This window comes from Leptodactylus fuscus, chromosome 4, assembly GCF_031893055.1.
Source record: "Leptodactylus fuscus isolate aLepFus1 chromosome 4, aLepFus1.hap2, whole genome shotgun sequence".
Lineage (NCBI taxonomy): Eukaryota > Metazoa > Chordata > Amphibia > Anura > Leptodactylidae > Leptodactylus > Leptodactylus fuscus.
The window spans coordinates 5,096,027-5,160,633 of record NC_134268.1 but is presented as its reverse complement, the minus strand read 5'-3'; the positions used below and the strand labels follow the sequence as shown (position 1 = coordinate 5,160,633).

Here is a 64,607-nt window from a genome sequence, read left to right as displayed (position 1 = left end):
TATAGAGGATGGTGGGAGTAGTAGTAGTAGTAGTAGGTTATATAGAGGATGGTGGGGAGTAGTAGGAGGTTATATAGAGGATGGTGGGGGTAGTAGTAGGTTATATAGAGGATGGTGGGGGTAGTAGTAGGTTATATAGAAGATGGTGGGGAGTAGTAGTAGTAGTAATAGGTTATATAGAGGATGGTGGGGAGTAGTAGGAGGTTATATAGAGGATGGTGGGGGTAGTAGTAGGTTATATAGAGGATGGTGGGGGTAGTAGTAGGTTATATAGAGGATGGTGGGGAGTAGTAGTAGGAGGTTATATAGAGGATGGTGGGGAGTAGTAGTAGTAGGAGGTTATATAGAGGATGGTGGGGAGTAGTAGTAGGAGGTTATATAGAGGATGGTGGGGGTAGTATTAGGAGGCTATATAGAGGATGGTGGGGAGTAGTAGTAGTAGGAGGTTATATAGAGGATGGTGGGGAGTAGTAGTAGTAGGAGGTTATATAGAGGATGGTGGGAGTAGTAGTAGGAGGAGGTTATATAGAGGATGGTGGGGAGTAGTAGTAGTAGGAGGTTATATAGAGGATGGTGGGGAGTAGTAGTAGTAAGAGGTTATATAGAGGATGGTGGGGAGTAGTAGGAGGTTATATAGAGGATGGTGGGGGTAGTAGTAGGTTATGTAGAGGATGGTGGGGAGTAGTAGGAGGAGGTTATATAGAGGATGGTGGGGAGTAGTAGTAGTAGGAGGAGGTTATATAGAGGATGGTGGGGAGTAGTAGTAGGAGGAGGTTATATAGAGGATGGTGGGGAGTAGTAGTAGGAGGTTATATAGAGGATGGTGGGGAGTAGTAGTAGGAGGAGGTTATATAGAGGATGGTGGGGAGTAGTAGTAGTAGGAGGTTATATAGAGGATGGTGGGGAGTAGTAGTAGGAGGTTATATAGAGGATGGTGGGGAGTAGTAGTAGGAGGAGGTTATATAGAGGATGGTGGGGAGTAGTAGTAGTAGGAGGTTATATAGAGGATGGTGGAGAGTAGTAGTAGTTGGAGGTTATATAGAGGATGGTGGGGAGTAGTAGTAGGAGAAGGTTATGTAGAGGATGGTGGGGAGTAGTAGTAGGAGGTTATATAGAGGATGGTGGGGAGTAGTAGGAGGTTGTATAGAGGATGGTGGGTAGTAGGAGGTTATATAGAGGATGGTTGGGGTAGTAGTAGTAGGAGGTTATATAGAGGATGGTGGGGAGTAGTAGTAGTAGGAGGTTATATAGAGGATGGTGGGGAGTAGGAGGAGGTTATATAGAGGATGGTGGGGAGTAGTAGTAGTAGGAGGTTATATAGAGGATGGTGGGGAGTAGTAGTACGAGGTTATATAGAGGATGGTGGGGAGTAGTAGTAGGAGGTTATATAGAGGATGGTGGAGAGTAGTAGTAGTTGGAGGTTATATAGAGGATGGTGGGAGTAGTAGTAGGAGAAGGTTATGTAGAGGATGGTGGGGAGTAGTAGTAGGAGGTTATATAGAGGATGGTGGGGAGTAGTAGTAGTAGGAGGTTATATAGAGGATGGTGGGGAGTAGTAGTACGAGGTTATATAGAGGATGGTGGGAAGTAGTAGTAGGAGGTTATATAGAGGATGGTGGGGGTAGTAGTAGTTGGAGGTTATATAGAGGATGGTGGGAGTAGTAGTAGTAGGAGGTTATATAGAGGATGGTGGGGAGTAGTAGTAGTAGGAGGTTATATAGAGGATGGTGGGAGTAGTAGTAGGAGGAGGTTATATAGAGGATGGTGGGGAGTAGTAGGAGGTTATATAGAGGATGGTGGGGGTAGTAGTAGGTTATATAGAGGATGGTGGGGAGTAGTAGTAGGAGGTTATATAGAGGATGGTGGGGAGTAGTAGTAGGAGGTTATATAGAGGATGGTGGGGAGTAGTAGTAGGAGGTTATATAGAGGATGGTGGGGAGTATTAGTAGGAGGTTATATAGAGGATGGTGGGGAGTAGTAGGAGGAGGTTATATAGAGGATGGTGGGGAGTAGTAGTAGTAGGAGGTTATATAGAGGATGGTGAGGAGTCGTAGTAGGAGGAGGTTATATAGAGGATGGTGGGGAGTAGTAGTAGGAGGTTATATAGAGGATGGTGGGGAGTAGTAGTAGTAGGAGGTTATATAGAGGATGGTGGGGAGTCGTAGTAGGAGGAGGTTATATAGAGGATGGTGGGGAGTAGTAGTAGGAGGTTATATAGAGGATGGTGGGGAGTAGTAGTAGGAGGAGGTTATATAGAGGATGGTGGGGAGTAGTAGTAGTAGGAGGTTATATAGAGGATGGTGGGGAGTAGTAGTAGTAGGAGGTTATATAGAGGATGGTGGGGGTAGTAGTAGGAGGTTATATAGAGGATGGTGGGGAGTAGTAGTAGGAGGTTATATAGAGGATGGTGGGGAGTAGTAGTAGTAGGAGGTTATATAGAGGATGGTGGGGAGTAGTAGTAGTAGGAGGTTATATAGAGGATGGTGGGGAGTAGTAGTAGGAGGTTATATAGAGGATGGTGGGGAGTAGTAGTAGTAGGAGGTTATATAGAGGATGGTGGGTAGTAGGAGGTTATATAGAGGATGGTTGGGGTAGTAGTAGTAGGAGTTTATATAGAGGATGGTGGGGAGTAGTAGTAGTAGGAGGTTATATAAAGGATGGTGGGGAGTAGGAGGAGGTTATATAAAGGATGGTTGGGGTAGTAGTAGTACGAGGTTATATAGAGGATGGTGGGGAGTAGTAGTAGGAGGTTATATAGAGGATGGTGGGGGTAGTAGTAGTTGGGGGTTATATAGAGGATGGTGGGAGTAGTAGTAGTAGGAGGTTATATAGAGGATGGTGGGGAGTAGTAGTAGGTTATATAGAGGATGGTGGGGAGTAGTAGTAGGAGGTTATATAGAGGATGGTGGGGAGTAGTAGTAGGAGGTTATATAGAGGATGGTGGGGAGTAGTAGTAGGAGGTTACATAGAGGATGGTGGGGAGTAGTAGTAGGAGGTTATATAGAGGATGGTGGGGAGTAGTAGTAGTAGGAGGTTATATAGAGGATGGTGGGGAGTAGTAGTAGGAGGTTATATAGAGGATGGTGGGGAGTAGTAGTAGGAGGTTATATAGAGGATGGTGGGGAGTAGTAGTAGTAGGAGGTTATATAGAGGATGATGGGGAGTAGTAGTAGGAGGTTATATAGAGGATGGTGGGGGTAGTAGTAGGAGGTTATATAGAGGATGGTGGGGGTAGTAGTAGGAGGAGGTTATATAGAGGATGATGGGGAGTAGTAGTAGGAGGTTATATAGAGTATGGTGGGAGTAGTAGTAGGAGGTTATATAGAGGATGGTGGGGAGTAGTAGTAGGAGGTTATATAGAGGATGGTGGGGAGTAGTAGTAGTAGTAGGAGGTTATATAGAGGATGGTGGGGAGTAGTAGTAGGAGGTTATATAGAGGATGGTGGGAGTAGTAGGAGGAGGTTATATAGAGGATGGTGGGGAGTAGTAGTAGGAGGTTATATAGAGGATGGTGGGGAGTAGTAGTAGGAGGTTATATAGAGGATGGTGGGGAGTAGTAGTAGTAGGAGGTTATATAGAGGATGGTGGGGAGTAGTAGTAGGAGGTTATATAGAGGATGGTGGGGAGTAGTAGTAGGAGGTTATATAGAGGATGGTGGGGAGTAGTAGTAGTAGGAGGTTATATAGAGGATGGTGGGGGTAGTAGTAGGAGGTTATATAGAGGATGGTGGGGAGTAGTAGGAGGTTATATAGAGGATGGTGGGGAGTAGTAGTAGTAGGAGGTTATATAGAGGATGGTGGGGAGTAGTAGTAGTAGGAGGTTATATAGAGGATGGTGGGGAGTAGTAGTAGAAGGAGGTTATATAGAGGATGGTGGGGGTAGTAGTAGGAGGTTATATAGAGGATGGTGGGGGTAGTAGTAGGTTATATAGAGGATGGTGGGGAGTAGTAGTAGGTTATATAGAGGATGGTGGGGAGTAGTAGTAGGAGGTTATATAGAGGATGGTGGGGAGTAGTAGTAGTAGGTTATATAGAGGATGGTGGGGAGTAGTAGTAGGAGGAGGATATATAGAGGATGGTGAGGAGTAGTAGGAGGTTATATAGAGGATGGTGGGGAGTAGTAGTAGTAGGAGGTTATATAGAGGATGGTGGGGAGTAGTAGTAGTAGGAGGTTATATAGAGGATGGTGGGGAGTAGTAGTAGTAGGTTATATAGAGGATGGTGGGGAGTAGTAGTAGGAGGAGGATATATAGAGGATGGTGAGGAGTAGTAGGAGGTTATATAGAGGATGGTGGGGAGTAGTAGTAGGAGGTTATATAGAGGATGGTGGGGAGTAGTAGGAGGTTATATAGAGGATGGTGGGGAGTAGTAGTAGTAGGTTATATAGAGGATGGTGGGGAGTAGTAGTAGGAGGAGGATATATAGAGGATGGTGGGGAGTAGTAGTAGTAGGTTATATAGAGGATGGTGGGGAGTAGTAGGAGGTTATATAGAGGATGGTGGGGAGTAGTAGTAGTAGGTTATATAGAGGATGGTGGGGAGTAGTAGTAGTAGGTTATATAGAGGATGGTGGGGAGTAGTAGTAGTAGGAGGTTATATAGAGGATGGTGGGGAGTAGTAGGAGAAGGTTATATAGAGGATGGTGGGGAGTAGTAGGAGGAGGTTATATAGAGGATGGTGGGGGTAGTAGTAGTAGGTTATATAGAGGATGGTGGGGAGTAGTAGGAGGAGGTTATATAGAGGATGGTGGGGGTAGTAGTAGTAGGTTATATAGAGGATGGTGGGGAGTAGTAGTAGGTTATATAGAGGATGGTGGGGAGTAGTAGGAGGTTATATAGAGGATGGTGGGGGGAGTAGTAGGAGGTTATATAGAGGATGGTGGGGGGGAGTAGTAGGAGGTTATATAGAGGATGGTGGGGGGAGTAGTAGGAGGTTATATAGAGGATGGTGGGGTAGTAGGCGGGGGTGTGCACATGATGCTGCTGGCAGTAGGAGGAGCAGCTCCGGTGCTGGTGTCTTCTGCTCTGTCTCGGCTGCTGATATAATTGGTTTTCTCGGTGACGGATGCTTCGTCCTCTGCTGTATCCTCATCCCTGGGGCTGCCGCTGACATCCAGCTCCTTCCTCCATCATGTTCGCCTTCTACTCCCTCCTGGTTTACATCATCTACACCTTCTTCAGGAAACCTCCAGCCGCAGGACGAGAGGAGAACCCTGCACGGCCGGAGCCCCCGCAGGTACAGGACCCCTGTGATAGGGCTGTGTACACACTGAGCAGCTCTCATTACTGACATGTGGAGCAGAGATGGCTGAGCAGGGGAGGATGGTGATGGTATGGAGCAGTAATCGCAGGGTTAATCCCAGCACTATGAGATGGCTGCAGGTTCTTGTGTTTGGCTCTTTCCTTGTGGTTGATCTCATCACACTGAGCTAAGCAGACATAACACATGGGCCCGGGAGACGAGGGGGCCCCACTGTCTAATATACAAGGGGTCATCTCCATATTGAGGAGTCACGGATGATACACTGTGTGGTGTAGAGATTAGATTGTCAGCTCTTGGGGTCAGAGATGATGGGAGTGATACATTGGATAGTGTTGGCCCAAAGTATTGGCCCCCCTGCAATTCTGTCAGATAATACTCGTTGTCTTCCAGATAATGATTGCAGTCACAAATTCTTTGGTATTTTCTTCATTTAATTTGTCTTCAATGGAAAACCACAAAAAGAATTGTCAAAAAGCCAAATTGGATATAATTCCACAGCAAACATAAAAAAGGGGGTGGACAAAAGTATTGGCACTGTTTGAAAAATCATGTGATGCTTCTGTAATTTGTGTCATTAACAGCACCTGTTACTTACCTGAGGCACCTAACAGGTGGTGGCAATAACTAAATCACACTTGCAGCCAGTTGAAATGGATTAAAGTTGACTCCACCTCTGTCCTGTGTCCTTGTGTGACCACATTGAGCATGGAGAAAAGAAAGAAGACCAAAGAACTGTCTGAAGACTTGAGAAGCAAAATTGTGAGGAAGCCTGAGCAATCTCAAGGCTACAAGTCCATCTCCAAAGCCCTGAATGTTCCTGTGTCTACCGTGCGCAGTGTCATCAAGAAGTGTAAAGCCCATGGCCCTGTGGCTAACCTCCCTAGATGTGGACGCAAAAGAAAAACTGACGAGAGATTTCACCGCAAGATTGTGCGGATGGCGGATAAAGAACCTCGACTAACATCCAAACAAGTCCAAGCTGCCCTGCAGTGCGAGGGTACAACAGTGTCACCCCGTACTATCCAGCGTCAGCGTCTGAATGAGAAGGGACTGTATGGTAGGAGACCCAGGAAGACCCCACTTCTTACCCACAGACAGAAGCCAGGCTGGAGTTTTCCAAAACTTACCTGAGAAAGCCAAAACCGTTCTGGAAGAATGTTCTCTGGTCAGAGGAGACAAAAGTAGGAGAAGGCCTCAACATAGAGATTACAGGGAAAAAGAGAAGAAGACGCCCCCTACAGTCAGACATGGCGGAGGTCCCTGATGGTTTGGGGTTGCTTTGCTGCCTCTGGCACTGGACTGCTTGACCGTGTGCATGGCATTATGAAGTCTGAAGACGACCAACACATTGTGCAGCATCATGTAGGGCCCAGTGTGAGAAAGCCGGGTCTCCCTCAGAGGTCAGGGCTCTTCCAGCAGGACAAGGACCCAAAACACACTTCAGGTCAGCACTAGAAAATGGTGGTGAGAGAAAGCCCTGGAGACTTGTAAAGTGGCAGCAATGAGTCCAGCCCTGAATCCCATAGAACACCTGTGGGGGAGGGGGAGACATCTCTTGGTGGCAGTTTGGAGAAGGCCCCCTTCACATCTCAGGGGGGACCGCGAGCAGTTTGCCAAAGAAGAAGGGTCTAAGATTCCAGCAGAGCCTTGTAAGAAACTCATTGCTGGTTAGCGGAAGCGGTTGTGCGCAGTTATTGTGTCTAAAGGTTGTGCTACCAAGTATTAGGCTGAGGGCGCCAATACTTCTGTCCGCACCAGTTCTGGAGTTTTGTGTAAAATGATCAATGATGTGACTTTTTTTCATTCTCTTTTGTGTTTTTTCATTGCAAACAAAATAAATGAAGATATTACCAAAGAGTTTGTGCTTGTAATCATTATCTGGGGGACAGCGAGGATTATCTGACAGGACTGCAGGGGGCGATACTTATACTGTATATACCCTGTGTCACATATACTATATAAGAGTCTGTGCTGTGTAATCATTATCTGGGGACAGCGAGGATTATCTGACAGGACTGCAGGGGGCGATACTTATACTGTATATACCCTGTGTCACATATACTATATAAGAGTCTCTGCTGTGTAATCATTATCTGGGGGACAGCGAGGATTATCTGACAGGACTGCAGGGGGCGATACTTATACTGTATATACCCTGTGTCACATATACTATATAAGAGTCTCTGCTGTGTAATCATTATCTGGGGGACAGCGAGGATTATCTGACAGGACTGCAGGGGGCGATACTTATACTGTATATACCCTGTGTCACATATACTATATAAGAGTCTGTGCTGTGTAATCATTATCTGGGGACAGCGAGGATTATCTGACAGGACTGCAGGGGGCGATACTTATACTGTATATACCCTGTGTCACTTATATACTATATAAGAGTCTGTGCTGTGTAATCATTATCTGGGGACACCGAGGATTATCTGACAGGACTGCAGGGGGGGCCAATACTTTTGGCCAACACTCTATGTGAGATATAGAGATTAGATTGTCAGCTCCTGGGGTCAGGGATGATGGGAGTGATACATTGTGTGATATAGAGATTAGATTGTCAGCTCCTGGGGTCAGGGATGATGGGAGTGATACATTGTATGTGATATAGGGATTAGATTGTCAGCTTCTGGGGTCAGGGATGATGGGAGTGATACATTGTGTGTGATATAGAGATTAGATTGTCAGCTCCTGGGGTCAGGGATGATGGGGGTGATACATTGTGTGATATAGAGATTAGATTGTCAGCTCCTGGGGTCAGGGATGATGGGAGTGATACATTGTGTGATATAGAGATTAGAGTGTCAGCTCCTGGGGTCAGGGATGATGGGAGTGATACATTGTGTGTGATATAGAGATTAGATTGTCAGCTCCTGGGGTCAGGGATGATGGGAGTGATACATTGTGTGTGATATAGAGATTAGATTGTCAGCTCCTGGGGTCAGGGATGATGGGAGTGATACAATGTGTGTGATATAGAGATTAGATTGTCTGCTCCTGGGGTCAGGGATGATGGGAGTGATACAATGTGTGTGATATAGAGATTAGATTGTCAGCTCCTGGGGTCAGGGATGATGGGAGTGATACATTGTGTGATATAGAGATTAGATTGTCAGCTCCTGGGGTCAGGGATGATGGGAGTGATACATTGTGTGTGATATAGAGATTAGATTGTCAGCTCCTGGGGTCAGGGATGATGGGAGTGATACATTGTGTGATATAGAGATTAGATTGTCAGCTCCTGGGGTCAGGGATGATGGGAGTGATACATTGTGTGATATAGAGATTAGAGTGTCAGCTCCTGGGGTCAGGGATGATGGGAGTGATACATTGTGTGTGATATAGAGATTAGATTGTCAGCTCCTGGGGTCAGGGATGATGGGAGTGATACATTGTGTGTGGTGTAGAGATTAGAGTGTCAGCTCCTGGGGTCAGGGATGATGGGAGTGGTACATTGTGTGTGATATAGAGATTAGATTGTCAGCTCCTGGGGTCAGGGATGATGGGAGTGATACATTGTATGTGATATAGGGATTAGATTGTCAGCTCCTGGGGTCAGGGATGATGGGAGTGATACATTGTGTGATATAGAGATTAGATTGTCAGCTCCTGGGGTCAGGGATGATGGGAGTGATACATTGTGTGATATAGAGATTAGATTGTCAGCTCCTGGGGTCAGGGATGATGGGAGTGATACATTGTGTGTGATATAGAGATTAGATTGTCAGCTCCTGGGGTCAGGGATGATGGGAGTGATACATTGTGTGATATAGAGATTAGATTCCAAAATATTGTGAACTTTTATTAACATCCGACAAAAACGTTTCGGTCTTATATAGACCTTCTTCAGTTTGTCTTAAAAATACAAAAGGAAATAACAAAATATAAGTGATTCCATCTCATAAATATAGTACAAATAATATACAAATAACATACAGACAATAGTACACAACAAGGTAATCAATGGTGTTAGATATGTAGCCCAAAAGGTATAAGGTTTATAAGACATATGCATATCTGGGTAACACCATAAAATGAGCAGACAATAGTAGAGCATGCATAAACAGGTGAAGTAGGTGTATTCAACAAGATGATATACTGCCAAACCGAATAGGATATGTCGCCGTGCTTCTACTGAGGAATGGTGCCCAGCTTACTAGACAAAATGTTATGTCCTATGAATACATTGGTATCACAAATCCTGTACAATCTTACCGGTGGGGTATAGTGGAAAGTGGAAGCTTCTGAAATGGTCCAGGTCAGAGGGTGCAGTAGAGGTATGAGAGTGTGGGGTTAAAAGGGATTTTTGGCGCCAAGAGCCATCAGACCGGGAGCCCCGCCCCTAAAGGGGGCGTGGCCCCAAGCCAAAGGACCCTCGGCGCCTCCCCCACAATGTCTAATCAGCTAAGGGGAAGAAGGAGGAGAAGGAGGATGGCGTTGGTGGTATAGAGGGCAGACACAGGTTTCCCTGTGTCCGCAGCGTTATTAGCCGCCCCGTGGAGTGTGGAAGTCGGGCACTTCCGGTTCGCGTGTGCCGAGGCGCCGAGGGTCCTTTGGCTTGGGTCCACGCCCCCTTTAGGGGCGGGGCTCCCGGTCTGATGGCTCTTGGCGCCAAAAATCCCTTTTAACCCCACACTCTCATACCTCTACTGCACCCTCTGACCTGGACCATTTCAGAAGCTTCCACTTTCCACTATACCCCACCGGTAAGATTGTACAGGATTTGTGATACCAATGTATTCATAGGACATAACATTTTGTCTAGTAAGCTGGGCACCATTCCTCAGTAGAAGCACGGCGACATATCCTATTCGGTTTGGCAGTATATCATCTTGTTGAATACACCTACTTCACCTGTTTATGCATGCTCTACTATTGTCTGCTCATTTTATGGTGTTACCCAGATATGCATATGTCTTATAAACCTTATACCTTTTGGGCTACATATCTAACACCATTGATTACCTTGTTGTGTACTATTGTCTGTATGTTATTTGTATATTATTTGTACTATATTTATGAGATGGAATCACTTATATTTTGTTATTTCCTTTTGTATTTTTAAGACAAACTGAAGAAGGTCTATATAAGACCGAAACGTTTTTGTCGGATGTTAATAAAAGTTCACAATATTTTGGAAGCATTAATTTGAGTGCAGGAAATTTATTTCTATTTTGCTATGGCTATGAGAAGCCTTTTCCTGGCACCAAACTCCTTGACCGAGTGACGGCACATTAAGATTTTAGAGATTAGATTGTCAGCTCCTGGGGTCAGGGATGATGGGAGTGATACATTGTGTGATATAGAGATTAGATTGTCAGCTCCTGGGGTCAGGGATGATGGGAGTGATACATTGTGTGTGGTGTAGAGATTAGAGTGTCAGCTCCTGGGGTCAGGGATGATGGGAGTGGTACATTGTGTGTGATATAGAGATTAGATTGTCAGCTCCTGTGGTCAGGGATGATGGCAGTGATACATTGTGTGTGATATAGAGATTAGATTGTCAGCTCCTGGGGTCAGGGATGATGGGGGTGATACATTGTGTGTGATATAGAGATTAGATTGTCAGCTCCTGGGGTCAGGGATGATGGGAGTGATACATTGTGTGATATAGAGATTAGATTGTCAGCTCCTGGGGTCAGGGATGATGGGAGTGATACATTGTGTGATATAGAGATTAGAGTGTCAGCTCCTGGGGTCAGGGATGATGGGAGTGATACATTGTGTGATATAGAGATTAGATTGTCAGCTCCTGGGGTCAGGGATGATGGAAGTGATACATTGTGTGTAATATAGAGATTAGATTGTCAGCTCCTGGGGTCAGGGATGATGGGAGTGATACATTGTGTGTGATATAGAGATTAGATTGTCAGCTCCTGGGGTCAGGGATGATGGGGGTGATACATTGTGTGTGATATAGAGATTAGATTGTCAGCTCCTGGGGTCAGGGATGATGGGAGTGATACAATGTGTGTGATATAGAGATTAGATTGTCAGCTCCTGGGGTCAGGGATGATGGGAGTGATACATTGTGTGATATAGAGATTAGATTGTCAGCTCCTGGGGTCAGGGATGATGGGGGTGATACACTGTGTGTGATATAGAGATTAGATTGTCAGCTCCTGGGGTCAGGGATGATGGGAGTGATACATTGTGTGTGATATAGAGATTAGATTGTCAGCTCCTGGGGTCAGGGATGATGGGAGTGATACATTGTGTGATATAGAGATTAGATTGTCAGCTCCTGGGGTCAGGGATGATGGGGTGATACACTGTGTGTGATATAGAGATTAGATTGTCAGCTCCTGGGGTCAGGGATGATGGGAGTGATACATTGTGTGATATAGAGATTAGATTGTCAGCTCCTGGGGTCAGGGATGATGGGAGTGATACATTGTGTGATATAGAGATTAGAGTGTCAGCTCCTGGGGTCAGGGATGATGGGAGTGATACATTGTGTGTGATATAGAGATTAGATTGTCAGCTCCTGGGGTCAGGGATGATGGGAGTGATACATTGTGTGTGATATAGAGATTAGATTGTCAGCTCCTGGGGTCAGGGATGATGGGAGTGATACATTGTGTGATATAGAGATTAGATTGTCAGCTCCTGGGGTCAGGGATGATGGGAGTGATACATTGTGTGTGATATAGAGATTAGATTGTCAGCTCCTGGGGTCAGGGATGATGGGAGTGATACATTGTGTGATATAGAGATTAGATTGTCAGCTCCTGGGGTCAGGGATGATGGGAGTGATACATTGTGTGATATAGAGATTAGATTGTCAGCTCCTGGGGTCAGGGATGATGGGAGTGATACATTGTATGTGATATAGAGATTAGATTGTCAGCTCCTGGGGTCAGGGATGATGGGAGTGATACATTGTGTGATATAGAGATTAGATTGTCAGCTCCTGGGGTCAGGGATGATGGGAGTGATACATTGTGTGTGATATAGAGATTAGATTGTCAGCTCCTGGGGTCAGGGATGATGGGAGTGATACATTGTGTGATATAGAGATTAGATTGTCAGCTCCTGGGGTCAGGGATGATGGGAGTGATACATTGTGTGATATAGAGATTAGATTGTCAGCTCCTGGGGTCAGGGATGATGGGAGTGATACATTGTATGTGATATAGAGATTAGATTGTCAGCTCCTGGGGTCAGGGATGATGGGAGTGATACATTGTGTGATATAGAGATTAGATTGTCAGCTCCTGGGGTCAGGGATGATGGGAGTGATACATTGTGTGTGATATAGAGATTAGATTGTCAGCTCCTGGGGTCAGGGATGATGGGAGTGATACATTGTGTGTGATATAGAGATTAGATTGTCAGCTCCTGGGGTCAGGGATGATGGGAGTGATACATTGTGTGATATAGAGATTAGATTGTCAGCTCCTGGGGTCAGGGATGATGGGAGTGATACATTGTGTGTGATATAGAGATTAGATTGTCAGCTCCTGGGGTCAGGGATGATGGGAGTGATACATTGTGTGGTATAGAGATTAGATTGTCAGCTCCTGGGGTCAGGGATGATGGGAGTGATACATTGTGTGATATAGAGATTAGATTGTCAGCTCCTGGGGTCAGGGATGATGGGAGTGATACAATGTGTGTGATATAGAGATTAGATTGTCAGCTCCTGGGGTCAGGGATGATGGGAGTGATACATTGTGTGTGATATAGAGATTAGATTGTCAGCTCCTGGGGTCAGGGATGATGGGAGTGATACATTGTGTGGTATAGAGATTAGATTGTCAGCTCCTGGGGTCAGGGATGATGGGAGTGATACATTGTGTGATATAGAGATTAGATTGTCAGCTCCTGGGGTCAGGGATGATGGGAGTGATACATTGTGTGTGATATAGAGATTAGAGTGTCAGCTCCTGGGGTCAGGGATGATGGGAGTGATACATTGTGTGTGATATAGAGATTAGATTGTCAGCTCCTGGGGTCAGGGATGATGGGAGTGATACATTGTGTGTGATATAGAGATTAGATTGTCAGCTCCTGGGGTCAGGGATGATGGGAGTGATACATTGTGTGATATAGAGATTAGAGTGTCAGCTCCTGGGGTCAGGGATGATGGGAGTGATACATTGTGTGTGATATAGAGATTAGATTGTCAGCTCCTGGGGTCAGGGATGATGGGAGTGATACATTGTGTGATATAGAGATTAGAGTGTCAGCTCCTGGGCTCAGGGATGATGGGAGTGATACATTGTGTGTGATATAGAGATTAGATTGTCAGCTCCTGGGGTCAGGGATGATGGGAGTGATACATTGTGTTACTATCTGGCGGTGCTGTGTCCTCTGTAGATTTTCTCCTCTTGTTGTCATAGAAACTGATGGAGAGGTTCTGATGATTTCGGCGGTGGGGGAGGGGGCTTATTACGTCTTTGTTATTATTGATCTCCTGCAGTGATAATTGGGTCAATCACTTCTAGGTCACATGACGTGTCCCCACAGTGGAGGAGACGCATGTTCTATATATAGCAGTATTGTGTGTGCAGTATATGGCAGTATTGTGTGTGCAGTATATGGCAGTATTGTGTGTGCAGTATATGGCAGGATTATGTGTGCAGTATATGGCAGTATTGTGTGTGCAGTATATGGCAGTATTATGTGTGCAGTATATGGCAGGATTATGTGTGCAGTATATGGCAGTATTATGTGTGCAGTATATGGCAGTATTATGTGTGCAGTATATAGCAGTATTGTGTGTGCAGTATATAGCAGTATTGTGTGTGCAGTATATGGCAGGATTATGTGTGCAGTATATGGCAGGATTATGTGTGCAGTATATGGCAGTATTGTGTGTGCAGTATATGGCAGGATTATGTGTGCAGTATATGGCAGTATTGTGTGTGCAGTATATAGCAGTATTATGTGTGTAGTATATAGCAGTATTGTGTGTGCAGTATATAGCAGTATTATGTGTGCAGTATATGGCAGTATTATGTGTGCAGTATATGGCAGGATTATGTGTGCAGTATATGGCAGTATTGTGTGTGCAGTATATGGCAGTATTATGTGTGCAGTATATGGCAGTATTGTGTGTGCAGTATATAGCAGTATTATGTGTGCAGTATATGGCAGTATTGTGTGTGCAGTATATGGCAGTATTATGTGTACAGTATATAGCAGTATTGTGTGTGCAGTATTATGTGTGCAGTATATAGCAGTATTATGTGTACAGTATATAGCAGTATTGTGTGTGCAGTATTATGTGTGCAGTATATAGCAGTATTATGTGTGCAGTATATGGCAGTATTGTGTGTGCAGTATATGGCAGTATTATGTGTGCAGTATATGGCAGGATTATGTGTGCAGTATATGGCAGTATATGGCAGTATTATGTGTGCAGTATGTGGCAGTATTATGTGTGCAGTATATAGCAGTATATGGCAGTATTATGTGTGCAGTATATGGCAGTATTATGTGTGCAGTATATGGCAGTATTATGTGTGCAGTATATGGCAGTATTATGTGTGCAGTATATAGCAGTATTGTGTGTGCAGTATATAGCAGTATTGTGTGTGCAGTATATGGCAGGATTATGTGTGCAGTATATGGCAGTATTATGTGTGCAGTATATGGCAGTATTGTGTGTGCAGTATATGGCAGGATTATGTGTGCAGTATATGGCAGTATTATGTGTGCAGTATATGGCAGTATTGTGTGTGCAGTATATGGCAGGATTATGTGTGCAGTATATGGCAGTATTGTGTGTGCAGTATATAGCAGTATTATGTGTGTAGTATATAGCAGTATTGTGTGTGCAGTATATAGCAGTATTATGTGTGCAGTATATGGCAGTTTTATGTGTGCAGTATATGGCAGGATTATGTGTGCAGTATATGGCAGTATTGTGTGTGCAGTATATGGCAGTATTATGTGTGCAGTATATGGCAGTATTGTGTGTGCAGTATATAGCAGTATTATGTGTGCAGTATATGGCAGTATTGTGTGTGCAGTATATGGCAGTATTATGTGTACAGTATATAGCAGTATTGTGTGTGCAGTATTATGTGTGCAGCATATAGCAGTATTATGTGTACAGTATATAGCAGTATTGTGTGTGCAGTATTATGTGTGCAGTATATAGCAGTATTATGTGTGCAGTATATGGCAGTATTGTGTGTGCAGTATATGGCAGTATTATGTGTGCAGTATATGGCAGTATTGTGTGTGCAGTATATGGCAGGATTATGTGTGCAGTATATGGCAGTATTGTGTGTGCAGTATATGGCAGTATTATGTGTACAGTATATAGCAGTATTGTGTGTGCAGTATTATGTGTGCAGTATATAGCAGTATTATGTGTACAGTATATAGCAGTATTGTGTGTGCAGTATTATGTGTGCAGTATATGGCAGTATTATGTGTGCAGTATATGGCAGGATTATGTGTGCAGTATATGGCAGTATTGTGTGTGCAGTATATGGCAGTATTATGTGTGCAGTATATGGCAGTATTGTGTGTGCAGTATATAGCAGTATTATGTGTGCAGTATATGGCAGTATTGTGTGTGCAGTATATGGCAGTATTATGTGTACAGTATATAGCAGTATTGTGTGTGCAGTATTATGTGTGCAGTATATAGCAGTATTATGTGTACAGTATATAGCAGTATTGTGTGTGCAGTATTATGTGTGCAGTATATAGCAGTATTATGTGTGCAGTATATGGCAGTATTGTGTGTGCAGTATATGGCAGTATTATGTGTGCAGTATATGGCAGGATTATGTGTGCAGTATATGGCAGTATATGGCAGTATTATGTGTGCAGTATGTGGCAGTATTATGTGTGCAGTATATAGCAGTATATGGCAGTATTATGTGTGCAGTATATGGCAGTATATGGCAGTATTATGTGTGCAGTATATGGCAGTATTATGTGTGCAGTATATGGCAGTATTATGTGTGCAGTATATAGCAGTATTGTGTGTGCAGTATATAGCAGTATTGTGTGTGCAGTATATGGCAGGATTATGTGTGCAGTATATGGCAGTATTATGTGTGCAGTATATGGCAGTATTGTGTGTGCAGTATATGGCAGGATTATGTGTGCAGTATATGGCAGTATTATGTGTGCAGTATATGGCAGTATTGTGTGTGCAGTATATGGCAGGATTATGTGTGCAGTATATGGCAGTATTATGTGTGCAGTATATGGCAGTATTGTGTGTGCAGTATATGGCAGGATTATGTGTGCAGTATATGGCAGTATTGTGTGTGCAGTATATAGCAGTATTATGTGTGTAGTATATAGCAGTATTGTGTGTGCAGTATATAGCAGTATTATGTGTGCAGTATATGGCAGTATTATGTGTGCAGTATATGGCAGGATTATGTGTGCAGTATATGGCAGTATTGTGTGTGCAGTATATGGCAGTATTATGTGTGCAGTATATGGCAGTATTGTGTGTGCAGTATATAGCAGTATTATGTGTGCAGTATATGGCAGTATTGTGTGTGCAGTATATGGCAGTATTATGTGTACAGTATATAGCAGTATTGTGTGTGCAGTATTATGTGTGCAGTATATAGCAGTATTATGTGTACAGTATATAGCAGTATTGTGTGTGCAGTATTATGTGTGCAGTATATAGCAGTATTATGTGTGCAGTATATGGCAGTATTGTGTGTGCAGTATATGGCAGTATTATGTGTGCAGTATATGGCAGGATTATGTGTGCAGTATATGGCAGTATATGGCAGTATTATGTGTGCAGTATGTGGCAGTATTATGTGTGCAGTATATAGCAGTATATGGCAGTATTATGTGTGCAGTATATGGCAGTATATGGCAGTATTATGTGTGCAGTATATGGCAGTATTATGTGTGCAGTATATGGCAGTATTATGTGTGCAGTATATAGCAGTATTGTGTGTGCAGTATATAGCAGTATTGTGTGTGCAGTATATGGCAGGATTATGTGTGCAGTATATGGCAGTATTATGTGTGCAGTATATGGCAGTATTGTGTGTGCAGTATATGGCAGGATTATGTGTGCAGTATATGGCAGTATTATGTGTGCAGTATATGGCAGTATTGTGTGTGCAGTATATGGCAGGATTATGTGTGCAGTATATGGCAGTATTGTGTGTGCAGTATATAGCAGTATTATGTGTGTAGTATATAGCAGTATTGTGTGTGCAGTATATAGCAGTATTATGTGTGCAGTATATGGCAGTTTTATGTGTGCAGTATATGGCAGGATTATGTGTGCAGTATATGGCAGTATTGTGTGTGCAGTATATGGCAGTATTATGTGTGCAGTATATGGCAGTATTGTGTGTGCAGTATATAGCAGTATTATGTGTGCAGTATATGGCAGTATTGTGTGTGCAGTATATGGCAGTATTATGTGTACAGTATATAGCAGTATTGTGTGTGCAGTATTATGTGTGCAGCATATAGCAGTATTATGTGTACAGTATATAGCAGTATTGTGTGTGCAGTATTATGTGTGCAGTATATAGCAGTATTATGTGTGCAGTATATGGCAGTATTGTGTGTGCAGTATATGGCAGTATTATGTGTGCAGTATATGGCAGTATTGTGTGTGCAGTATATGGCAGGATTATGTGTGCAGTATATGGCAGTATTGTGTGTGCAGTATATGGCAGTATTATGTGTACAGTATATAGCAGTATTGTGTGTGCAGTATTATGTGTGCAGTATATAGCAGTATTATGTGTACAGTATATAGCAGTATTGTGTGTGCAGTATTATGTGTGCAGTATATGGCAGTATTATGTGTGCAGTATATGGCAGGATTATGTGTGCAGTATATGGCAGTATTGTGTGTGCAGTATATGGCAGTATTATGTGTGCAGTATATGGCAGTATTGTGTGTGCAGTATATAGCAGTATTATGTGTGCAGTATATGGCAGTATTGTGTGTGCAGTATATGGCAGTATTATGTGTACAGTATATAGCAGTATTGTGTGTGCAGTATTATGTGTGCAGTATATAGCAGTATTATGTGTACAGTATATAGCAGTATTGTGTGTGCAGTATTATGTGTGCAGTATATAGCAGTATTATGTGTGCAGTATATGGCAGTATTGTGTGTGCAGTATATGGCAGTATTATGTGTGCAGTATATGGCAGTATATGGCAGTATTATGTGTGCAGTATGTGGCAGTATTATGTGTGCAGTATATAGCAGTATATGGCAGTATTATGTGTGCAGTATATGGCAGTATATGGCAGTATTATGTGTGCAGTATATGGCAGTATTATGTGTGCAGTATATAGCAGTATTGTGTGTGCAGTATATAGCAGTATTATGTGTGCAGTATATAGCAGTATTATGTGTGCAGTATATGACAGTATTATGTGTGCAGTATATGGCAGTATTGTGTGTGCAGTATATGGCAGTATTATGTGTGCAGTATATGGCAGGATTATGTGTGCAGTATATGGCAGTATATGGCAGTATTATGTGTGCAGTATATGGCAGTATTATGTGTGCAGTATATAGCAGTATATGGCAGTATTATGTGTGCAGTATATGGCAGTATATGGCAGTATTATGTGTGCAGTATATGGCAGTATTATGTGTGCAGTATATAGCAGTATTGTGTGTGCAGTATATAGCAGTATTATGTGTGCAGTATATAGCAGTATTGTGTGTGCAGTATATAGCAGTATTGTGTGTGCAGTATATAGCAGTATTATGTGTGCAGTATATAGCAGTATTATGTGTGCAGTATATAGCAGTATTATGTGTGCAGTATATAGCAGTATTATGTGTGCAGTATATAGCAGTATTATGTGTGCAGTATATAGCAGTATTATGTGTGCAGTATATGGCAGTATTATGTGTGCAGTATATGGCAGTATTGTGTGTGCAGTATATGGCAGGATTATGTGTGCAGTATATGGCAGTATATGTCAGTATTATGTGTCCAGTATATGGCAGTATTATGTGTGCAGTATATGGCAGTATTATGTGTGCAGTATATGGCAGTATGTGTACAGTATATAGCAGTATTATGTGTGCTGTATTATGTGTGCAGTATATGGCAGTATTATGTGTACAGTATATAGCAGTATTGTGTGTGCAGTATTATATGTGCAGTATATGGCAGTATTATGTGTCCAGTATATAGCAGTATTATGTGTGCAGTATATGGCAGTTTTATGTGTGCATTATATGGCAGTATTATGTGTGCAGTATTATGTGTGCAGTATATGGCAGTATTATGTGTGCATTATATGGCAGTGTTAGGTGTGCAGTATATAGCAGTATTATGTGTGCAGTATATGGCAGTATTATGTGTGCATTATATGGCAGTGTTATGTGTGCAGTATATAGCAGTATTATGTGTGCAGTATATAGCAGTATTATGTGTGCAGTATATAGCAGTATTATGTGTGCAGTATATAGCAGTATTATGTGTGCATTATATGGCAGTGTTATGTGTGCAGTTTTTAGCAGTATTATGTGTCCTTTATATAGCAGTATATGGCAGTATCATTATTATCTAGATCACCAGCACTGACTTCGTATTCACTTCTCTACGCCATCTTGTCTCTATTGTTGGTGCAGGTTGGTAGATTTGTCGGTGACTGGTGATATAAATCATACCGCACTGTCACTCTGGTGAGATCTGCTGCCATACATGAGCACCTGACCTGTGGAAGCCTCAGGGGAGATATCGGGCTCTCACCAATCTATTGTACTCTCTCATATAGGGTGAAGAAACGGACAAAGGAGCAACTAAGTCCAAGAACCATGCATTGTGGGCGGAGCTGGATGAGCTAGAAAGTAAGTATATTCAGCTATATATCCATCCTGATTACCTGGGGGAGGGGTTATAGGTCAGGTTGGGGCATAGCAAACTGGCGACAATGAGTTCAGATCTCCTGATCATCTCAGGTGAGTCTTATTACATGGGTGGACCTGACAGGTGAGGGGGCTGACTCCTGGTCACCTTGCTCAGGTGAGTCTTATTACATGAGTGGACCTGACAGGTGAGGGGGATGACTCCTGATCACCTGGCTCAGGTGAGTCTTACCACAGGGGAGGACCTGACAGGTGAGGGGGCTGACTCCCGATCACCTGGCTCAGGTGAGTCTTATTACATGGGTGGACCTGACAGGTGAGGGGGCTGACTCCTGGTCACCTGGTTCAAGTGAGTGTTATTACCGGGGTGGACCTGACAGGTGGGGGGGCTGACTCCTGATCACCTTGCTCAGGTGAGTCTTATTACAGGAGTGGACCTGACAGGTAAGGGGGCTGACTCCTGATTACCTGGGGCTCAGGTGAGTCTTATTACATGGGTGGACCTGACAGGTGAGGGGCTGTCTCCTGATCACCTGGTTCAGATGAGTCTTATTACCGGGGTGGACCTGACAGGTAAGGGGGCTGACTCCTGATCACCTGGCTCAGGTGAGTCTTATTACATGGGTGGACCTGACAGGTGAGGGGGCTGACTTCTGATCACCTGGCTCAGGTGAGTCTTATTACCGGGGTGGACCTGACAGATGAGGGGGATGACTCCTGATCACCTGGCTCAGGTGAGTCTTATTACCGGGGTGGACCTGACAGGTAAGGGGGCTGACTCCTGATCACTTGGCTCAGGTGAGTCTTATTACCGGGTTGGACCTGACAGGTAAGGGGGCTGACTCCTGATAACTTGGCTCAGGTGAGTCTTATTACCGGGGTGGACCTGACAGGTAAGGGGGCTGACTCCTGGTCTCCTGGCTCAGGTGAGTCTTATTACATGGGTGGACCTGACAGGTGAGGGGGCTGACTCCAGCTGACCAGATGATTCTTCTCTTCTGGTTCTCCTCCTACAGGCAGTGATGACAGTAGCGGGACCTCTGGCTCAGAGGATGAGGCTGCAGGATTTGGGGACCCTCTCTTGGGGGACATCAGCTCCCCACTCTCTGAATTTTTGGCTTTTAAGCAGGCATCAGCAGCGGATCAGCCGTCAGCCATCAGCCCGGACAAGGTGACACCACTCGTAGACCCTTCATTACTCCTCCTCCTGTCATGTACCCTGTGATCTGTAGTCACCCCCCATCCTGATGTCCTTGGTCTTCCTCAGCCGACCTCCCCGCTCCTCACCGTCATGTCTCATCTCATCACCTTCCTGGAGCATTACTCCCAGATGCAGCGGCTGCAGGGCAAGGCTCAGGAGTATCGCGTCCAGCTGCAGCGGGAAGAGCGTCGCCGCAAGAAGCAGCTGAGAAGTCTCCGAGAGGTCTACAAGCAACGCATGAAAGACAAGATGAGTCTGATCGAGAGCCTGGAGAGCGTCATCTGTGAGCAGCAGAGTGTCCTGGAGAGACTGCAGAGTGGTGAGACTGCTGGAGGTAACACCCAGGGGGCACCATGACAAAATCTGTCACACAAGCTATGTGTCCGCATGACCCTGCGTCCTGCACAAGGACAGGGTGGGATTTCTGGTTCCTGTTCACACTCACATACACAAACTGTCTGACAAAATAACTAAAAATTATTACGTGAGGATAAAATAAATTCTGTGACCACAAAAATCAGTTATGGGCAGAGAGCGCCCCCTATAGCCCTTCCTGTATTATGCAGAACTTATAGGCCTGTATATAGTCATCTGAGCGGGGGCAAAGTCCGGTGGAGATGGTGCAGGGAGGTCAGTACATGGCAGTGAGTACTTACATAATTGCCCCTCCAGGAGTCCTCTGTGTTGCTCACCCCATCTCCACGTTGCCCCCTGTGGGCGTCCACAAGCTGGTGGAGTCGATCAGTGTTTTGCAGCTGGAGAGAGCCCAATTACAGGAGGAGGTGGGAGAACTGAAGCAAGACATAGAGCAGAAGGACAAGGTGCAACAGCAAGTGTCCAGCACCCTGAATCAACAGGTGAGAGGATGGGTGTGCTGCTAATGGAGGCGGGATGATGGGTGTGCTGCTGCTAGTGGCAGGATGATGGGTGTGCTAATGCTAGAGGCGGGATGATTGGTGTGCTGCTGCTAGAGGCGGGATGATGGATGTGCTGCTGTTAGTAATGGGATGATGGGTGTGCTGCTGCTAGAGGTGGGATGATGGGTATGCTGCTGCTAGAGGCGAGATGATGGGTGTGCTGCTGCTAGAGGCGGGATGATGGGTGTGCTGCTGTTAGTAATGGGATGATGGGTGTGCTGCTGTTAGTAATGGGATGATGGGTGTGCTGCTGCTAGAGGCAGGATGATTCGTGTGCTGCTGTTAGTAATGGGATGATGGGTGTTCTGCTGCTAGAGGCGGGATGTTGGGTGTGCTGCTGCTAGAGGCGGGATGATGGGGGTGCTGCTGCTAGAGGCGGGATGATGGGTGTGCTGCTGCTAGTGGCGTGATGATGGGTGTGCTGCTGCTAAAGGCGGGTTGATGGGTGTGCCGTTGCTAGAGGCGGGATGATGGGTGTGCTGCTGCTAGAGGCGGGATGATGGGGGTGCTGCTGCTAGAGGCGGGATGATGGGTGTACTGCTTCTAGTAATGGGATGATGGGTGTGCTGCTGTTAGTAATGGGATGATGGTTGTGCTACTATTAGAGGCGGGATGATGGGTGTGCTGCTTTTAGTAATGGGATGATGGGTGTGCTGCTGCTAGAGGCGGGATGATGGGTGTGCTGCTGCTAGAGGCGGCATGATGGGTGTGCTGCTGCTAGAGGCGGGATGATGGGTGTGCTGCTGCTAGTGGCGAGATGATGGGTGTGCTGCTGCTAGTAATGGGATGATGGGTGTGCTGCTGTTAGTAATGGGATGATGGGTGTGCTAATGCTAGAGGCGGGATGATGGGTGTGCTGCTGCTAGAGGCGGGATGATGGGTGTGCTGCTGCTAGAGGCGGGATGATGGGTGTACTGCTGCTAGTAATGGGATGATGGGTGTGCTGCTGCTAGAGGCTGGATGATGGGTGTGCTGCTGTTAGTAATGGGATGATGGGTGTGCTGCTGCTAGAGGCGAGATGATGGGTGTGCGGCAGCTAGAGGCGGGATGATGGGTGTGCTGCTGCTAGAGGCGGGATGTTGGGTGTGCTGCTACTAGAGATGGGATGATGGGTGTGCTGCTGCTGGAGGCGGGATGATGGGTGTGCTGCTGCTAGAGGCGGGATGATGGGTGTGCTGATGCTAGTAATGGGATGATGGGTGTGCTGCTGTTAGTAATGGGATGATGGGTGTGCTGCTGTTAGTAATGGGATGATGGGTGTGCTGCTGTTAGTAATGGGATGATGGGTGTGCTGCTGTTAGTAATGGGATGATGGGTGTGCTATTGCTAGAGGCAGGATGATGGGTGTGCTGCTGCTAGTAATGGGATGATGGGTGTGCTTCTGTTAGTAATGGGATGATGGGTGTGCTAATGCTAGAGGCGGGATGATGGGTGTGCTGCTGCTAGTAATGGGATGATGGGTGTGCTGCTGTTAGTAATGGGATGATGGGTGTGCTGCTGTTAGTAATGGGATGATGGGTGTGCTGCTGCTAGTGGCGGGATGATGGGTCTGCTTCTGCTAGAGGCGGGATGATGGGTGTGCTGCTGCTAGAGGCGGGATGATGGGTGTGCTGCTGCTAGAGGCGAGATGATGGGTGTGCTGCTGCTAGAGGCGGGATGATGGGTGTGCTGCTGTTAGTAATGGGATGATGGGTGTGCTGCTGCTAGAGGCGGCATGATGGGTGTGCTGCTGCTAGAGGCGGGATGATGGGTGTGCTGCTGCTAGAGGCGGGATGATGGGTGTGCTGCTACTAGAGGCGGGATGATGGGTTTGCTGCTGCTAGAGGTGGGATGATGGGTGTGCTGCTGCTAGAGGCGAGATGATGGGTGTGCTGCTGGTAGAGGCGGGATGATGGGTGTGCTGCTACTAGAGGCGGGATGATGGGTGTGCTGCTACTAGAGGCGGGATGATGGGTTTGCTGCTGCTAGAGGCGGGATGATGGGTGTGCTGCTGCTAGAGGCGGGATGATGGGTGAGTACTGATGATAGGATACTCCTTGGGCACTACTCAGTCTAGTGACTGGTGATTGGACGGTTGCTGCTCTGTGGGGAGGGGCTTATGGATACACTGTGGGGGAGAAGCTTATGGATACACGGTGGGGGAGGAGCTTATGGATACACTGTGGAGGAGGAGCTTATGGATACATGGTAGGGGAGGGGCTTATGGATACACAGTGGGGGAGGAGCTTATGGATACACGGTGGGGGAGGAGCTTATGGATACACTGTGGGGGAGGAGCTTATGGATACACTGTGGGGGAGGAGCTTATGGATACACGGTGGGGGAGGAGCTTATGGATACATGGTAGGGGAGGAGCTTATGGATACACAGTGGGGGGAGCTTACAGATACACTGTGGGGGAAGAGCTTATGGATACATTGTGGGGAGGAGCTTATGGATACATGGTAGGGGAGGAGCTTATGGATACATTGTGGGGGAGGAGCTTATGGATACACGGTGGGGGAGGAGCTTATGGATACACCGTGGGGGAGGAGCTTATGGATACACGGTAAGGGAGGAGCTTATGGATACACAGTAGGGGAGGAGCTTATGGATACACGGTGGGGGAGGAGCTTATGGATACACGGTGGGGGAGGAGCTTATGGATACACGGTAGGGGAGGAGCCTATAGATACATTGTGGGGGAGGGGCTTATGGATATACAGTGGGGGAGGGGCGTATGGATATACAGTGGGGGAGATTGGACGGTCGCTGTATCCTGTGTTATCCATTCTTATGATTTTGGATTGGATTTTTTAGATTGAAGAATTAAAGGGGAAGATCCAGGAGCGGGAGGAGGAGTTGTCCCAGCTGAGGGCAGAAATGGTGAGTGAGCGGCGATTGGCCAAGTCTTGGCAGTATCTCCAGAGACAGGTCTTACAGGTTGTACCGCACTCCGGCTGTTGTTAGCGCCGATTCTATTATATGTCCTGCGGGTGTATAAGCGGCCACGTAAGGTGCATGTGATATACTGTGCCATGTGTCACCTATACATCCCACTAGATATAGACGTGCTACTGGTCATCGTCCTGCAGAATACATCGTGATGACATCACCGCTCCACCCGTTACATCATCACTATTTACAGGGCGTCACCGACTCAGAGAAGCAGATCCAGAACCTGTCAGTGGAGAATCAGAGTCTGAAGCAAAATCTGAATGTGACCCAAGGACTGCTGGAGAAGCTCGCTGCCGTCAACAGCCAGCCGTCCACACAACTCCTCAAGGTATAGGGGCAAAGGGATGTATAGAGAGATGATAGATAGTATATATGAGATGTATGGAGAATTATAGATAACTAGCCCCTGCCCGCGACGTCATCTGCGTGTTGTTGGTGTCGATGATCCGCCTATATTCAGCAAATTGCTGCTGTCGATGGTTTGCCTGCTCTGGCGTTTCAGCAGCTCTTAAGCTGTCCTGCTGCTGAACTTGTTCCTCGCGCTGTGCCTGTGATTGTTCCGGTATCTCAGCAGCTCGCTGGGACACCATATAATGAGCGTGTTGTTGGTGCTAATGATCCCGTCAGCTCCGCTTGAGGAGAACTCTGTGACTTCTGGCTCCTTCATAGATCTCGGTGTTTGCGACAAATTAGATTTTCTTTTTCCCGCCATGTTTAATATCAGCAAACTGCCAATGTGGAGTAAAGGTGATTTCCCCTCCAGTGTGTCAGTACTGCCTGGAGCAGATCAGATAATATGCAGATGCTTGTACACAATGGACGGCGGGTTAGCTGAGTGTTACATAGAGAGATAACAGACCCTGGGACCTTAGATAAGCGGCTGCAGGAGCAGTGTAATATAGTATGTGACCATAAATCCAGAACAGTAGTGAAGCCATGTCATTTACCGGGATACAAAGTATCCAGAACAGTAGTGAAGCCATGTCATTTACCAGGATACAAAGTAGCCGATGTGTTACTCCAGGTTACAGATTATCTATGGGACAAATCTCATCCAAATCAACTCAGTGGGTTCTGTGATTGGGAAACAAACATCCAAACTGTCACATGTATAATATTAGTAGGAGGATATATATGGGATGTATAGAGGATGATAGATAATATATATGGAGTGTATAGAGAAGTATAACTAATGTACTGTATATGACGTGTGTCCAGGGATATGTAGGGTGATATATGGGGCTGGCTGTACATATCCTGGGCTGTTCCCATGCAGGAGAACGAAGACCTACGGAGTAAGGTTCATCACCTGGAGACGTCTCTGCAGGAGAAGGTGGAGCAGCTGGTTTATACCAAGGGTCACATGGACAATCTACAATGGCGCAAAGAAGAAGAAACCCGTCAGCTGGAGGAGAAGGTCGAAAGACTGAAACTGTCATTAGAAAGTGAAAAAAACAGACCTCCGGATGTACAGGTGACGGGAGGGTGGAGTACGTACAGGTGATGGGAGGGTGGGGTACGTATAAGTGATGGGTGGGTGGAGTACATACAGGTGACGGGAGGGTGGAGTACGTACAGGTGACGGGAGGGTGGGGTACGTACAGGTGACGGGAGGGTGGGGTACGTACAGGTGACGGGAGGGTGGGGTACGTACAGGTGACGGGTGGGTGGGGTACGTACAGGTGACGGGTGGGTGGGGTACGTACAGGTGACGGGTGAGTGGGGTACGTACAGGTGACGGGTGGGTGGGGTACGTACAGGTGACGGGTGGGTGGAGTACATAGAGGTGGCGGGTGGGTGGGGTACGTACAGGTGACGGGTGGGTGGGGTACGTACAGGTGACGGGTGGGTGGGGTACGTACAGGTGACGGGTGGGTGGAGTACGTACAGGTGACGGGTGGGTGGAGTACGTACAGGTGACGGGTGGGTGGGGTACGTACAGGTGACGGGTGGGTGGGGTACGTACAGGTGACGGGTGGGTGGAGTACGTACAGGTGACGGGTGGGTGGGGTACGTACAGGTGACGGGTGGGTGGAGTACGTACAGGTGACGGGTGGGTGGAGTACGTACAGGTGACGGGTGGGTGGGGTACGTACAGGTGACGGGTGGGTGGAGTACGTACAGGTGACGGGTGGGTGGAGTACATAGAGGTGGCGGGTGGGTGGGGTAAGTACAGGTGACGGGTGGGTGGAGTACGTACAGGTGACGGGTGGGTGGAGTACGTACAGGTGACGGGAGGGTGGAGTACGTACAGGTGACGGGAGGGTGGAGTACGTACAGGTGACGGGTGGGTGGAGTACGTACAGGTGATGGGTGGGTGGGGTACGTACAGGTGACGGGAGGGTGGAGCATGTACCTCTTGACCTCCTCCTGTAGGACAGTCTGTAATCCGTTGTCTCCACCTTCTCAGTACATCACACAGACGGTTGAGGTGGAGTCCCCAATACTCCTGCACAGGTTGGAGAAGGCGGAAGAAAGAAACCAAACTCTACAGGAGCAAGTGTCCGGCAGCAGTGAGAAGTGTCAGCGGCTGCAGGAACAGCTCCAGAGATCCGAGGACCTGACCTGCACCCTGCACACCAAGGTAAACCCCATACACAACCCAAGTAGTCCTGACCTGGGAGTATGGACAGGTGCCGGGAGGGTGGGTCATGGACAAGTACCAGGTGGGGTATGGACAGGTACCAGGGGGCGGGGGCATGGACAAGTACCGGGGGAGGTGGGGCATGGACAGGTACTTGGGGATGGGGCATGGACAAGTACCGGGGGAGGTGGGGCATGGACAGGTACCTGGGGGTGGGGCATGGACAGGTACCTGGGGGTGGGGCATGGACAGGTACCTGGGGGTGGGGCATGGACAAGTACTGGGGAGGTAGGGCATGGACAAGTACTGGGGAGGTAGGGCATGGACAGGTACCTGGGGGGTGGGGCGTGGACAGGTGCTTGGGGGGTGGGGCATGGACAGGTAACCAAACTCCCCCACCTAGGTAGAGGCTTTGAGAGATTTTGATTTCCCTCTTATTTCCCATAACTTTCTTGTATCCCTTAAAAAGAAAAAAAAAAAAAAAAAAAAAGGATAAGACTAATAGACTGAGCAGGCCGAAGACTCTAGAGTGTTTACGGCACCTAACTAGCCTGGCCTATGGGAAGATACAGGGCTCAGCCGGCACTACTAGTCCCAGCATGTGCAAGCCCTGAGAATATCCTACAGCCATGCTGATTTGGTGTGCTGTCTATTCTAATACGCATGAGCGGTAAGTGTTCCCGCCCTCTGGTGCTTACTAGAGCATGGGGAGAGCCCGCGCATGCGCATGAGAGCCCTTACAGGGTGTCGGCTGCTGAAGGGAGGAGGAGGGGCTGAGACTGTACAAGAGTGCGGCCAATGGGAAGCCAATAGGAGAGCGCTGTATGGAGGGAACGGGATAAAACAGGACCGGGCTGTATGGAGGAAATGGGATAAAACAGGACCGGGTTGTATGTAGGGAATGGGATAAAACAGGACCGGACTGTATGGAGGAAATGGGATAAAACAGGACCGGGCTGTATGTAGGGAATGGGATAAAACAGGACCGGACTGTATGGAGGAAATGGGATAAAACAGGACCGGGTTGTATGGAGGGAATGGGATAAAACAGGACCGGGCTGTATGGAGGAAATGGGATAAAACAGGACCGGGCTGTATGGAGGAAATGGGATAAAACAGGACCGGACTGTATGGAGGAAATGGGATAAAACAGGACCGGGCTGTATGGAGGAAATGGGATAAAACAGGACCGGGCTGTATGGAGGAAATGGGATAAAACAGGACCGGGCTGTATGGAGGAAATGGGATAAAACAGGACCGGGCTGTATGGAGGAAATGGGATAAAACAGGACCGGGCTGTATGGAGGAAATGGGATAAAACAGGAACGGCTGTATGTAGGGAATGGGATAAAACAGGACCGGGCTGTATGGAGGAAATGGGATAAAACAGGACCGGACTGTATGGAGGAAATGGGATAAAACAGGACCGGGCTGTATGTAGGGAATGGGATAAAACAGGACCGGACTGTATGGAGGAAATGGGATAAAACAGGACCGGACTGTATGGAGGAAATGGGATAAAACAGGACCGGGCTGTATGGAGGAAATGGGATAAAACAGGACCGGGCTGTATGGAGGAAATGGGATAAAACAGGACCGGGCTGTATGGAGGGAATGGGATAAAACAGGACCGGGCTGTATGGAGGAAATGGGATAAAACAGGACCGGGCTGTATGGAGGAAATGGGATAAAACAGGAACGGCTGTATGTAGGGAATGGGATAAAACAGGACCGGGCTGTATGGAGGAAATGGGATAAAACAGGATCGGGCTGTATGTAGGGAATGGGATAAAACAGGACCGGGCTGTATGGAGGAAATGGGATAAAACAGGACCGTACTGTATGGAAGGAATGGGATAAAACAGGACCGGGCTGTATGGAAGGAATGGGATAAAACAGGACCGGGCTGTATGGAAGGAATGGGATAAAACAGGACCGTACTGTATGGAAGGAATGGGATAAAACAGGACCGGGCTGTATGGAGGAAATGGGATAAAACAGGACCGGGCTGTATGGAGGGAATGGGATAAAACAGGACCGGGCTGTATGGAGGAAATGGGATAAAACAGGACCGGGCTGTATGGAGGAAATGGGATAAAACAGGAACGGCTGTATGTAGGGAATGGGATAAAACAGGACCGGGCTGTATGGAGGAAATGGGATAAAACAGGATCGGGCTGTATGTAGGGAATGGGATAAAACAGGACCGGGCTGTATGGAGGAAATGGGATAAAACAGGACCGTACTGTATGGAAGGAATGGGATAAAACAGGACCGGGCTGTATGGAAGGAATGGGATAAAACAGGACCGGGCTGTATGGAAGGAATGGGATAAAACAGGACCGTACTGTATGGAAGGAATGGGATAAAACAGGACCGGGCTGTATGGAAGGAATGGGATAAAACAGGACCGTACTGTATGGAAGGAATGGGATAAAACAGGACCGGGCTGTATGGAAGGAATGGGATAAAACAGGACCGGGCTGTATGGAAGGAATGGGATAAAACAGGACCGGGCTGTATGGAAGGAATGGGATAAAACAGGACCGGGCTGTATGGAGAGAATGGGATAAAACAGGACTGTGTGTGTGTATATATACTGTGTATACTGTGTGTGTGTGTATATATATATACTGTATATAATAAGGAGCCAATAATAACGTGATATCAAATAATATAAAAATATATAAAATGGGGGGAGGGGACAGGACTTAGAGCTGCAGTGATACAATCAGAATGAGCAGGGCATGTATATATAAGTAGTACAGATGAAGAATGATTGTACAGATCTCCCCACACACAGATAATCACTAATATTGAATACATGCTGGGCTCAATGTCAGCACTAACAAGTCACCGCGGCCATAAAATGTGTCAGCAAATGGATCTGTAAAGATTTCGGACAGTTCACTAAACCCGAGTGCCGGCTCCTTAATCTTACACTTTGCCAAGGGCTCAGACCCCTGGAGAGCGCGACTGAACTTGTATATCCAATACCTCCTCCTCCTCTGTAACTTGTCAAATCTGAAGGGGGATCAGATCAATGGACTTGATCACAAAACTGTCAAAGTAACAATTCTGGACCCGAGAGGCGAATCGTGAAACTTTGTGTTAGGTTCCCATTATTCATATTGGATCTTTCCCACAGTGGCCTAATGGTCCTACTGGTGTATTGTATGGACTACATGAGACGAGGACCAGTCCAGATGTGACCTCATGGGGGTTGTGTCTGCAGTGGGAATTCTTGTCAGTGCACTGACCCCATGGGTTTTATGGGATTATTATCTCTCTAGTACAACGCCCCGCTGCTTATATACAGTAGATCTTATTCTATTCTGGGCCCTACTAAAGGAGGTGACGCAGCTCCTGGATTCGAGCTGGTGCCCGCTGTAGTCACTACGAGGCCATCGGACTGCGTCAAGGATCGCGCCTTTGTTTTGCTTCCTTTATCTACCATTTGCATCGCCGGGATCCCTGAGTCCTGACGCCGGGGAGATCTGCAGCTGCAGCCATTGGTGTGATACGTCTTCTAAAGTGGTTGTGACTTTCACAACCCTACCAGGTGGGGGCAATGTCACCAGTTATCAGTTATCACCTTAGTCACTTGTGTATCCGGTGCAACGCCACCCTCACACCAGTCTGAGGAGCCCCAGATTCCTTCATCCCACCCATCTCAGTTTCCAGTATTGCGCTGTTTGCCGCTCGGCGTTGTTGTTTTTGTTGCTGAGGCCCTACCTGCTGACTGACACCCATTACTGTGCTGCCAATGGGGGACTTAGCGCCTATACAATGAACACATGCTCCTGACAAAGGTGCACGACCTGCGCATGCGCGGACACTCCTATAGCCCTCAAAATGAATACAGATCCCACATGCACAGCCTGAGGGCGCTATATGGCAGGTTATATTATATTCTCAGTGCTTGCACATGCTCTCTCAGATGCTGGGACTAGTAGTGCGCGCTGTGCCCTGATGTCTTCCCATAGGGCAGGCTAGTTAGGGCCATAAACACTCTATAGAGGCTTCGGTCTGCTCAATCTATTAGACAATATCTGAATTGTGATGAGACATTGTCAGGAAATAAGGGGGCAAAGCAAATGGGATCCCGGTCACCTGCACCCCAAGGAGCGGAGAGTGTAGTGAGCATGCTCTGTGACCTCACCGACTGTCAGGGGAGGCTCCGAATACAGTACAGGCGTTATCTGTTATTGGAACCTCTTACAATAATGCTAAAACATTAACCCCACCCTTTTATGATAATGAGATGGTGCCTAACTCCTCCTCTTTATGATAATGAGATTGCTGCTGACTCCACCCTTTTATGATAATGAGATGACTGCTGTCACTGTCCTTGCCCTGAATGTTTCGGGTGTAGATGACATGATATATTGGGTGCAGGTTTTTGGGGTACAATATAGTGCCTATTCTGCTTTTTGGGGTGCGTCTTGTCGCCAGTATCGTGCCGTCACCCTCAGCCTTTCCTTTCTGCGTCTCCAGATTTCGGCTTACGAGTCTCAGATTGGGAAACTGAAGGAAGAACTGATGCAGGAGATCCAGGAGCTGGAGGCTCAGAAGGACGAGGCCATAAAGGAGGCCTCCGAATGCTCGGAGCAGCACATGGAGCAGCTGAGGCGGCAGCTCTTAGGTAAGTCCTGTGGGTGGAGCCTGCATATATTATAACTAATAATGGCGGCCAATATGTTCCACCTATGGGTTATGGTAGCCCCTGAGCAATATGACCCAATACCGGGCATATGATAGACCCAGTCCCCACTGACCGTCCTCCCACAATCCCCTCCTCCCTACAGTTCTGTTCATCCTGAGCTGTCTGATTCAGCAGTTATAGCCTCGACTGGGGCCCAACTCCTATTAGACCTATGGATGTGGAACGGGATGTCCAGAGGGGTATATATAATGTATAGCAGGCCCATAGACTGACCGCTGACGCTCATGTCCATATCATGCAATGCACAGGGATGCAGAGCCGACTGTCCGCGCTCCAGCCTGTCCTGAAGAACATGAAGAGCAACTACAACAGCCTGAGGAGCCAAGTGAAGAACTTCTCCCAGTTCTACGAGGCGTCCATCAGAGAGGCCCGGAGACAGGTAGAGAGAGACCGGGAAAGAGAAGGCGTGAGACGGGGAAAGAGACAGGGAAAGAGAAGGGCTAAGATGGGGAAAGAGACAGGAAAGAGAGGGGCTAAGATGGGGAAAGAGAGGCCCGGAGACGCGGAAAGAGAAGGCAGGAGACGGGGAAAGAGACAGGGAAAGAGAGGGGCTAAGATGGGAAAAGAGAGAGCAGGAGACGGGGAAAGAGAAGGCGGGAGATGGGGAAAGAGACAGGGAAAGAGAGGGGCTAAGATGGGGAAAGAGAGGCCCGGAGACGAGGAAAGAGAGAGCAGGAGACGGGGAAAGAGAAGGCGGGAGATGGGGAAAGAGACAGGGAAAGAGAGGGGCTAAGATGGGGAAAGAGAGGCCCGGAGACGGGGAAAGAGAGAGCAGGAGACGGGGAAAGAGAAGGCGGGAGATGGGGAAAGAGACAGGGAAAGAGAGAGGCTAAGATGGGGAAAGAGAGGCCCGGATACCGGGAAAGAGAAGGCCGGAGACGGGGAAAGAGACAGGGAAAGAGAGGGGCCAAGATGGGGAAAGAGAAGGCCGGAGACGGGGAAGGAGAGATGGAGACAGGGAAAGAGATGGAGACCGGGAAAGAGAAGGCCAGATACGGTGAAAGAGAAGACCGTAGACTGGGAAAGAGAAGGCCGGAGACGGGGAAGGAGAGATGGAGACAGGGAAAGAGAAGACCGTAGACTGGGAAAGAGAAGGCCGGAGACGGGGAAAGAGACAGGGAAAGAGAGGGGCCAAGATGGGGAAAGAGAAGGCCGGAGACGGGGAAGGAGAGATGGAGACAGGGAAAGAGAAGACCGTAGACTGGGAAAGAGAAGGCCGGAGACGGGGAAGGAGAGATGGAGACAGGGAAAGAGAAGACCGTAGACTGGGAAAGAGAAGGCCGGAGACGGGGAAGGAGAGATGGAGACCGGGAAAGAGAGATGGAGACCGGGAAAGAGAAGGCCAGATACGGTAAAAGAGAAGGCCGGAGACGGGGAAAGAGAAGGCCGGAGACGGGGAAAGAGAAGGCCGGAGACGGGGAATGAGAGATGGAGACGGGGAAAGAGAAAACAGGAGACTGGGAAAGAGAGGGCCGGAGATGGGCAAAGAGAAGGCCAGAGACCGGGAAAGAGAGGGGCTAAGATGGGGAAAGAGAGGCCCGGAGACGGGGAAAGAGAAGGCGGGAGACGGGGAAGGAGAGATGGAGACTGGGAAAGAGAAGGCCGGAGACTGGGAAAGAGAAGGCCTAAGACTGGGCCAGAATTGGGGAGAGAGAAGGCCTGAGATAGGGAAAGAGAGGGCTGGAGACCGGCAAAGAGAAGGCCAGAGACAGCTAAGAGACGGGGAAATAAAAGGCCGGAGATGGGGAAAGAGCAGGGAAAGAAAGGGGCTAAGATGGGGAAAGAGAGGCCCGAAGACAGGTAAAGAGAGACGGAGATAGGGAAAGAGCCTGAGACGGGGAAAGAGAAGGCTGGAGACAGCTTAAAGACTGGGAAAGAGAGGACTGAGACATTTGAGACAGACAGGCATTGAGAGGGTCAAGAGAGACAGGTAGAGAGGGCTAATACAGCGGAGACAGGGAAAGAGCAGGCCTAGACTGACAGGTAAAGAGAGGGCTGAGACAGCTGAGAGAGAGGTAAGGAGAAGGTAGAGAATGAAAGAGATGGGTAAGGAGAGGGCCAAGATACTGGTCAGAAGAGGTCTGAGAGACAGTCTGGAGGGCAGCAGTTAGATTGGAGACTGTCCTGTCTGTGTCCTGCAGATCTGTAATGCCGTCATTGATGTCTCCGAGGCCAACAAAGATCTCCTTCGAAAATACCAGCGAGAAATGCAACTGCGGAAGAGATACCACAACCAGCTGGTGGAGCTGAAGGGTGAGGCCTGTGCCCAGTATACCGGCCCGCCATGTCCACAGGGGGCGCTCTATACAGAGATGACCGTATCTCCTCTCCCTGATCAGGAAACATCCGTGTGCTGTGCAGAGTGAGGCCACATGTGGACACCGGAGAGGAGGAAGATTCCAGAGCCTCGGCCATCATCACCGATGTCAACGATGACTCCAAACTGTCCATTGTCTATAAGGGGAAGGAGAGGAACTTCGAACTGGATAAAGTCTTCTTACCTGACACTACGCAGGAGGAGGTCAGCAAAACAGGAGGCCACGACTAGAGGGAGGTCCAGATTGGCTAGTGGTTGGAGCGAGAGCAGATTAGCTGGTGGTTGGGAGAGTTTACATTGGCTGGTGGTTGGAGAGAGATCGGATTGGCTGGTGGTTGGGAGAGCTTACATTGGCTGGTAGTTGGGGAGAGATCATATTGGCTGGTGGTTGGGGAGAGATCAGATTGAATGGTGGTTGGGGAGAGATCAGATTGAATGGTGGTTGGGGAGAGATCAGATTGAATGGTGGTTGGGGAGAGATCAGATTGGCTGGTGGTTGGGGAGAGATCATATTGACTAGTGGTTAGGAGAGATCATATTGGCTGGTGGTTGGGGAGAGATCAGATTGGCTAGTGGTTGGGGAGAGATCAGATTGGCTGGTGGTTGGGGAGAGGTCAGATTGGCTAGTGGTTGGGGAGAGGTCAGATTGGCTAGTGGTTGGGGAGAGATCAGATTGGCTGGTGGTTGGGGAGAGATCAAATTGGCTGGTGGTTGGGGAGAGATCAAATTGGCTGGTGGTTGGGGAGAGATCAGATTGGCTGGTGGTTGGGGAGAGATCAGATTGGCTAGTAGTTGGGGAGAGATCAGATTGGCTGGTGGTTGGTGAGAGATCAAATTGGCTGATGGTTGGGGAGAGTTCAGATTGGATGGTGATTGGGAGTCTTCATATTGGGCACCACCTGGGGGGTAAGAGGCATCTTCCTCCCTTTCTCTAGGTCTTCCAGGAGATTGAGCCCGTGGTCATGTCCTGCATCAATGGATATAACGTCTGCATCTTTGCTTATGGACAGACCGGATCTGGCAAAACCTACACCATGGAGGTAAATGGCATAATCGCTGGTCAGGGGGTTTACATATGGACAGGCCAGCCTCATGGAAGCCATAGGCGTGGACCCCAAGGCAGGGCTCTTGATACAGGGTACTGTCTGTGTATAGGTAGGGTGGGTGACCGGGTGACCAGACAGATCTTCATGGCTTCTGTGGTGGCTGCAGGAAGAGCAGCTCTGGGTGACGTCCATGTGGAGATGATTATCTGGCTGAGTTTGGGCACCATAGACTCTTCACCTGTAATGGGGCAGCCATATGAAGGGTGAGGAGCTAGCTGATGGCTTCATCTATGGAATATCGTGGGATCGAGGTGACCCCGTGGGATGTGGTCTGGACAGTTTTAGAGGAGACCATGCAAAATACCTGAGACCTGTGCCATCTAGCAGCGGGGTCTGGTTCCTGGGGATCACTGCTGGAGTGACCACTCTTGTCATCTCACGTTGTCCTGCCTAATTACCCCATCAGGGTACAGCGGAGAACCCAGGTATTAACCAGCAGGCGCTGCAGGCCCTCTACCAGGAGATGGAGGCCCGGAGAGGCCTGTGGACCTACAGTGTCAGCCTCAGTATGGTGGAGATCTACAATGAGGTCATCCGGTAAGTCGGCAAATGCTCTACATAACACCCATCATGGTCTGTGACCTGAATAGCACCTATAGAATAGTGTTAATGCCCCCTACTTGTAGTAATGACCTGTATAGCAACTATCAAGTAGTATTACTGCCCCCTACTTGTAGTAATGACCTGTATAGCCCCTATAGAGTAGTATTACTGCCCCCTACTTGTAGTAATGACCTGTATAGCCCCTATAGAGTAGTAGTACTGCCCCCTACTTGTATTAATGACCTGTATAGCCCCAATAGAGTAGTAGTACTGCCCCCTACTTGTAGTAATGACCTGTATAGCCCCTATAGAGTAGTATTACTGCCCCCTACTTGTAGTAATGACCTGTATAGCCCCTATAGAGTAGTATTACTGCCCCCTACTTGTAGTAATGACCTGTATAGCCCCTATAGAGTAGTATTACTGCCCCCTACTTGTAGTAATGACCTGTATAGCCCCTATCGAGTAGTATTACTGCCCCCTACTTGTAGTAATGACCTGTATAGCCCCGATAGAGTAGTAGTACTGCCCCCTACTTGTAGTAATGACCTGTATAGCCCCTATAGAGTAGTAGTACTGCCCCCTACTTGTAGTAAGGACCTGTATAGCCCCTATAGAGTAGTAGTACTGCCCCCTACTTGTAGTAATGACCTGTATAGCCCCGATAGAGTAGTAGTACTGCCCCCTACTAGTAGTAATGACCTGTATAGCCCCTATAGAGTAGTATTACTGCCCCCTACTTGTAGTAATGACCTGTATAGCCCCTATAGAGTAGTATTACTGCCCCCTACTTGTAGTAATGACCTGTATAGCCCCTATAGAGTAGTAGTACTGCCCCCTACTTGTAGTAATGACCTGTATAGCCCCGATAGAGTAGTAGTACTGCCCCCTACTAGTAGTAATGACCTGTATAGCCCCTATAGAGTAGTATTACTGCCCCCTACTTGTAGTAATGACCTGTATAGCCCCTATAGAGTAGTATTACTGCCCCCTACTTGTAGTAATGACCTGTATAGCCCCTATAGAGTAGTAGTACTGCCCCCTACTTGTAGTAATGACCTGTATAGCCCCTATAGAGTAGTATTACTGCCCCCTACTTGTAGTAATGACCTGTATAGCCCCTATAGAGTAGTATTACTGCCCCCTACTTGTAGTAATGACCTGTATAGCCCCTATAGAGTAGTATTACTGCCCCCTACTTGTAGTAATGACCTGTATAGCCCCTATCGAGTAGTATTACTGCCCCCTACTTGTAGTAATGACCTGTATAGCCCCGATAGAGTAGTAGTACTGCCCCCTACTTGTAGTAATGACCTGTATAGCCCCTATAGAGTAGTAGTACTGCCCCCTACTTGTAGTAAGGACCTGTATAGCCCCTATAGAGTAGTAGTACTGCCCCCTACTTGTAGTAATGACCTGTATAGCCCCTATAGAGTAGTATTACTGCCCCTACTTGTAGTAATGACCTGTATAGCCCCTATAGAGTAGTAGTACTGCCCCCTACTTGTAGTAATGACCTGTATAGCCCCTATAGAGTAGTAGTACTGCCCCCTACTTGTAGTAATGACCTGTATAGCCCCTATAGAGTACTGCCCCCTACTTGTAGTAATGACCTGTATAGCCCCTATAGAGTACTGCCCCCTACTTGTAGTAATGACCTGTATAGCCCCTATAGAGTAGTATTACTGCCCCTACTTGTAGTAATGAATGGTATAGCCCCTATAGAGTAGTAGTACTGCCCCTACTTGTAGTAATGACCTTTATAACCCCTATAGAGTAGTAGTACTGCCCCCTACTTGTAGTAATGACCTGTATAGCCCCTATAGAGTAGTAGTACTGCCCCCTACTTGTAGTAATGACCTGTATAGCCCCTATAGAGTAGTATTACTGCCCCCTACTTGTAGTAATGACTGGTATAGCCCCTATAGAGTAGTGGTACTGCCCCCTACTTGTAGTAATGACCTTTATAACCCCTATAGAGTAGTAGTACTGCCCCCTACTTGTAGTAATGACCTGTATAGCCCCTATAGAGTAGTAGTACTGCCCCCTACTTGTAGTAATGACCTGTATAGCCCCTATAGAGTAGTAGTACTGCCCCCTACTTGTAGTAATGACCTGTATAGCCCCTATAGAGTACTGCCCCCTACTTGTAGTAATGACCTGTATAGCCCCTATAGAGTACTGCCCCCTACTTGTAGTAATGACCTGTATAGCTCCTATAGAGTAGTATTACTGCCCCCTACTTGTAGTAATGACCTGTATAGCCTCTATAGAGTAGTAGTACTGCCCCCTACTTGTAGTAATGACCTGTATAGCCCCTATAGAGTACTGCCCCCTACTTGTAGTAATGACCTGTATAGCCCCTATAGAGTAGTATTACTGCCCCTACTTGTAGTAATGAATGGTATAGCCCCTATAGAGTAGTAGTACTGCCCCTACTTGTAGTAATGACCTTTATAACCCCTATAGAGTAGTAGTACTGCCCCCTACTTGTAGTAATGACCTGTATAGCCCCTATAGAGTAGTAGTACTGCCCCCTACTTGTAGTAATGACCTGTATAGCCCCTATATAGTAGTATTACTGCCCCCTACTTGTAGTAATGACTGGTATAGCCCCTATAGAGTAGTGGTACTGCCCCCTACTTGTAGTAATGACCTTTATAACCCCTATAGAGTAGTAGTACTGCCCCCTACTTGTAGTAATGACCTGTATAGCCCCTATAGAGTAGTAGTACTGCCCCCTACTTGTAGTAATGACCTGTATAGCCCCTATAGAGTAGTAGTACTGCCCCCTACTTGTAGTAATGACCTGTATAGCCCCTATAGAGTACTGCCCCCTACTTGTAGTAATGACCTGTATAGCCCCTATAGAGTACTGCCCCCTACTTGTAGTAATGACCTGTATAGCTCCTATAGAGTAGTATTACTGCCCCCTACTTGTAGTAATGACCTGTATAGCCTCTATAGAGTAGTAGTACTGCCCCCTACTTGTAGTAATGACCTGTATAGCCCCTATAGAGTACTGCCCCCTACTTGTAGTAATGACCTGTATAGCCCCTATAGAGTAGTATTACTGCCCCTACTTGTAGTAATGAATGGTATAGCCCCTATAGAGTAGTAGTACTGCCCCTACTTGTAGTAATGACCTTTATAACCCCTATAGAGTAGTAGTACTGCCCCCTACTTGTAGTAATGACCTGTATAGCCCCTATAGAGTAGTAGTACTGCCCCCTACTTGTAGTAATGACCTGTATAGCTCCTATAGAGTAGTATTACTGCCCCCTACTTGTAGTAATGACTGGTATAGCCCCTATAGAGTAGTGGTACTGCCCCCTACTTGTAGTAATGACCTTTATAACCCCTATAGAGTAGTAGTACTGCCCCCTACTTGTAGTAATGACCTGTATAGCCCCTATAGAGTAGTAGTACTGCCCCTACTTGTAGTAATGACCTTTATAACCCCTATAGAGTAGTAGTACTGCCCCCTACTTGTAGTAATGACCTGTATAGCTCCTATAGAGTAGTATTACTGCCCCCTACTTGTAGTAATGACTGGTATAGCCCCTATAGAGTAGTGGTACTGCCCCCTACTTGTAGTAATGACCTTTATAACCCCTATAGAGTAGTAGTACTGCCCCCTACTTGTAGTAATGACCTGTATAGCCCCTATAGAGTAGTAGTACTGCCCCTACTTGTAGTAATGACCTTTATAACCCCTATAGAGTAGTAGTACTGCCCCCTACTTGTAGTAATGACCTGTATAGCTCCTATAGAGTAGTATTACTGCCCCCTACTTGTAGTAATGACTGGTATAGCCCCTATAGAGTAGTGGTACTGCCCCCTACTTGTAGTAATGACCTTTATAACCCCTATAGAGTAGTAGTACTGCCCCCTACTTGTAGTAATGACCTATATAACCCCTATAGAGTAGTAGTACTGCCCCCTACTTGTAGTAATGACCTATATAACCTATAGAGTAATCATACTGCCGGGTCACTATTGCCCCCCTCTTTACCCCTCTGTCCACAGAGATCTGCTCTCCAGGGACCCCCAGGATAAGCTGGACATTAAGCTTCTCCCGGACGGCAGCGGTCAGCTCCACGTGCCCGGCCTGATTAGTAAAGAAGTCAAGAGTTTTCGGCACATTAAAAAGGTAATGAGAGTCTGGAAAGGCCGTATAGTGTGGCCCCTGGGAGCCCCCAGGTCAGGAGCGGGCACTGATCCCACCACCTCATACAGGCTATGAACCGAGGAGCTAACACTCTAATAAGATGATTGTTCTCACAGCTCCTGGCACTGGGAAAGAAAAACCGAGCAACGTTCTGCACCAATATGAACGAGAGGAGCTCCCGATCCCACGCCCTGCTCACCATCACCATAACCGGGCAGGAGCTGAGCTCCGGAGCAATGACTACAGGTGATATATAAGTACTGCAGGTGATACACAGTACTACAGGTAATACACAGCACTGCAGGTGATACACAGCACTGCAGGTGATACACAGCACTGCAGGTGATACACAGCACTACAGGTAATACACAGCACTACAGGTAATACACAGCACTAAAGGTAATACACAGCACTACAGGTAATACACAGCACTAAAGGTAATACACAGCACTACAGGTGATACACAGCACTGCAGGTGATACATAAGTACTACAGGTAATACACAGCACTACAGGTAATACACAGCACTACAGGTAATACACAGTACTACAGGTAATATACAGCACTACAGGTAATACACAGTACTACAGGTGATACACAGCACTACAGGTGATACACAGCGCTACAGGTGATACACAGCACTACAGGTGATACACAGCACTACAGGTGATACACAGCACTACAGGTAATACACAGTACTACAGGTGATACACAGCACTACAGGTGATACACAGCGCTACAGGTGATACACAGCGCTACAGGTGATACACAGCACTACAGGTGATACACAGCACTACAGGTGATACACAGCGCTACAGGTGATACACAGCGCTACAGGTGATACACAGCACTACAGGTGATACACAGCACTACAGGTGATACACAGCACTACAGGTAATACACAGTACTACAGGTGATACACAGCACTACAGGTGATACATAGCACTACAGGTAATACACAGTACTACAGGTGATACACAGCACTACAGGTAATACATAAGTGCTACAGGTAATACACAGCACTACAGGTAATACACAGCACTACAGGTAATACACAGCACTACAGGTAATACACAGTACTACAGGTAATACACAGCACTACAGGTAATACATAAGTGCTACAGGTAATACACAGCACTACAGGTGATACACAGCACTACAGGTAATACACAGCACTACAGGTAATACACAGCACTACAGGTAATACACAGCACTACAGGTAATACACAGCACTACAGGTAATACATAAGTGCTACAGGTAATACACAGCACTACAGGTAATACATAAGTGCTACAGGTAATACACAGCACTACAGGTAATACACAGCACTACAGGTAATACACAGCACTACAGGTAATACACAGCACTACAGGTGATACACAGCACTACAGGTAATACATAAGTGCTACAGGTAATACACAGCACTACAGGTAATACACAGCACTACAGGTAATACATAAGTGCTACAGGTAATACACAGCACTACAGGTAATACACAGCACTACAGGTAATACACAGCACTACAGGTAATACACAGCACTACAGGTGATACACAGCACTACAGGTGATACACAGCACTACAGGTAATACACAGTACTACAGGTGATACACAGCACTACAGGTGATACATAGCACTACAGGTAATACACAGTACTACAGGTGATACACAGCACTACAGGTAATACATAAGTGCTACAGGTAATACACAGCACTACAGGTAATACACAGCACTACAGGTAATACACAGCACTACAGGTAATACACAGTACTACAGGTAATACACAGCACTACAGGTAATACATAAGTGCTACAGGTAATACACAGCACTACAGGTGATACACAGCACTACAGGTAATACACAGCACTACAGGTAATACACAGCACTACAGGTAATACACAGCACTACAGGTAATACACAGCACTACAGGTAATACATAAGTGCTACAGGTAATACACAGCACTACAGGTAATACATAAGTGCTACAGGTAATACACAGCACTACAGGTAATACACAGCACTACAGGTAATACACAGCACTACAGGTAATACACAGCACTACAGGTGATACACAGCACTACAGGTAATACATAAGTGCTACAGGTAATACACAGCACTACAGGTAATACACAGCACTACAGGTAATACATAAGTGCTACAGGTAATACACAGCACTACAGGTAATACACAGCACTACAGGTAATACACAGCACTACAGGTAATACACAGCACTACAGGTGATACACAGCACTACAGGTAATACATAAGTGCTACAGGTAATACACAGCACTACAGGTAATACACAGCACTACAGGTAATACACAGCACTACAGGTAATACACAGCACTACAGGTAATACACAGCACTACAGGTAATACACAGCACTACAGGTAATACACAGCACTACAGGTAATACACAGCACTACAGGTAATACACAGCACTATAGGTTCTCTTGTCAATGGATGATGTTATTCTAGTTTGGAATTGATGGGCCCTACAAAAACAGTCGTCCCTTTTCCAGGGGCCCATTGACCTTTGGCTGAGGTGCCTGTTACTGTACCACATTTCTGGGGATCTCATCTGCCCTATTGCCCTCCATCTACCACAATGCACTACAGCCGTACACCCTCCGCACAGACCCTTCATTATGGCTGTGACCACATGGACACCATTATCACGTCTTCTGTCCTCAGGAAAGCTGAACCTGGTGGACCTGGCGGGCTCAGAGCGGGTGTGGAAGTCGGGGGCAGAGGGTGAGCGCTTGAAGGAGGCGCAGAATATAAACAAGTCTCTGCTGGCGCTGGGGGAAGTCATCCAGGCCCTGAGGGCCAAGCAAGGTCACGTCCCCTTCAGGAACTCCAAGCTCACCTACCTGCTGCAGGACTCCCTGGGCAAGGGCAACAAGACTGTCATGATGGTGCAGGTGCTGTCACTATGAAGAGAGGTGCATGCTGGGAGACGTCGCTCTATATAGAGGTGCATGCTGGGAGACGTCGCTATATAGAGGTGCATGCTGGGAGATGTCGCTATACAGAGGTGCATGCTGGGAGATGTCACTATATAGAGGTGCATGCTGGGAAATGTCGCTATATAGAGGTGCATGCTGGGAGACGTCGCTATATATAGGGGTTGTGGAGATGTCACTATATAGAGGTGCATGCTGGGAAATGTCGCTATATAGAGGTGCATGCTGGGAGACGTCGCTATATAGAGGTGCATGCTGGGAGACGTCGCTATATATAGGGGTTGTGGAGACGTCACTATATAGAGGTGCATGCTGGGAAATTTCGCTATATATAGGGGTTGTGGAGACGTCGCTATATGGAGGAGCATGCTGGGAGATGTCGCTATATAGAGGTGCATGCTGGGAGATGTCACTATATAGAGGTGCATGCTGGGAGATGTCGCTATATAGAGGTGCATGCTGGGAGATGTCACTATATAGAGGTGCATGCTGGGAGACGTCGCTATATATAGGGGTTGTGGAGACGTCGCTATATGGAGGAGCATGCTGGGAGATGTCGCTATATAGAGGTGCATGCTGGGAGACGTCACTGTATAGAGGTTAGTATATACAGTATACAGCTGACATGCCCCCTCTCGTCTCCCGATACAGGTTTCGCCCCTGGACAGTAATGTCGGTGAGACCGTTTGCTCCCTGAACTTTGCTCAGCGGGTCTGTAAGGTGGAGCTGGGCCCGGCCTCCCGGAAGGTCGATGTGGCGAAATCAGAGATGTGAGTGTGGCTGAGCACAGGGGTGCGTGCAGGAGGCCCAACACATAGACATGTCACATCAGCCTGGGGCCCAACACATAGACATGTCACATCAGCCTGGGGCCCAACACATAGACACGTCACATCAGCCTGGGGCCCAACACATAGACACGCCACATCAGCCTGGGGCCCAACACATAGACACGTCACATCAGCCTGGGGCCCAACACATAGACACGCCACATCAGCCTGGGGCCCATCCCATAGACACGCCACATCAGCCTGGGGCCCAACCCATAGACACGCCACATCAGCCTGGGGCCCATCCCATAGACACGTCACATCAGCCTGGGGCCCATCCCATAGACATGCCACATCAGCCTGGGGCCCAACACATAGACACGCCACATCAGCCTGGGGCCCAACACATAGACACGCCACATCAGCCTGGGGCCCAACACATAGACACGTCACATAAGCCTGGGGCCCCCCACATCAGCCTGGGACCATAGACACGCCCCCTCAACAAAACCCCCCTCCAGCCTGGGGCCCAACCCATAGACACGCCACATCAGCCTGGGGCCCAACCCATAGACATGCCACATCAGCCTGGGGCCCAACCCATAGACATGCCACATCAGCCTGGGGCCCAACACATAGACACATCACATAAGCCTGGGGCCCCCCACATCAGCCTGGGACCATAGACACGCCCCCTCAACAAAACCCCCCTCCAGCCTGGGGCCCAACCCATAGACACGCCACATCAGCCTGGGGCCCAACCCATAGACACGCCACATCAGCCTGGGGCCCAACACATACACACGTCACATCAGCCTGGGGCCCAACACATAGGCACGTGACATCAGCCTGGGGCCCAACACATAGACACGCCACATCAGCCTGGGGCTCAACACATAGACACGCCACATCAGCCTGGGGCCCAACACATAGACACGTCACATCAGCCTGGGGCCCAAGACATAGACACGCCACATCAGCCTGGGGCCCAACACATAGACACGTCACATCAGCCTGGGGCCCAACCCATAGACATGCCACATCAGCCTGGGGCCCATCCCATAGACACGTCACATCAGCCTGGGGCCCATCCCATAGACACGTCACATCAGCCTGGGGCCCAACACATAGACACGTCACATCAGCCTGGGGCCCAACCCATAGACACGCCACATCAGCCTGGGGCCCATCCCATAGACACGTCACATCAGCCTGGGGCCCATCCCATAGACACGCCACATCAGCCTGGGGCCCAACACATAAACACGCCACATCAGCCTGGGTCCCAACACATAGACACGTCACATCAGCCTGGGTCCCAACACATAGACACGCCACATCAGCCTGGGGCCCAACACATAGACACGCCACATCAGCCTGGGGCCCATCCCATAGACACGTCACATCAGCCTGGGGCCCAACCCATAGACACGCCACATCAGCCTGGGGCCCAACCCATAGACACGCCACATCAGCCTGGGGCCCAACACATAGACACGCCACATCAGCCTGGGGCCCATCCCATAGACACGTCACATCAGCCTGGGGCCCATCCCATAGACATGCCACATCAGCCTGGGGCCCAACACATAGACACGCCACATCAGCCTGGGGCCCAACACATAGACACGCCACATCAGCCTGGGGCCCAACACATAGACACGTCACATAAGCCTGGGGCCCCCCACATCAGCCTGGGACCATAGACACGCCCCCTCAACAAAACCCCCCTCCAGCCTGGGGCCCAACCCATAGACACGCCACATCAGCCTGGGGCCCAACCCATAGACATGCCACATCAGCCTGGGGCCCAACCCATAGACACGCCACATCAGCCTGGGGCCCAACACATAGACACGCCACATCAGCCTGGGGCTCAACACATAGACACGCCACATCAGCCTGGGGCCCAACACATAGACACGTCACATCAGCCTGGGGCCCAACACGTAGACACGCCACATCAGCCTGGGGCCCAACACATAGACACGTCACATCAGCCTGGGGCCCAACCCATAGACATGCCACATCAGCCTGGGGCCCATCCCATAGACACGTCACATCAGCCTGGGGCCCATCCCATAGACACGTCACATCAGCCTGGGGCCCAACACATAGACACGTCACATCAGCCTGGGGCCCAACCCATAGACATGCCACATCAGCCTGGGGCCCATCCCATAGACACGTCACATCAGCCTGGGGCCCATCCCATAGACACGCCACATCAGCCTGGGGCCCAACACATAAACACGCCACATCAGCCTGGGTCCCAACACATAGACACGTCACATCAGCCTGGGTCCCAACACATAGACACGCCACATCAGCCTGGGGCCCAACACATAGACACGTCACATAAGCCTGCGGCCTCCCACATCAGCCTGGGATCATAGACACGCCCCCTCAACAAAACCCCCCTCTAGCCTGGGGCCCAACCCATAGACACGCCACATCAGCCTGGGGCCCAACACATAGACACGTCACATCAGCCTGGGGCCCAACACATAGACACGCCACATCAGCCTGGGACCATAGACACGCCACATCAACAAAACCCCCTCCAGCCTGGGGCCCATAATGATAAAATCCATAGCCATAGCCCTTCATGTGCAACCTGAAACTAGCCCAATAATTAAAATTCGAGGGGCAATATGGAGGCTCATTGGTTAGCTCTGTAGCCTTGCAGTGCTGGAGTCCTGGGTTCGAATTCTGCCAGAGACAACATCTGCAAGGAGTTTGTATGTTCTCCCCATGTTTGTGTGGATTTCCCCCCATATTGGAGGCATCTGAGCGGGGCCCCCAGTGAGAGGCCGACCTCTACTGTACAGGGGGGTCCAACCCTAAACCCTGCCCCCGAGCAACAATGTCAATGTACAGAAATCAGAAGAAAACTAGACCAAAAGCGGAAACATTGCCCCACCCAGAGGACAAGGGGGGTCACACGTCCCCAGAAGTGCGGAGGGGGCCACAATGAGCTGCTGACTTACCCCTCTGCCATTTTGTGGTTCCTGTGTCACCTGATGGACCCCCAGGATACGTAACCCCTGCCTGGTGCTATATTATCCCTATAGGTGCTGATCGCATGCAATAATTAACCCTGATGCTGCCAGGAGTCTCCCTGTACCTGCTCTGATAGGGGCGCACGGAGGTCACACACATCACTATCAAAGCTGCAGCAAAACTTCAGGAACTTTGCAGATGATTTTACTTTTCTGCCCTGATCCTGGGAATCCATCATGGCCGGAGTGTACGCTGCGTTACCTCTACAGGTGTGACTGGAGTACAGCCCACGAGGTGACAGGGAGGGGCAACTGCAGCTCTGGATGTGACTGGAGGAGAAATCATGTGCTCAAATAGAGAGATTTTGCTACAATCTATCAACCCTCATAGCAACCCCCCGCCCTCTGATGTGGGCGAAACCAGTTCTACTGCTATGACAACAATCACACTGTGCCCTCCACCGCAGCATGGCCCGAAACGTAAAGAGCCGCAGCAGAAGTGGCGAGAATCTATAACTATTCCTGAATAAAGCGAAAATCTCACCAATCAGTGTCTGTCCTGTACATAGTGATCAGCAGAACAGTGAGCGCAGCTCTGGGGTATAATACAGGATAAGTAATGTAATGTATGTACACAGTGACTGCACCAGCAGAATAGTGAGCGCAGCTCTGGAGTATAATACAGGATAAGTAATGTAATGTATGTACACAGTGACTGCACCAGCAGAATAGTGAGCGCAGCTCTGGAGTATAATACAGGATAAGTAATGTAATGTATGTACACAGTGACTGCACCAGCAGAAAAGTGAGTGCAGCTCTGGAGTATAATACAGGATAAGTAATGTAATGTATGTACACAGTGACTGTACCAGCAGAAAAGTGAGCGCAGCTCTGGAGTATAATACAGGATAAGTAATGTAATGTATGTACACAGTGACTGCACCAGCAGAATAGTGAGCGCAGCTCTGGAGTATAATACAGGATAAGTAATGTAATGTATGTACACAGTGACTGCACCAGCAGAATAGTGAGTGCAGCTCTGGAGTATAATACAGGATAAGTAATGTAATGTATGTACACAGTGACTGTACCAGCAGAAAAGTGAGTGCAGCTCTGGAGTATAATACAGGATAAGTAATGTAATGTATGTACACAGTGACTGCACCAGCAGAATAGTGAGCGCAGCTCTGGAGTATAATACAGGATAAGTAATGTAATGTATGTACACAGTGACTGTACCAGCAGAAAAGTGAGTGCAGCTCTGGAGTATAATACAGGATAAGTAATGTAATGTATGTACACAGTGACTGCACCAGCAGAATAGTGAGCGCAGCTCTGCAGTATAATACAGGATAAGTAATGTAATGTATGTACACAGTGACTGTACCAGCAGAATAGTGAGCGCAGCTCTGGAGTATAATACAGGATAAGTAATGTAATGTATGTACACAGTGACTGCACCAGCAGAATAGTGAGCGCAGCTCTGGAGTATAATACAGGATAAGTAATGTAATGTATGTACACAGTGACTGTACCAGCAGAATAGTGAACGCAGCTCTGGAGTATAATACAGGATAAGTAATGTAATGTATGTACACAGTGACTGCACCAGCAGAATAGTGAGTGCAGCTCTGGAGTATAATACAGGATAAGTAATGTAATGTATGTACACAGTGACTGTACCAGCAGAATAGTGAGCGCAGCTCTGGAGTATAATACAGGATAAGTAATGTAATGTATGTACACAGTGACTGCACCAGCAGAATAGTGAGCGCAGCTCTGGAGTATAATACAGGATAAGTAATGTAATGTATGTACACAGTGACTGTACCAGCAGAATAGTGAGCGCAGCTCTGGAGTATAATACAGGATAAGTAATGTAATGTATGTACACAGTGACTGTACCAGCAGAATAGTGAGCGCAGCTCTGGGGTATAATACAGGATAAGTAATGTAATGTATGTACACAGTGACTGCATCAGCAGAATAGTGAGCGCAGCTCTGGGGTATAATACAGGATAAGTAATGTAATGTATGTACACAGTGACTGCACCAGCAGAATAGTGAGCGCAGCTCTGCAGTATAATACAGGATAAGTAATGTAATGTATGTACACAGTGACTGTACCAGCAGAAAAGTGAGCGCAGCTCTGCAGTATAATACAGGATAAGTAATGTATGTACACAGTGACTGCACCAGCAGAATAGTGAGTGCAGCTCTGGAGTATAATACAGGATAAGTAATGTAATGTATGTACACAGTGACTGTACCAGCAGAAAAGTGAGTGCAGCTCTGGAGTATAATACAGGATAAGTAATGTAATGTATGTACACAGTGACTGCACCAGCAGAATAGTGAGCGCAGCTCTGCAGTATAATACAGGATAAGTAATGTAATGTATGTACACAGTGACTGTACCAGCAGAATAGTGAGCGCAGCTCTGGAGTATAATACAGGATAAGTAATGTATGTACACAGTGACTGTACCAGCAGAATAGTGAGCGCAGCTCTGGGGTATAATACAGGATAAGTAATGTATGTACACAGTGACTGTACCAGCAGAATAGTGAGCGCAGCTCTGGAGTATAATACAGGATAAGTAATGTATGTACAAAGTGACTGTACCAGCAGAATAGTGAGCGCAGCTCTGGGGTATAATACAGGATAAGTAATGTAATGTATGTACACAGTGACTGCATCAGCAGAATAGTGAGCGCAGCTCTGGGGTATAATACAGGATAAGTAATGTAATGTATGTACACAGTGACTGCACCAGCAGAATAGTGAGCGCAGCTCTGCAGTATAATACAGGATAAGTAATGTAATGTATGTACACAGTGACTGTACCAGCAGAAAAGTGAGCGCAGCTCTGCAGTATAATACAGGATAAGTAATGTATGTACACAGTGACTGCACCAGCAGAATAGTGAGTGCAGCTCTGGAGTATAATACAGGATAAGTAATGTAATGTATGTACACAGTGACTGTACCAGCAGAAAAGTGAGTGCAGCTCTGGAGTATAATACAGGATAAGTAATGTAATGTATGTACACAGTGACTGCACCAGCAGAATAGTGAGCGCAGCTCTGCAGTATAATACAGGATAAGTAATGTAATGTATGTACACAGTGACTGTACCAGCAGAATAGTGAGCGCAGCTCTGGAGTATAATACAGGATAAGTAATGTAATGTATGTACACAGTGACTGTACCAGCAGAATAGTGAACGCAGCTCTGGAGTATAATACAGGATAAGTAATGTAATGTATGTACACAGTGACTGCACCAGCAGAATAGTGAGTGCAGCTCTGGAGTATAATACAGGATAAGTAATGTAATGTATGTACACAGTGACTGTACCAGCAGAATAGTGAGCGCAGCTCTGGAGGATAATACAGGATAAGTAATGTAATGTATGTACACAGTGACTGTACCAGCAGAAAAGTGAGTGCAGCTCTGGAGTATAATACAGGATAAGTAATGTAATGTATGTACACAGTGACTGTACCAGCAGAATAGTGAGCGCAGCTCTGGAGTATAATACAGGATAAGTAATGTAATGTATGTACACAGTGACTGTACCAGCAGAATAGTGAGCGCAGCTCTGGAGTATAATACAGGATAAGTAATGTAATGTATGTACACAGTGACTGCACCAGCAGAATAGTGAGCGCAGCTCTGAAGTATAATACAGGATAAGTAATGTAATGTATGTACACAGTGACTGTACCAGCAGAATAGTGAGCGCAGTTCTGGAGTATAATACAGGATAAGTAATGTAATGTATGTACACAGTGACTGCACCAGCAGAATAGTGAGCGCAGCTCTGGAGTATAATACAGGATAAGTAATGTAATGTATGTACACAGTGACTGCACCAGCAGAAAAGTGAGTGCAGCTCTGGAGTATAATACAGGATAAGTAATGTAATGTATGTACACAGTGACTGTACCAGCAGAAAAGTGAGTGCAGCTCTGGAGTATAATACAGGATAAGTAATGTAATGTATGTACACAGTGACTGTACCAGCAGAAAAGTGAGTGCAGCTCTGGAGTATAATACAGGATAAGTAATGTAATGTATGTACACAGTGACTGCACCAGCAGAATAGTGAGCGCAGCTCTGGAGTATAATACAGGATAAGTAATGTAATGTATGTACACAGTGACTGTACCAGCAGAAAAGTGAGTGCAGCTCTGGAGTATAATACAGGATAAGTAATGTAATGTATGTACACAGTGACTGCACCAGCAGAATAGTGAGTGCAGCTCTGGAGTATAATACAGGATAAGTAATGTAATGTATGTACACAGTGACTGTACCAGCAGAAAAGTGAGTGCAGCTCTGGAGTATAATACAGGATAAGTAATGTAATGTATGTACACAGTGACTGTACCAGCAGAATAGTGAGCGCAGCTCTGGAGTATAATACAGGATAAGTAATGTAATGTATGTACACAGTGACTGCACCAGCAGAATAGTGAGCGCAGCTCTGGAGTATAATACAGGATAAGTAATGTAATGTATGTACACAGTGACTGTACCAGCAGAATAGTGAACGCAGCTCTGGAGTATAATACAGGATAAGTAATGTAATGTATGTACACAGTGACTGCACCAGCAGAATAGTGAGCGCAGCTCTGGAGTATAATACAGGATAAGTAATGTAATGTATGTACACAGTGACTGTACCAGCAGAATAGTGAGCGCAGCTCTGGAGTATAATACAGGATAAGTAATGTAATGTATGTACACAGTGACTGTACCAGCAGAATAGTGAGCGCAGCTCTGGGGTATAATACAGGATAAGTAATGTAATGTATGTACACAGTGACTGCATCAGCAGAATAGTGAGCGCAGCTCTGAGGTATAATACAGGATAAGTAATGTAATGTATGTACACAGTGACTGCACCAGCAGAATAGTGAGCGCAGCTCTGCAGTATAATACAGGATAAGTAATGTAATGTATGTACACAGTGACTGTACCAGCAGAAAAGTGAGCGCAGCTCTGCAGTATAATACAGGATAAGTAATGTATGTACACAGTGACTGCACCAGCAGAATAGTGAGTGCAGCTCTGGAGTATAATACAGGATAAGTAATGTAATGTATGTACACAGTGACTGTACCAGCAGAAAAGTGAGTGCAGCTCTGGAGTATAATACAGGATAAGTAATGTAATGTATGTACACAGTGACTGCACCAGCAGAATAGTGAGCGCAGCTCTGCAGTATAATACAGGATAAGTAATGTAATGTATGTACACAGTGACTGTACCAGCAGAATAGTGAGCGCAGCTCTGGAGTATAATACAGGATAAGTAATGTAATGTATGTACACAGTGACTGTACCAGCAGAATAGTGAACGCAGCTCTGGAGTATAATACAGGATAAGTAATGTAATGTATGTACACAGTGACTGCACCAGCAGAATAGTGAGTGCAGCTCTGGAGTATAATACAGGATAAGTAATGTAATGTATGTACACAGTGACTGTACCAGCAGAATAGTGAGCGCAGCTCTGGAGGATAATACAGGATAAGTAATGTAATGTATGTACACAGTGACTGTACCAGCAGAAAAGTGAGTGCAGCTCTGGAGTATAATACAGGATAAGTAATGTAATGTATGTACACAGTGACTGTACCAGCAGAATAGTGAGCGCAGCTCTGGAGTATAATACAGGATAAGTAATGTAATGTATGTACACAGTGACTGTACCAGCAGAAAAGTGAGTGCAGCTCTGGAGTATAATACAGGATAAGTAATGTAATGTATGTACACAGTGACTGTACCAGCAGAATAGTGAGCGCAGCTCTGGAGTATAATACAGGATAAGTAATGTAATGTATGTACACAGTGACTGCACCAGCAGAATAGTGAGCTCGGCTCTGGAGTATAATACAGGATAAGTAATGTAATGTATGTACACAGTGACTGTACCAGCAGAATAGTGAGCGCAGCTCTGGAGTATAATACAGGATAAGTAATGTAATGTATGTACACAGTGACTGCACCAGCAGAATAGTGAGCGCAGCTCTGGAGTATAATACAGGATAAGTAATGTAATGTATGTACACAGTGACTGCACCAGCAGAATAGTGAGCGCAGCTCTGGAGTATAATACAGGATAAGTAATGTAATGTATGTACACAGTGACTGCGCCAGCAGAATAGTGAGCGCAGCTCTGGAGTATAATACAGGATAAGTAATGTAATGTATGTACACAGTGACTGTGCCAGCAGAATAGTGAGCGCAGCTCTGGGGTATAATACAGGATAAGTAATGTAATGTATGTACACAGTGACTGCACCAGCAGAATAGTGAGCGCAGGTCTGGAGAATAATACAGGATAAGTAATGTAATGTATGTACACAGTGACCAGTAGAATAGTGAGCGCAGCTCTGGAGTATAATACAGGATAAGTAATGTAATGTATGTACACAGTGACTGTACCAGCAGAATAGTGAGCGCAGCTCTGGAGTATAATACAGGATAAGTAATGTATGTACACAGTGACTGTACAAGCAGAATAGTGAGTGCAGCTCTGGAGTATAATACAGGATAAGTAATGTAATTTATGTACACAGTGACTGTACCAGCAGAATAGTGAGTGCAGCTCTGGAGTATAATACAGGATAAGTAATGTAATGTATGTACACAGTGACTGTACCAGCAGAATAGTGAGTGCAGCTCTGGAGTATAATACAGGATAAGTAATGTAATGTATGTACACAGTGACCAGTAGAATAGTGAGCGCAGCTCTGCAGTATAATACAGGATAAGTAATGTAATGTATGTACACAGTGACTGCACCAGCAGAATAGTGAGCGCAGCTCTGGAGTATAATACAGGATAAGTAATGTAATGTATGTACACAGTGACTGCAGCAGCAGAATAGTGAGCGCAGCTCTGGAGTATAATACAGGATAAGTAATGTAATGTATGTACACAGTGACTGCACCAGCAGAATAGTGAGCGCAGCTCTGGAGTATAATACAGGATAAGTAATGTAATGTATGTACACAGTGACTGTACCAGCAGAATAGTGAGCGCAGCTCTGGAGTATAATACAGGATAAGTAATGTAATGTATGTACACAGTGACTGCACCAGCAGAATAGTGAGAGCAGCTCTGGAGTATAATACAGGATAAGTAATGTATGTACACAGTGACTGTACCAGCAGAATAGTGAGCGCAGCTCTGGGGTATAATACAGGATAAGTAATGTATGTACACAGTGACTGCACCAGCAGAATAGTGAGCGCAGCTCTGGGGTATAATACAGGATAAGTAATGTAATGTATGTACACAGTGACTGCACCAGCAGAATAGTAGGCGCAGCTCTGGAGTATAATACAGGATAAGTAATGTATGTACACAGTGACTGTACCAGCAGAATAGTGAGCGCAGCTCTGGAGTATAATACAGGATAAGTAATGTAATGTATGTACACAGTGACCAGTAGAATAGTGAGCGCAGCTCTGGAGTATAATACAGGATAAGTAATGTAATGTATCTACACAGTGACTGCACCAGCAGAATAGTGAGCGCAGCTCTGGAGTATAATACAGGATAAGTAATGCAATGTATGTACACAGTGACTGCACCAGCAGAATAGTGAGCTCAGCTCTGGGGTATAATACAGGATAAGTAATGTAATATATGTACACAGTGACTGTACCAGCAGAATAGTGAGCGCAGCTCTGGAGTATAATACAGGATAAGTAATGTAATATATGTACACAGTGACTGTACCAGCAGAATAGTGAGCGCAGCTCTGGGGTATAATACAGGATAAGTATTGTAATGTATGTACACAGTGACTGCACCAGCAGAACAGTGAGCGCAGCTCTGGAGTATCATACAGGATAAGTAATGTAATGTATGTACACAGTGACTGCACCAGTAGAATAGTGAGCGCAGCTCTGGAGTATAATACAGGATAAGTACTGTAATGTATGTACAGAGTGATTGTACCAGCAGAATAGTGAGCGCAGCTCTGCAGTATAATACAGGATAAGTAATGTAATGTATGTACACAGTGACTTTACCAGCAGTATAGTGAGCGCAGCTCTGGAGTATAATACAGGATAAGTAATGTAATGTATGTACACAGTGACTGTACCAGCAGAATAGTGAGCACAGCTCTGGGGTATAATACAGGATAAGTAATGTAATGTATGTACACAGTGACTGTACCAGCAGAATAGTGAGCGCAGCTCTGGAGTATAATACAGGATAAGTAATGTAATGTATGTACACAGTGACTGTACCAGCAGAATAGTGAGTGCAGCTCTGGGGTATAATACAGGATAAGTAATGTAATGTATGTATACAGTGACTGCACCAGCAGAATAGTGAGCGCACCTCTGGAGTATAATACAGGATAAGTACTGTAATGTATGTACACAGTGACTGTACCAGCAGAATAGTGAGCGCAGCTCTGGAGTATAATACAGGATCAGTAATGTAATGTATGTACACAGTGACTGTACCAGCAGAATAGTGAGCGCAGCTCTGGAGTATAATACAGGATAAGTAATGTATGTACACAGTGACTGCACCAGCAGAATAGTGAGCGCAGCTCTGGAGTATAATACAGGATAAATAATGTAATGTATGTACACAGTGACTGTACCAGCAGAATAGTGAGCGCAGCTCTGGAGTATAATACAGGATCAGTAATGTAATGTATGTACACAGTGACTGTACCAGCAGAACAGTGAGTGCAGCTCTGGGGTATAATACAGGATAAGTAATGTAATGTATGTACACAGTGACTGCACCAGCAGAATAGTGAGTGCAGCTCTGGAGTATAATACAGGATCAGTAATGTAATGTATGTACACAGTGACTGCACCAGCAGAATAGTGAGTGCAGCTCTGGAGTATAATACAGGATCAGTAATGTAATGTATGTACACAGTGACTGCACCAGCAGAATAGTGAGCGCAGCTCTGGAGTATAATACAGGATCAGTAATGTAATGTATGTACACAGTGACTGTACCAGCAGAATAGTGAGCGCAGCTCTGGAGTATAATACAGGATAAGTAATGTAATGTATGTACACAGTGACTGCACCAGCAGAATAGTGAGTGCAGCTCTGGAGTATAATACAGGATCAGTAATGTAATGTATGTGCACAGTGACTGTACCAGCAGAATAGTGAGCGCAGCTCTGGAGTATAATACAGGATCAGTAATGTAATGTATGTACACAGTGACTGCACCAGCAGAATAGTGAGTGCAGCTCTGGAGTATAATACAGGATCAGTAATGTAATGTATGTACACAGTGACTGCACCAGCAGAATAGTGAGCGCAGCTCTGGAGTATAATACAGGATCAGTAATGTAATGTATGTACACAGTGACTGTACCAGCAGAATAGTGAGCGCAGCTCTGGAGTATAATACAGGATAAGTAATGTAATGTATGTACACAGTGACTGCACCAGCAGAATAGTGAGTGCAGCTCTGGAGTATAATACAGGATCAGTAATGTAATGTATGTGCACAGTGACTGTACCAGCAGAATAGTGAGCGCAGCTCTGGAGTATAATACAGGATAAGTAATGTAATGTATGTACACAGTGACTGCACCAGCAGAATAGTGAGTGCAGCTCTGGAGTATAATACAGGATCAGTAATGTAATGTATGTACACAGTGACTACACCAGCAGAACAGTGAGCGCAGCTTTGGAGTATAATACAGGATAAGTAATGTAATGTATGTGCACAGTGACTGTACCAGCAGAATAGTGAGCGCAGCTCTGGAGTATAATACAGGATAAGTAATGTAATGTATGTACACAGTGACTGCACCAGCAGAATAGTGAGCGCAGCTCTGGAGTATAATACAGGATAAGTAATGTAATGTATGTACACAGTGACTACACCAGCAGAACAGTGAGCGCAGCTTTGGAGTAAAATACAGGATAAGTTAAGTAATGTATGTACACAGTGAGTGCACCAGCAGAACAGTGAGCGCAGCTCTGGAGTATAATACAGGATAAGTAATGTAATGTATGTACACAGTGACTGTACCAGCAGAATAGTGAGCGCAGCTGTGGAGTATAATACAGGATAAGTAATGTAATGTATGTGCACAGTGACTGTACCAGCAGAATAGTGAGCGCAGCTCTGAAGTATAAGCTGCCATCTTTATTATAAAGCTAGTATAAGTGACCCTAAGGCTGGCGGGGTTACTGGCTCTGACCCCTTACTACGTCCCTTCCATGAAAGTGGTGAAGTCGGTGAAAATCAGGAAAAAGTTGACCATTTTTGCCCATAAATCCCATTTGCTATTATGGCAGTGCCTCTCATGCTTTGTACATAATGAATCCGTCCGGTCGCTCTTCACTCTGTCACTGTTTTTTAGCCGTCTTCTCGATGAAAACACGACTCAATTTATCTCCTTTATCAGACCACGCTCAGTTGTCACATCCGGGTGTCCACTGGACTCTCATTGGTGGTTGCAGTCCGCCATGATCTGCTGGGCACGGCCGGCTTTACCTCCAGACTCATTTGTTTAGGTTCATGGAGATTTCCTTTCAAGGACTTCACCTAAGACTAGTCCAAAACCAGAAGTCACCAGAACACGCCGGCAACCATAGCGCCCTCCTAGCTGTACTGGAGAGAACTGCACCAGGAGATGTCAATCACTAGAGGACCCGTGGGTGGTTGTAGGGGTGGGCAGGGTTCCTTCTCTCGGTCGTAGCCACGTGTCGTCATCATCCTCATTAGGTCCAAGATACCTACCCCTCCTGGAGGGGTTAGAGCCTGCCCATACCTCTGAAGACCACAATGTCCTGCTATTACCGATGGTGCGGAGAGGTGGCTGGGCCTCATAAATAACCTCTGAAGTACAGTCAGCGACTACCCCCAGGGTCACAGGAGAGTCCTACAGCTTAGGAGGTGAGCTTTGAGATCGCCTACACTACAATCTACATCATGGATCCGGAATACTTCCAAAAAGTTGTCAGCTCTCTCGTATCTTACCTAGGACAATTGTCAGATTGGCGGGGTCTTACTGGTCGGACCCCTATCAATCCCAAGAGTGAGGCCACAATTCACTTCCCAATATCGATCACTCTCCATACAAGGTTACATCCTGTAAACTAAAGGGGCTGTTCAATTTTAAGTAAAAATATAGAAGATTGAGGACAGATAGACCCTACCCCTGTGGCCGCTCCCCCCCAAGTCTGACCTTATCCCCTTCCCCCTATATACTTACATCACATACTGTAGATTTCCCAATCACATTTGCTGGGCATTTGTTTTGACTCTAAACGACTTTTTCAGTAATATAATGATATTGCTCCGGGTCGCCCTCCAATCACAGATAGCGCCTCTTGTTCTTCCCTTCTACTATACGGCTATACGGCCCACCCTCCTACTGGTGACACCTCTAGCTATACGGCCCAGCCTCCTACTGGTGACACCTCTAGCTATACGGCCCAGCGTCCTACTGGTTATACCTCTAGCTATACGGCCCAGCGTCCTACTGGTGACACCTCTAGCTATACGGCCCAGCCTCCTACTGGTGACACCTCTAGCTGTACGGCCCAGCGTCCTACTGGTGACACCTCTAGCTGTACGGCCCAGCCTCCTACTGGTGACACCTCTAGCTGTACGGCCCAGCCTACTACTGGTGACACCTCTAGCTGTACGGCCCAGCGTCCTACTGGTGACACCTCTAGCTGTACGGCCCAGCCTACTACTGGTGACACCTCTAGCTGTACGGCCCAGCGTCCTACTGGTGACACCTCTAGCTGTACGGCCCAGCCTACTACTGGTGACACCTCTAGCTGTACGGCCCAGCGTCCTACTGGTGACACCTCTAGCTATACGGCCCAGCCTACTACTGGTGACACCTCTAGCTATATGGCCCAGCCTCCTACTGGTGACACCTCTAGCTATACGGCCCAGCATCCTACTGGTGACACCTCTAGCTATACGGCCCAGCGTCCTACTGGTTATACCTCTAGCTATACGGCCCAGCGTCCTACTGGTTATACCTCTAGCTATACGGCCCAGCCTTCTACTGGTGACACCTCTAGCTATACGGCCCAGCGTCCTACTGGTGACACCTCTAGCTATACGGCCCAGCCTACTACTGGTGACACCTCTAGCTATACGGCCCAGCCTACTACTGGTGACACCTCTAGCTGTACGGCCCAGCGTCCTACTGGTGACACCTCTAGCTGTACGGCCCAGCCTACTACTGGTGACACCTCTAGCTATACGGCCCAGCACCCTACTGGTGACACCTCTAGCTATACGGCCCAGCGTCCTACTGGTGACACCTCTAGCTATACGGCCCAGCCTACTACTGGTGACACCTCTAGCTATACGGCCCAGCACCCTACTGGTGACACCTCTAGCTATACGGCCCAGCCTCCTACTCGTGATACCTCTAGCTATACGGCCCAGCACCCTACTGGTTATACCTCTAGCTTTACGGCCCAGCCTCCTACTGGTTATACCTCTAGCTATACGGCCCAGCATCCTACTGGTGACACCTCTAGCTATACGGCCCAGCATCCTACTGGTGATACCTCTAGCTTTACGGCCCAGCCTCCTACTGGTGATACCTCTAGCTGTACGGCCCAGCCTCTTACTGGTGACACCTCTAGCTGTACGGCCCAGCCTCTTACTGGTGACACCTCTAGCTATACGGCCCAGCCTCCTACTGGTGACACCTCTAGCTATACGGCCCAGCCTCCTACTGGTGACACCTCTAGCTGTACGGCCCAACCTCCTACTCGTGATACCTCTAGCTATACAGCCCAGCACCCTACTGGTTATACCTCTAGCTGTACGGCCCAGCCTCCTACTGCTGATACCTTTAGCTATACGGCCCAGCCTCCTACTGGTTATACCTCTAGCTGTGCTGCCCAGCCTCCTACTGGTGATACCTTTAGCTATACGGCCCAGCCTCCTACTGGTGACACCTCTAGCTATACGGCCCAGCGTCCTACTGGTGACACCTCTAGCTATACGGCCCAGCGCCCTACTGGTGACACCTCTAGCTATACGGCCCAGCGTCCTACTGGTGACACCTCTAGCTATACGGCCCAGCGTCCTACTGGTGACACCTCTAGCTATACGGCCCAGCCTCCTACTGGTTATACCTCTAGCTGTGCTGCCCAGCCTCCTACTGGTGATACCTTTAGCTATACGGCCCAGCCTCCTACTGGTGACACCTCTAGCTATACGGCCCAGCGCCCTACTGGTGACACCTCTAGCTATACGGCCCAGCGTCCTACTGGTGACACCTCTAGCTATACGGCCCAGCGTCCTACTGGTGACACCTCTAGCTATACGGCCCAGCGTCCTACTGGTGACACCTCTAGCTATACGGCCCAGCCTTCTACTGGTGACAGCTCTAGCTATACGGCCCAGCGTCCTACTGGGGACACCTCTAGCTATACGGCCCAGCGTCCTACTCGTGATACCTCTAGCTATACGGCCCAGCCTCCTACTGGTTATACCTCTAGCTTTACGGCCCAGCCTCCTACTGGTAATACCTCTAGCTATACGGCCCAGCATCCTACTGGTGACACCTCTAGCTATACGGCCCAGCATCCTACTGGTGACACCTCTAGCTTTACGGCCCAGCCTCCTACTGGTGACACCTCTAGCTATACGGCCCAGCCTTCTACTGGTGACACCTCTAGCTATACGGCCCAGCCTTCTACTGGTGACAGCTCTAGCTATACGGCCCAGCGTCCTACTGGGGACACCTCTAGCTATACGGCCCAGCGTCCTACTCGTGATACCTCTAGCTATACGGCCCAGCCTCCTACTGGTTATACCTCTAGCTTTACGGCCCAGCCTCCTACTGGTGATACCTCTAGCTATACGGCCCAGCATCCTACTGGTGACACCTCTAGCTATACGGCCCAGCATCCTACTGGTGACACCTCTAGCTTTACGGCCCAGCCTCCTACTGGTGACACCTCTAGCTATACGGCCCAGCCTCCTACTGGTGACACCTCTAGCTATACGGCCCAGCCTCCTACTGGTGACACCTCTAGCTATACGGCCCAGCCTCCTACTGGTGACACCTCTAGCTATACGGCCCAGCCTCCTACTGGTGACACCTCTAGCTATACGGCCCAGCCTCCTACTGGTGACACCTCTAGCTATACGGCCCAGCCTCCTACTGGTGACACCTCTAGCTATACGGCCCAGCCTCCTACTGGTGACACCTCTAGCTATACGGCCCAGCCTCCTACTGGTAATACCTTTAGCTATACGGCCCAGCGTCCTACTGGTGACACCTCTAGCTATACGGCCCAGCCTCCTACTGGTAACACCTCTAGCTATACGGCCCAGCGTCCTACTGGTTACAGCTCTAGCTTTACGGCCCAGCCTACTACTGGTGACACCTCTAGCTGTACGGCCCAGCATCCTACTGGTGACACCTCTAGCTGTACGGCCCAGCCTCCTACTGGTGATACCTCTAGCTATACAGCCCAGGCTCCTACTGGTGACACCTCTAGCTATACAACTCAGCAGCCTACTGATGATACGTCTAGCTATACAGCCCAGCCTCCTACTGGTTATACCTCTAGCTGTGCTGCCCAGCATCCTACTGGTGATACCTTTAGCTATATGGCCCAGCCTCCTACTGGTGACACCTCTAGCTATACGGCCCAGCGTCCTACTGGTGACACCTCTAGCTATACGGCCCAGCGCCCTACTGGTGACACCTCTAGCTATACGGCCCAGCGTCCTACTGGTGACACCTCTAGCTATACGGCCCAGCGTCCTACTGGTGACACCTCTAGCTATACGGCCCAGCGTCCTACTGGTGACACCTCTAGCTATACGGCCCAGCCTTCTACTGGTGACACCTCTAGCTATACGGCCCAGCGTCCTACTGGTGACACCTCTAGCTATACGGCCCAGCCTCCTACTGGTGACACCTCTAGCTATACGGCCCAGCCTCCTACTGGTGACAACTCTAGCTATACGGCCCAGCCTCCTACTGGTGACACCTCTAGCTATACGGCCCAGCCTCCTACTGGTGACAACTCTAGCTATACGGCCCAGCCTCCTACTGGTGACACCTCTAGCTGTACAGCCCAGCACCCTACTGGTTATACCTCTAGCTTTACGGCCCAGCCTCCTACTGGTTATACCTCTAGCTATACGGCCCAGCATCCTACTGGTGACACCTCTAGCTATACGGCCCAGCATCCTACTGGTGACACCTCTAGCTATACGGCCCAGCATCCTACTGGTTATACCTCTAGCTTTACGGCCCAGCCTCCTACTGGTGACACCTCTAGCTATACGGCCCAGCCTCCTACTGGTGACACCTCTAGCTATACGGCCCAGCCTCCTACTGGTGACACCTCTAGCTATACGGCCCAGCCTCCTACTGGTGACACCTCTAGCTATACGGCCCAGCCTCCTACTGGTGACACCTCTAGCTATACGGCCCAGCCTCCTACTGGTGACACCTCTAGCTATACGGCCCAGCCTCCTACTGGTGACACCTCTAGCTATACGGCCCAGCCTCCTACTGGTGACACCTCTAGCTATACGGCCCAGCCTCCTACTGGTGACACCTCTAGCTATACGGCCCAGCCTCCTACTGGTGACACCTCTAGCTATACGGCCCAGCCTCCTACTGGTGACACCTCTAGCTATACGGCCCAGCCTCCTACTGGTGACACCTCTAGCTATACGGCCCAGCCTCCTACTAGTAATACCTTTAGCTATACAGCCCAGCGTCCTACTGGTGACACCTCTAGCTATACGGCCCAGCCTCCTACTGGTGACACCTCTAGCTATACAGCCCAGCGTCCTACTGGTTACAGCTCTAGCTTTACGGCCCAGCCTACTACTGGTGACACCTCTAGCTATACGGCCCAGCATCCTACTGGTGACACCTCTAGCTGTACGGCCCAGCCTCCTACTGGTGATACCTCTAGCTATACAGCCCAGGCTCCTACTGGTGACACCTCTAGCTATACAACTCAGCAGCCTACTGGTTATACCTCTAGCTATACGGCTCAGCATCCTACTGGTGACACCTCTAGCTGTACGGCCCAGCCTCCTACTGGTGATACCTCTAGCTATACAGCCCAGCCTCCTACTGGTTATACCTCTAGCTGTGCTGCCCAGCCTCCTACTGGTTATACCTCTAGCTATACGGCCCAGCCTCCTACTGGTGACACCTCTAGCTATACGGCCCAGCCTCCTACTGGTGACACCTCTAGCTATACAGCCAATGTGATACTCAGATGGATGGCTTCTTACCTTGTGCTGCAGTCTCCATTGTTTAGTCCAGAGATCTAGTAAAGCGAAATCTCTTTTCATGGCCGCCCCAGGAGTATCCGCCCTATTACACCCACCAAGCAAACCCGCCTGACCAAGCCTACCACATAGTCGGCTTCAAGAACATTGCAGAGAATAAAAAGAGTGAAAAATGTCGTCACATGACCAATGCTGCCAATCTCTGGCCTCGGCTGTACACAGCTACAGACCCACCACTACACAGTCAGCGCGCCCCGGAGGGTTGGGGGCAAAAGGGGCCTGTAACTCTTAGTCTGCTTTTTGAATACATTCCCATGTTTATTGCAGAGTATTCTGGTGGTCAGTGCAGTGCGGCCCATGGCAGGACCTAATGGCTACACCCAGACCGCAGACCTGGAGCCCACTGTTAGGCCCCCACCTACTCCCTGCCATCAGGTCACAGAGGGCCCATCTTTATCAGGCCACTCCTGTGGTCAGTAAGGGGTTATAGCTGACATGTCCCTATGGGGTTAATGGATTAAACCCTGATCTTCTAGACCTGTATCCGGATTGGGCAGAATGTTTGTGGTCCCTCAAATCAGGAAATGGCCGCCATTCTTATATATGTCACACATGGATGGGCCACAGAGGTAGAAGATGTCATTTATGTCACCAGCGGTGGGAGGAGCTGACCCAAGGTCTCACGGGTCCATGTGTTACCCTGCAGTCGGTGGAGCCTTCCAGCAGAGGGCAGCGTACAAGTCTCATCGCTCCTTCCATAAGTCCTACACCTCACTGCAGACATATAGAACGTAAATCACACTACAATGAGGCGTCACAAGATGTGGACGGACACAGACATCAATCACACGGACACTGAGGACTCAGTCAGGCCCTCCATGTTGCAGGTGTATTCGATCCCATAGGTTCACAGCTCCATCCCCTCGTCTGCCTCCTTCTTCCAGGGGGTGGGCTTTCTTTCCCCCTCCTTCACCCCAGCCAGAGAACTCAGGAGCTGATGGATGGGACCGGATGGGGG

The 64,607-nt window shown here is 47.6% G+C and overlaps 1 protein-coding gene across 1 annotated transcript; it reads left to right on the top strand.

Annotated features, from left to right (window-relative positions):
* Positions 1–5,026: 5,026 nt before the first annotated feature.
* LOC142200021 (uncharacterized) lies at positions 5,027–44,361 on the top strand. The gene is made up of 19 exons (XM_075270020.1): positions 5,027–5,233; positions 19,983–20,055; positions 21,090–21,244; positions 21,341–21,593; positions 21,947–22,131; positions 24,991–25,056; positions 25,319–25,456; positions 26,405–26,602; positions 27,539–27,712; positions 32,210–32,357; positions 32,687–32,817; positions 34,580–34,691; positions 34,778–34,959; positions 35,691–35,795; positions 36,268–36,398; positions 40,434–40,557; positions 40,692–40,821; positions 43,269–43,498; positions 44,192–44,361. The coding sequence occupies exons 1-19, from the start codon at positions 5,129–5,131 to the stop codon at positions 44,312–44,314; spliced, it is 2,763 nt and encodes a 920-aa protein (XP_075126121.1). The 5' UTR covers positions 5,027–5,128; the 3' UTR covers positions 44,315–44,361.
* The last annotated feature ends 20,246 nt before the right edge of the window (positions 44,362–64,607 follow it).

Excerpts from the sequence above, each read along its gene's own strand:
- LOC142200021 (XM_075270020.1), top strand. The coding sequence starts at position 5,129 with ATGTTCGCCTTCTACTCCCTCCTGGTTTACATCATCTACACCTTCTTC. Across the intron at positions 35,796-36,267 it reads GCAAAACCTACACCATGGAG|GGTACAGCGGAGAACCCAGG; the intron begins GTAAATGGCATA and ends TTACCCCATCAG. Across the intron at positions 40,822-43,268 it reads CTCCGGAGCAATGACTACAG|GAAAGCTGAACCTGGTGGAC; the intron begins GTGATATATAAG and ends TTCTGTCCTCAG.